General features: G+C 40.0%; 1 protein-coding gene and 1 non-coding gene across 2 annotated transcripts; both read right to left on the bottom strand.

Annotated features, from left to right (window-relative positions):
• Window positions 1–32,440: 32,440 nt before the first annotated feature.
• Window positions 32,441–60,229, bottom strand: TNFRSF11B (TNF receptor superfamily member 11b). Its single transcript, XM_061123563.1, has 5 exons — window positions 60,040–60,229; window positions 41,832–42,201; window positions 37,911–38,105; window positions 35,595–35,819; window positions 32,441–33,556 (listed from the first exon to the last, which is right to left on the bottom strand). The coding sequence occupies exons 1-5, from the start codon at window positions 60,067–60,069 to the stop codon at window positions 33,168–33,170; spliced, it is 1,209 nt and encodes a 402-aa protein (XP_060979546.1). The 5' UTR covers window positions 60,070–60,229; the 3' UTR covers window positions 32,441–33,167.
• LOC133042913 (small nucleolar RNA SNORA42/SNORA80 family) lies at window positions 52,772–52,901 on the bottom strand. The gene has a single exon (XR_009689616.1). It is a non-coding gene; the product is annotated as a small nucleolar RNA SNORA42/SNORA80 family (small nucleolar RNA).
• Window positions 60,230–72,089: the final 11,860 nt, after the last annotated feature.

Raw genomic sequence — 72,089 nt, 5'->3', positions numbered from 1 at the left:
AAAAAAAAAAACTTTCAAGAAATTGGAAACATAATTTTTAAATTGTCTTCAGTTTTTCAAATATACAATAAAATAATAAATATCCCTTCTTTCTAGTTTTTTACCTTAATTTTCTTTTTTCTTAACTGTATTGAATTATACATCTAGAATTGAAGTTAAATAGGAGTGCTGACCATTATTCATTTATCTGGAATAAATGACAAATATGGGACTATTCAAGTAAACTAAATCTTTTATTATTCTAATTGAGAAAATTATCTTATGGGTTTAATTTGCATTAATGTTATTACTGTCACATTTTGGCTTTTTTTTTTTTTTCTTTTCATTTCTTTCTTTTGGACTTCCAATATATTGGAAGTTGATAATACTGATCAGTTGATAAAACATTAACATCTGTGAGCTGTGGGAACTCCCTCTTATTTTTAAAAAGTATTTATTCCTATATATCACTATAGTCCGTATTTTTCTTTTCTTTCCATAATAAGTTACTATCCTTGATGTGGGCTGCTTTGGTTTTGGTTGTAGGTGTTGTTGCCAAATATGTCTTGTGTGTCTGTATTATTAGCTTTCATAAATGGTTTTGTATCATCTATCTCATTAAGTACTGTGTTTCTAAGACCCATCATATTGCTATAAGAAAATCTCCTCTGTAAGTTCTGTTGTCATACTAAATTTCCTGGGGTTCGTGAATCATGTTTTGCCTCTTCATGCTCTAGCTGATGGTTGCCTCTGATTCCTGCCAGACTCTTACTTGCTCCTATGGAGACTGTGTGAGAATTTCTTTGGATTATTCATTCAGGATCTTGGGTTCTATGATGTATTCATATGCAGTCAGTAATGCTAGATGGCTTCTCAGAATGGTATCACCAGTCTATACTCCTGTCAGCAGAGTACAAGAGGTCATATTCTCCCACAATCCCTACCATTTGCTTGTATGAAATGTATTTTCTATATGCTGATTCCTTGCACTTTAATTTCTCCTGTGTAATGATTGGTCATATATTTTTTTTAAAGTCTTCATTTTCTAATCTATCATATATATTCTTTATAAAAATGATGCCATACCATTTTCATGTTATTGCTAGGTAAGATTCTTAATGTATTATTTGTATTTGAGGCTGATGAGGTTCTTTCAAGCTTTATAATTTTGTGATTAAAAAAAAAAAATTTTAAAAGATGACATCAGTTTTAAAAAGATGGCATCCCTTTTTGTAGCAAGGATTTTACTTGTAAATTTCCCACAAGCTGCCTGTCTAAATACAACAGGAAGCATCTAAAAATTCTAAGGAAAAAAAAAAAAAACTAGGATAGGGATGAGCAGGAAGTCAAGGTAGGCACAGCTATTATTTCAGAAATATATTTACTCACTCATTTAATAAACATCTGCAAAGTGTATTATGTGCTGGACACTATAATGAAAGCTGATGATACACAGATGAGTAAGACAGTCACCTCCCTTAGAAAACACATGTCCGGTGGAGGAGAGAGGCATGTACAAACAAATGATCTGCAAATATAACTACAGAAATATTAGTAAAGCACAGAGGACAGAAGTTTCTTCCATTTTATGACTCAGATTTTCCGGCCTTAAATTAATATGTTTATTATAATGATGACACATTTTCAGAGTCATATTAGGGAAGAAATAGAGAAAAAATAGAGTTGAGTCCATTGATTGTTGGATTTGGTCAACAAATATTTATTGAATGACTCATTTTATCATTGTACCAGGTGTCAGGGATACAAAGGTGAACAAATGGTAAATGATAACCTTCAGAGGACAAAAGGGGCAGGAGCAGTATATCACTATGATTCTTAGGTCACAGGGATCCAGAATGTTTATAGTCGCTCAGTCGTGTCTGCCTCTATGCGACCCCATGGCCTGTGGTCCACCAGGCTCCTCTGTCCATGGGATTTCCCAGGCCAGAATACACATTCCTTAATCATCTGTGCGGAATGTCAGAGATCGTAATAGTGTATATATATGGGAGTAAGCATTTTAATTTTGTGGTTGTGGCTACATAAGGCTGATTCTGTCTTGTTTTACCAAGAACAAAGATGCATTAAAAAGAATAAATCTTTCCATAGACTGGTGGTTCTTCTTGCATACATAGTGACCTGGACCTCTTTAGGATGTCCTTAGGCAGAGATGTAATAAATAAAGTTGGTCTTCTCCTGTAATCTTCTACTACTATTCAAGGCTGAGATGGGTACAAGCAGATTTATGGTATGCGACAGCAGAGCAGAGGTCAGTTGTGAAAAGTCTATACGTCATAAAAACTAGAGGTGATGTAGATTTTAAAATTAGATACCAGTCATTTTGTTTCTAAGGCAGTAATGTGGTCCTTTGAAGCCCAGAGTTTCTAGGGAAGAGCAATTTTGGAACAATTTTTTCTTTAAATCCTCCTCCATTCTGTTCTTCCTTCATTACACAGTATTCCAAGGTTTATGTAGGACTGACTCCATCCCTAGATCAACTGGAACAATCCTATCCTCCTTACCCTATTGAGTGGTTCACTGGCAGCTTGAGAAGCCTGCATGGATAAGCTGCACTTTGAAGATGGAGTAAAGTTTGGATAAGTGGAGAACAAAACACGGGCAATAGTGAAGAAACAGGAATATGCAAGGTTTGCTCAGGAAGTCTGAGCAAACCTTTTTAACACCTAAAGCCACCTAGGTGATTAAATTCAGTCCTTTCATTCAGTTAGCTGTTACGGGATGGTACATAGTACTGTATCAATAGACAGGCTTCAACAAAGGAAGTTGCCTCAAGATTGAGTAACTTCACTGTCAAGATAAACTCACTGATTTTAGAACTAAAAAGGCCTAGGACATAATCTTGAACAATCCGTTCATTTTCAGGTACAGAAACTGGAGCCCAGATAGCTTAAGGGGATGGAAGCACTAAAACATGAGGGGAAAAGTACAAGTTGTAAGAATCATTTAAACTCTCTTTCTTTAATTTCCAGCACTGGAAAAGTTGCAGGAATGACACAAGAAACTGTTGTAATTTGAGGAAAGGGCATGTACAAAGTACCAGACACAAAATAGATACCAAATAAATATTCCAAATAAATATTCCCTTTCATTTTCGTCCTTCCCTTTATTGATAGTAATTAGTCATGCTAAGGCAGAATTAGAAATAACTTTACCTGGACTCCCAAGAGAGTTTCTCCCACACAGTACAGCAGTCCTTTGTTAGAAGGCGCATAAGGAACCACAGAGGGCTCTGCTAAGTCTATTCAGTCGTGTCCGACTCTTTACAATCTATGGGCTATAGCCTGCCAGGCTCCTCTGCCCAAGAGATTCTCCAGGCAAGGAACTGGAGTGGGTTGCCATTTACTTCTCCAACAGAAGCCTCTCAATGCAGTCGCTCAGTTGTATCTGACTCTTTGTGACCCCATGCAGAGCCGCACGCCAGGCTTCGCTGTCCATCACCAACTCCCAGAGCTTACTCAAACTCATGTCCATTGAGTCAGTGATGCCATCCAACCATCTCATCCTCTGTTGTCCCCTTCTCCCCCCACCTCAATATTTCCCAGGATCAGGGTCTTTTCAAATGAGTCAGTTCTTCACATCAGGTGGCCAAAGTATTGAAGTTTCAGCTTCAACATCAATCCTTCCAATGAATATTCAGGGCTGATTTCCTTTAGGATGGACTGGTTGGATCTCCTAGCATTCCAAGGGACTTCAAGAGTCTCCTCCAACACCACAGTTGAAAAGCACCAATTCTTCGGTGCTCTGCTTTCTTTATTGTCCAACTGTTACATCCATACATGACCACTGGAAAAACCGTAGCTTTGACTAGATGGACCTTTGCCAACAAAGTAATGTCTCTGCTTTTTAATATGCTGTTGGTCACAACTTTTCTTCCAAGGAGTAAGCGTCTTTTAATTTCATGGCTGCAGTCACCATCTGCAGTGATTTTGGAGCCCAAGAAAATAAAGTCTCTCACTGTTTCCATTGTTTCCCCATCTACTTGCCATGACGTGATGGGACCAGATGCCAAGATCTTAGTTTTCTGAATGTTGAGTTGTAAGCCAACTTTTTCACTCTCCTCTTTCACTTTCATCAAGAAGCTCTTTAATTCTTCACTTTCTGCTATAATGGTGGCATCATCTGCATATCTGAGGTTATTGATATTTCTCGGGTTATTATCTTCACTACCTCCACCATAGCTTGGTCTCAGGTCAAACAACAGGGAGGGAACAGAGGCCCGCCCATTAACAGAAAATTGGATTAACAATTTACAGAGCATGGCCCCACCCATCAGAACAAGACCCAGTTTCCCCCACAGTCAGTCTCTCCGATCATAAAGCTTCTATAAGCCTCTTATCCTTATCCATCAGAAGGCATACAGAATGAAAACCACAATCACAGAAAACTAATCAACTGATGACATGGACCACAGCTTTGTCTAACTCAGTGAAACTATGAGCCATGCCGTGTAGGACCACCCAAGGTGGACGGGTCATGGTGGAGGCTTCTGAAAAAACGTGGTCCACTGAAGAAGAGAATGGCAAACCACTTCAGTATTCTTGCCTTGAGAACCCCATGAACAGTATGAAAAGGCAAAAAGATAGGACACTAAAAGATGAGCTCCACAAGTTGGTAGGTGCCCAATATGCTGCTGGAGAAGAGTGGAGAAATAACTCCAGAAAGAATGGAAGAGATGGAGCCAAAGCAAAAGCAATGCCCAGTTGTGTATGTGACTCGTTATAGAAGTAAAGTCCAATGCTGTAAAGACCAATATTGCATAGGAACCTGGAATATTAGGTCCATGAATCAAGGTAAATTAGAAGTGGTTAAACAGAGATGAATGGCAAGAATGAACATCGACATTTTAGGAATCAGTGAACTAAAATGGACTGGAATGGGTGAATTTAATTCAGATGACCATTATATCTACTACTGTGGGGAAATGGAGTATCCCTCAGAGTTAACAAAAGAGTCCGAAATGCAGTACTTGGGTGCAATCTCAAAAATGACAGAGTGATCTCTGTTTGTTTCCAAGGCAGCCATTCAATATCACAGTAATCCAAGTCTATGCCCCAACCACTAATGCTGAAGAAGCTGAAGTTGAATGGTTCTATAAAGACCTACAAAACCTTCTAGAACTAACCCAAAAAAGATGTCCTTTTCATCATAGGGGACTGGAATGCAAAAGTAGGAAGTCAAGAGATACCTGGAGTAACAGGCAAATTTGGCCTTGGAGTATGGAATGAAGCAGGACAAAGGCTAATAGAGTTTTGCCCAAGAGAACATATTGGTCATAGCACACATGCTTTCCCAACAACACAAGAGAAGACTCTACACATGGCCATCACCAGATGGTCAATACAGAAATCAGAGTGATTATATTCTTTGCAGCCAAAGAGGGAGATGCTCTATACGGTCAGCAAAAAAGAGACTCAGAGCTGACCGTGGCTCAGGTCATGAACTCCTTATTGCCAAATTCAGACTTAAATTGAAGAAAGTAGGGAAAACCACTAGATCATTCAGGTATGACCTAAATCAAATCCCTTATGATTATACAGTGGAAGTAACAATAGATTAAAAGGATTAGATATGATAGACAAAGTGCCTGAAGAACTATGGACGAAGGTTCATGGCATTGTATAGGAAGTAGTGATCAAGACTATCCCCAAGAAAAAGAAATACAAAAAGGCAAAATGTTTGTCTGAGGAGGCCTTACAAATAGCTGAGAAAAGACAAGAAGCTACAGGCAAAGGAGAAAAGGAAAGATATACCCATTTGAATGCAGAGTTCCAAAGAATAGCCAGGAGAGATAAGAAAGCCTTCCTCAGTGATCAATGCAAAGAAATATAGGAAAACAACAGAATGGGAAAGACTAGAGATCTCTTCAGGAAAATAGAGATACCAAGGGCATGCAAAGATAAGCACAATAAAGGACAGAAATAGTATGGACCTAACAGAAGCAGAAGATATTAAGAAAAGATGGCAAGAACACAGAAGAACTATACAAAAAAGATCTTCATGACCCAGATAATCACGATGGTGTGATCACTCACCTAGAGCCAGACATCTTGGAATGCAGAGTCCAGTGGGCCTTAGGAAGCATCACTATGAACAAAGTTAGTGGAGGTGATGGAATTCCAGTTGAGCTATTTCAAATTCTAAAAGATTATGGTGTCAAAGTGCTGCATTCAATGTGCCAGCAAATGTGGAAAACTCAGCAGTGGCCAAAGGACTGGAAAGGTCAATTTTCATTCCAATCCCAAAGAAGGGCGATGCCAAAGAATGTTCAAACTACCACAAAATTGCACTCATCTCATACACTAGCAAAGTAATGCTCAAAATTCTCCAAGCAAGTCTTCAACAGTACATGAACCGTGAACTTCCAGATGTTCAAGCTGGATTTAGAAAAGGCAGAGGAACCAGAAATCAAATTGCCAATATCCATTGCATCATAGAGAAAGCAAGAGAGTTCCAGAAAAACATTTATTTCTTCTTTATTGATTATGCCAATGCCTTTGACAGTGTGGATCACAATAAACTGTGGAAAATTCTTCAAGAGATGGGAATACTGGACCACCTTACCTCCCTCTGAGAAATCTGTATGTAGGTCAAGAAGCAACAGTTAGAACCAGACATGGAAAAACAGAGTCGTTCTAAATTGGAAAAGGAGTACATCAAGGCTGTATATTGTCACCCTGCTTATTTAAGTTATATGCAGATTACATCATGCAAAATGCTGTGCTGGAAGAAGCACAAGGTGGAATAAAGATTGCCAGGAGAAATATCAATAACCTCAGATATGCAGATGACACCACCCTTTTGGCAGAAAGTGAAGAGGAATGAAAGAGCCTCTTAATGAAAGTGAAAGAGGAGAGTGAAAAAGCTGGCTTACAACTCAACATTCAGAAAACTAAGATAATGGCATCCAGTCCCATAACTTCATGGCAAATAGTTGAGGAAACAATGGAAACAGTGAGACATTTTATTTTCTTGGGCTCCAAAATCAATGCAGATGGTGACTGCAGCCATGAAATTAAAAGACGCTTACTCCTTGGAAGAAAAACTGTGACCAACCTAGACAGCATATTAAAAAGCAGAGACATTACTTTGTTGGCAAAGGTCCATCTAGTCAAAGCTACGGCTTTTCCAGTAGTCATGTATCGATGTGAGAGTTGGACCATAAAGCATGCTGAGCACCTAAGAATTGATGCTTTTGAACTGTGGTGTTGGAGAAGAGTCTTGCGAGTCCCTTGGAGGAGATTTAACCAGTCCATCCTAAAGGAAATCAGTCCTAAATATTCATTGGAAGGACTGATGCCGAAGCTGAAACTCCAATACTTTGGCCACCTGATGCGAAGAACTGACTCCTTGGAAAAGACCCTGATGCTGGGAAGCATTGAAAGCAGGAGGAAAAGGGGACAACAGAGGAGAGATTGTTGGATGTCATTACCAACTCGATGGACTTGAGTTTGAGTAAGATCCGGGAGTTGGTGATGAAGAGGAATGCCTGGCGTCTTGCAATCCACGCGGTTGCAAAGAGTTGGACACCACTGAACGACTAAACTGAACTGATATCTAGCCAGAAAGGACCAAGGCAATTCAACCAATCAGAATATGTCAAGGAGATGCCTCAGTTTTATCCAGAAAAGCAATGGATCATGCCTAGGGGTAGAGGATGAATAATTCCTTTACTAACGATGGTACAAGGGCATTACTGCACTGTTTCTAAGTCTTGGTTGCATATCATAATTATCTGTGGAGCATATGAAAGATATGGAAACCTGGTTCCTATCCTAGAATTATGGAAACAGGAATTGGGAGAGGAAGTGCAGTCATATGGATTTTGGGGTGACATATGGTTGGATATGATGATAAGTTCGAAGGGATTGGGAAGCCTGGTCTATTTTGTGCCAGGTATTTGCAGAACACTGAAAATACAGGCATGAATGCAACACAGATGGTTCTGTTCCTGTGTTAGAAGATAAGACTCTGTCCTAGAAAAAGTGATAATCCGGTGGGAGAGACAGCAAGCAAAATAAACAATCAACCAGATAAGATCTAAAACAGAGATAAGCACAAAGTCAGAACACAGAGATGGGAAAGTCCAACTCAGTCTTGGGAAGGGAAGAAGCTTCCTAGAGGATGTCACATTTGTTTTTTAACTTTTTATTTTATATTGGAATATAATCAATTAGCAATGTTGTGTTAGTTTCAGCTGTACAACAAAGTAATTCTTTTATACATATACATGTGTCTATTATTTTTCAAATTGCAAAACAGAAACAGACTCACACGTTTAGAGAACAAAACTTAGAGTTACAGGGGTGGGATGAGGGGAAGGGTGGGGGAAGGGATAATTAGGGAGTTGGGGATTGACATGTTTCACACTGTTATATTTAAAATGGATAGCCCACAAGGACCTACTCTGTAGCACAGGGAACTCTGCTCTATATTCTGTAACAACTTAATTGGGAAAATAATTTGAAAAAGGATGTCACCTTGAAGCAAAATACAGAGGATGTATAGGTGTCTCCCAAATGAATGTTTGGAAGGATATCCCAAGCAGAGAATTGAGCCTCCAGCACCCATGGAACCTCACAGGCAGGTCAGACAATTCCTGGGAGAAGCCTCAGTGCAAAAGATTAAGGCACTTAAATGTGAAAGTCACTCAGCCGTGTCCAACTCCTTGCAACCCTATGGACTATACAGTCCATGGAATTCTCCAGGACAGAATACTGGAGTGGGTAGCCTTTCCCTTCTGTAGGGGATCTTCCCAACCCAAGAATCGAACTGGGGTCTCCTGCATTGCAGGCAGACTCTTTACCAGCAGAGCTATCAGGGAAACCCTGATCCTAGGCCTTAAATTAAACGTGGGCCAGGGCTTTTAGGTGTGCCTGAGTTGGAGGCTGTGATGCTGATCTGTCGCATCATTGACTTATAGCTGTTTCCTAGGCCATTTTCATTTCTTCCAACTGGACATTTACTGGATGCCTTTGTACGCATGAGACAGTCATAAAAAGAACTGGTAATAGAAATACACTAGAGGGGCAACACATTCCCTTGCCAAGTTCACTGTGACAGAAGCAAAGCATTGGGGGAGAGATGGTGACTAAGGACAAAGCTGGGAGGAAGGTGTACACCAAGCTGAGAACAGGCTTCTTATGCTCTGCAGGAGTCTAGATTTCATCTAGTTGGCCATGGGGAACCCTAGTTATTTTGTGCAGGGCAGTGACAGAGTCTGATTTAATTTTCTGGAAAGGTCATTCTAAGCATATGCAGGTTTTCTTTCTCCAATGGAAGTAAATATGCATAACAGGAATCCTATCTCGGCCTTTTTTTTTGTTCTTGCTTTGGAAGATTTTGTTTATTTCACCAACAGTGCTTAGCAGTGTCAGGGACACATGAAGAAGTGAATAGTTTTAATAGATTCATTAATTGATTGGGAGGCACCAACTCTTACTTGAGTTAATATAACAAGGATACTATATCCTGTGGTGTCTGATAGTTAAAGATGGCAAGCAATCTTTTTTTCTTTCTTTGGTTGCATTGGCTCTTAGTTGCAGCATGTGGGATCTTTGATCTTCATTGCAGAAAGCAGGATCTTTAGTTGTGATAGCTTATGGTGTATGATGTCAGATTCGTGATCTCTGAAGAAAATTTAGCTTTGAGATCAGGGACCAGGCTTGATTACTCAGAGCTTTTGTGTGGCAGAAGGACAGAGAAAGCTTCTGACATAGGCATCAGAAGGGGGACAGAGAGTGCCCCTCTCACTAGTCTTAGCAAGGGAGCTATATAGTTTTTCAATTGGTTATTACAGTAAACCAAAAGAATGTCACAAGGTTGTAAAGGTCTTACCAGGCCCACTCCCACAATTTACATTTTAAGATGACAGGATTTGAACTAATAATAGAAAGATCTTACCAGACTCATTTCCAAAGTTATCAGGATTAGTCAGAAGGTTCTTAAGAAGGAGAAATAGTCCTCAAGCAGGATACATTGTTGTTATATAATCCTTAGTACAGAGTTTAGGATGAGTTGTTTTGCTGTGTAATCATCAGCTCTGGGCTTAAAGAAAAAAAAAAACCACTTTTATGTGACTAAGACTAAGGAATGTAGAAAGAAGTTTGTCCTTTTGTCCTCCTTGAGAGCCCCAGACCCCTTTCTCCTTCTCAGGGACCCCAGACTTCTTATCGACCTATCTAAGAATTAACTCTCTTAGTTGCAGCATGTGGGATCTAGTTCCCTGAACAGGGACTGAACCCGGACTCCCTGCATTGGGAGCATGGAGTCTTAGCCACTGGACCACCAGGGAAGTCCCTAAAGGTCTCAGGCAATCTTAAGCTCTGCTTCTTAATTTTAACATGCACACAAATTACCTGGGATCTTGTTAAAATGGAGATTCTGATTCATCATGTCTTGGGTGCATTCTGCATTTCTAATAAGCTTCCAGATGCTTCTTTTGCTGATGATCTGCATTCTTACAGTTTGAGTGGCAGCAATGTTAGCATTAAGCTGTGTCTCCTGATTTGTAGATGGTCGAATGGTGGAGTCATCTGTGAACAGTGGAACTTTCTACAGGGATGGTGGAAGTGGAGAAGCTTCACCATGAGAGAGTAAGACTCCTTGGCTGAGACACCCACAGCCCCTTTGGGACTGGTCTGCCACAACTATGAGGCTCCAGGCATAAACCTTGTTGTTATTTACCTTTAAGGGAATTTCTGATGCTGCCAACAGTCTCTTCCTCACACCACCAAGTATTGAGTTCAGCTAGAAAATCCATTAGTAACAGTGGAGTTGATAACAGAACAGCAGATAAAGTCAGAGAGCTCTGAAAACAGTGTGTTCTCAGTGTGAGATTTGTTTAGACCTATATAGAATAGAGTCTTTTCTCAGAAATTTTCAAGTTTGAAATTTGATTATGGGTCAGTTCATCATTGCTTAATATTCTCCTCTCTTTCTTTGTTCACTTACTCATTGTCATGTAATGACATGTCTTCTAGGCATAAAAGACAGTCACATAGGTTAGGCTGCAGTTTGCTCCCTTGATGTTATTTATTATGAACAGGTGCTTGGTCTTTATTTTAAGGCCCCCTGATCTTTCGACTGGTTCTCAGAGAAGCCCCAGGCCTTGTCTTCTCTCATTCCCAGTGTTTAGGTGGGTCATTGCCTGCCCTTCAGTCATTCAGCAAGAGACCCCAGTGGCTGCTCCATCTCAGCTGCCCAGGACACCACCCACTCCATGCTGGCTGTGGCCACCGCATCCTTGGACGGAAGCCTCCAGCCCCCTGTGAGCCTAATCGGGGGAGTATCAAGAGTAGCAGCAAAGACAATTGTCTCTAGAGACAGAACCCCACATCTCAGATGTGTGATTTGGGCAAGTTATTTAACCACTCTAAACCTTAAATTTCTTCCCTGTAAAATGAGAATAACTAGAGTTCTGTCATCTCAAGATTTTGAGAAAATAAGGTAATCCCCTTAAGCTCCTAACACTTCATTCCTGGCACATAGAAAATTCTCAGTAAATGCTCACCATTATTCTCACCACTTCTCTCTGTACTGTTATGATCCCAGTTTGGACAAGCTTCATTTTTATTTCACCACAGCACAGCTGAGACCAGTTGATAAGGTTTCCATGACATGGCTGATGTCTCAGGGATAACTGAAGGGGATTAAAATCTGGGAAAGTACAACTGCAATTTAATACAAAGGCCCAGACATAATACAACCAGTGCATTCTTCTTCTGGGGTCCCTTCCAAGCACCTCTTTGCTCCTACTTGTAACCGTCTTTCTGGGCCAGAAGATATCCTCCCTGCACATTCAGAAGAGTGTCCTTGAACCTGTCTAGACTCCTTTGAGTTCAGACTCAGGTCAATTTTGCATTCGCAGGTTCATTTTCTTTTCTACTCCCTTAGAAGGGAAGCTTTTTCCTACTCAGGAGTATCACTTAACCTTGAAATGAGGACCAATGTCTCTTTCCCTTCCTGGTCTTGCTCCAGGATTCACTTTCTTTCCTTTGTGCGGTGGATAACCCAACTCTGGACTGGTCATTATTGCCTGTATTCAGGTTCATGTGGAGATAATCGCTCATAATAATAATAACAATAGCAGTTAAATTTTCTAATGTTTTCCTCTTCCTTCTTCCCCTGAAATATTTTTAAAATATTCTTTTTTTTTTTTTCCAGCTTTTTAAAGGAACCTCCATACTGTTCTCCACAGTGGCTGTATCATGTATCAATTTACATTCACACCGACAGTGTAGCTGGGCTCTCTTTTCTCCACATCCTCTCTAGCATTTATTGTTTATAGATTTTTTGATGATTGCCATTCTGACCAGTGTGAAATGATACCTCAGTGTGGCTTCGATTTGCATTTCACTAAATATTAATAACCAGAGTAGGGAATGGCAACCCACTTTAGTATTCTTGCCTGGAAAATTTCACGGACAGAGGAGCATGGTGGGCTACAGTCCATGGCGTCACAAAGAGTTGGACATGACTGAGCAACTGAACAGAGCACAATGTTAGTAATTAGTGATGTTGAGCATCTTTTCATGTGCCTCTTGGCCTGACACAGTATTAGAAAGCAACTATACCCCAGTTTAAAAAAAAAAAGGCAAAATGGAAAAAAGGACACTAGTTATTTGAATTTAAATGTTTCACAATATGTTACTCTAAAAAAATGTAAAGTCAAAATATATAGTCAAAAAATTAAGTAAAATACCATATGTTTCAGCCTTAAAAAAAAGTAAAAAAGGTCTTCTTATATCACTTTCTGCTTCAAAGTAGTTGTTGTCTACCCCCACCCCTGGCACTTAGGATACAAAATTTATATTAACACATGAGGCTGTTTATATGTGCTGGTCTTCTGAAATGCCCTCTGCTCCTTTGCTTTCTCAGAAAAGGGCATTCAATCTTCATGGCTCAGCTTAAATCTGACTTCCTCTCTGGATTCTTTCTAGAACCTGGCACCCATGTCCCCAGACATCAACCAGGTTCCCTCCTCTGGGCCCCAATGACAGTCTGTATATTTCTTCACCACCTTACACCATATAATACTTCACTTCCAGTTCTGCCTCCCTCTTTTAAAGGGAGCTTTATTAAAGCACAGTCTCTAGTCACGTGAGTGGCCAGTGAATTTACCTTTTATTTATTGAGTTCTTTTTCAACTACTTTTTTCTCTGATCCTTACTAAAGGTCTGTGAGATACGTAGGGTCTCTGCATGATCTCTGCTTTATATAGGAGAAAAAGCGTCCATAGACACTCCATCTATGTGACGGAAAAGGGAAGTAAACAGAGCCTGAGTTCTTTGGACTTTAATTCCATTGCCCGCTTTCACTACTTTTTATTGCTTCCTTTTAACAGAAACTAAACCTTGGTAGGAAAAGGATAAGTTCCCCAGGAAGCCAAGACCTAGACCAAGGAAGACTGAGGGGAGATGGCAACATGCAGAGAAACCACACCTTCAGAATTACGAGGACTGGAAGGTAAGATTGAGTTGCGTGTGATGAGAACCCTGGGTGTACTGTTTGCTGACTGACTTTCAGACCTGAGGGAAGCCACTCTTTGACTCAAACAAAGTGGATGGGAATGGGAGTGGGGAGACACCACAGCAGTTTACACTTAAAATCCGGTCTGTCTCTAGCACCACCTTGCAGAGCGTCCGTCATTCCTTTTCAGTCTAAGTGACAAATAATTTTGTTAAAGTCTTCAACTGCTGGTGAGAGTCCTTTTTAGAGCTGAAAGCAAAACAAACAAACATGAAGCCCTACAGAGCTGAGAATAAGCTCTGGAGAGAGTGAGAGCATTGGAAATAGTTACCGGCCTGAGGAAGGAGATCACAATGTACCTTGTCTCCAACACCACGAGTTTGTCTCCTCAGCCACTCGCAAGTCCTGCGGGCGGTCTGAGCTTGGTGGGAGTTGGGGGGGAGGGTGCCGGGGAGGGGGTGGTTCAGGGGAGACGCCCGGGACGGGAGGGCTCAGAGCTATTTCAGACTCAAGGCCAACAGCCACGGAGACCTTGAGTTACGTCAGCAAAACTGTCTGGACTTGAGGCCCCTGAAGCCAAATGCGGTTTCCAGAAAAAGGATCCGCCGCACATTTGGAAGCCCATCAACCGAATGTTGTCTCATCACTTTTGTGCTTGAGATCTTTTCATTTGTGAAGAGCATATTATTTTGCTTAATTATGGGCTTTGAGGAGATGGCATAGAACAGCGGAAAAAGCATGAGCTCGGAGTCAGAAAGACCTGGGTCTGAATCATGGCTCTGCGGTCCACCGGCTGGGGGGCACCAGCTGGGGGCACCTCAGTCTCCTCGCTGTGAACTGAGAACATTCTTGTAATAATTACCCATCTCACAGGAGAGTTGTTAGGTTTAGATGGTTAATGTGTGTTGGGAGTCATATTGTGCTGCCGTTCAGATATTTAACGATCAGTAGCTACAATGAAGAAAGTGTCTTTTAACACAGTGACATGTGGCAAATGAGATTTCATTTTAACTCCAGAAGCATGTATATGGTGGTGTGTTTTCTATATATATATGACTTCCTTCTGCTTGCAAAATGCTGTTTATATGAAATTACACTTCCCAGAAAGGTAGTACTGCTATTATTCAGTATCAAAACACCTCTCCAAACTCACATTTCCTAGGAAGTTCTCTTAGATGGAGCCTATTGGTGCCCTACTGATGCCTTTTTTTTTTTTTTTCCAGAACCTGGATATTTCATTTTTGAATTAACTTTTATTGGAGTATAGTTGCTTTACAATGTTGTGTTAGTTTCTACTGTATAGCAAAGTGAATCAGCCCTATGTACACATTTATCCTGTCTTTTCTGTATTTCTTCCCGTTTAGGCCACCACAGAACACCGAGTAGAGTTCCCTGTACTGTATTGTAGGTTCTCATTAGTTTCTATTTTATGTACAGTATCAATAGTGCATGTATGTCAATCCTAACTCCTCCCACCCCTTTCCCCCCAAATGTGTCCATATGTTTGTTCTTTACACCTGTGTCTCTATTTCTGCCTTGCAAGTAAGATCATCTTTGCCATTTTTCTAGATTACACATATATGCACTAATATATGATATTTGTTCTTCTCTTTCTGACTTACCTCACTCTGGATGACAGAGTGATAATTCATTTTTAAGTATCTATAGCTTATTTTGGAATCATCTATGCCATGACTGATTATCCTTTTCTTTAAAAGGGGTCGCATCCAGAAAGGAGGTAAGATCAGAAGACTTTATCTGCAAAACTCAGTCACTTACTACCTGATACTTGTCTCTTTGTCTCAAGTATGGGGGTAATTATTTGACCTATGTATGTTACAGTTTTTTTTGTTGTTTTTTTTTTTTATTTTTCCCCCTGGAAAAAAAGTCAAATGACCTCATAAATGGGAAAGAATTTTAAAATTATTAAAGATATAAAAATTTAATTTATGATATGATTTTTGCTATAGATTCCTTTGTAGCATATAGGAAAATTCTCTGTGCCAAGGCCACCTGACCGATGCTGTTGACTGCTTCATGCCTGGGAGTCACCTTGAGGTTACTTAGCACCTCTCTTTGCCACCGGATGTTAGAAGATTGAGTAACTTTCTTGAGTAATTGTCTCCTCTGACTCACATTCCTTGCAGTCCCCATAGTGACAGTGTACCACCCAGGGTGAGCAAGGAATTTCCTCTCTATGGTTGTTTAAGGACTAGCCCCAAACTTTCAACTTAGTCTTTGTTTAACACATCTTCCAATACTACCTACCTGAGTAGCCACAGAACAAATCTGTGCAGAAGCCAGATTCGGGCTTGCTGATATGTATTCTGAGTATATGCTCTGGGAAGCACACAGAGTCTCTACTCCTCTAATGAGATTCTCCTTAATGAGACACTCATTTCTCCTGAAGGACCTAATTAGGGTGGAAGATCATGGTTACTACATGACACTTGTTGTTGTTGTTGCTTAGTTACTAAGTTGTATCTGACTGTTTTGCGACCCCATGAACTGTAGCCTGCCAGGCTCCTTCCTCTGTGCATGGGATTTTCCAGGCAAGGATACTGGAGTGGGTTGCTATTTCCTTCTCTAGGGGATCTTCTCGACTCAGGGAACGAACCCACATCTCCTGCATTGGGAAGCAAATTCTTTACCACTGAGCCACCAGGGAAGCCAGTAAGTGCCAATAAATAATCCAGAAATACCTTATAGGTGTACTTGACTATCTTCTTTTCCTTACTTTATCTATTTTTTGTTTCTTTTTTTTTTTTTAATCCCTTCTCTCTTTTATTTTCCCTGTACTACATTGTCTCCCAATCAATAGACTCACTATGGCATTCACAGGGATATGTTACTACTTGCATTAGAAGTACAGTCAGTGCCCTATGGAGGGTTCTGCATCGGCTAATTCAACCAACTGTGATTTTTAAATGATTTTTTTTTTATGTGGACCATTTTTAAAGTCTTATTGAATTTGTTACAATGTTGCTTCTGTTTTATGTTTTGGTTTTTGTGGCCACGAGGATTGTGGGGATCTTAGCTCCCCAACCAGGGATAAAATTCACACCCCTTGCATTAGAAGGCAAAGTCCTAACCACTGGATCACCAGGGAAGTCCCCCAGGTGTGATTTTAATCTGTGTTTGGCTGAATCCACTGCACTGTTGGTTGAATTCATGGATGCAGACCCACAGATACCAAGGGATAAATGTGCTATGCCATATTATGTTTATAAGGGATATGAAGAGCCTTGGATTTTGACATCTGTGGGGTTCCTGGAAGCAATCTCCTGTGGCTACTGATAGGTGACTATACCCAGAGCACAATTGTAGACTCTTAGTCCAGGTTCTAGATTCTCATCCCTTGCTGTGTATTGATTTCTACTACCTGGAAAACTAGAAAACACTGATGCCTGGGTCCCAGTTGAGTTTACATCTCCAAGGAAGTAAGCCTGGGCCTGGTATTTTTAAAAAGCTTCCAAAATGATTCTAACATGCATCCAGATTACACTGGTTAAAGATACTTGGAAAGCGAAGATATGACAAAGCTATACTAAAAATAAAATAAGATTTATGGCTCAAAGAGCTGCAATCATGTGGTTTGGCCACACTTGCTTGTTTCCTATCCATCAAATAACAAGTGTTTTTTTTTTTTTTTGAGGACCACAAAAAGAGGGGCTGGTTATGCCCAGGCAAACCCTGTAACTTGTAGTTTCCGAGATAAGGTGAATGGCCACGAAACACTCTTAGAGCTAGTATTGGTTGGGAACACACTCTGAGTCATGTGCTACACTAGACACTTTTCATGCATTATATCATTCAGTGTTCTTAACAGTCCTGTAAGGCATTATTATTCTTCCCAGTTTCCAAATAAAGAAACATAGATACCAGGTGATTGCTTAAATAGCTCAAGAGCTGACCACTAGTTAGAAGAGGAGCCAAAAAACTTGAATTTGACTGCCATCTTCTTTTTAAATTTACTGCAGCAGTAGCTCCCAATCTTGGCTGCCTTATTAGAATCATTGGAGGAGCTTTGTGAAAAAAAAGCAAAAAAGAATCCTTTGCTCAGGTTAACACCTTGGACCAATTTAATCCATGTCTCTTAAGAATGGGATCCAGATATCAATAGTTTTTAAAGTATCACAAGTGACTCAAGTGAAGTGAAGTGAAAGTCACTCAGTCATGTCAGAGTTTTTGCGACTCCATGGACTATATTGTCCATGGAATTCTCCAGGTCAGAATACTGGAGTGGGTAGCCTTTCCCTTCTCCAGGGGATCTTCCCAACCCAGGGATCAAACCCAGGTCTCCCGCATTGCAGGTGGATTCTTCCCAAAAGGGAAGCCCACAAGTGACTCAAATTACTGCTAATTACTGGGGTGTTTAGCAGAGATTGATCTGATAGCTTTGTGAAAGAAGATTGAAGTCAGTGAAGCTGAAACTAGGCAGATCATTCAGGAAGTTGAACAACTTAGGCTTCTTTGAGTCTGAATTCTGAATGACAGTGGCAAAGCTGGTAATAGAAATGGAGAGAGAGAATGAATCCAGGAAACCTGGAAAAGAAAACCAGCCCAAGGGAAATTAACCTACCTGAGAAGGACAAAGGAAAGGCAGAGTCAAAGACAACTTCAGATTTTTAGGTGTGGCAGGCCTAAAGGGTGCTTGGTGGTGCCCATGACAGAATTGAGATGCTAGGAAAGAGAACAAGTTTGAAGAGTAGGGTCGGGTAGGGTTGGGTATATAATAAAGAATTTTACTGGCCTTTGTTCCAGGAGACTAAATCTTTGTACTATCTTAACTGATGAAAAGTATCATTTTTATGCTTATATTGGGTTGCCCAAGAAGTTCATTCAAGATTTTCCATAGCATCTTACCAAAAACCCAATGAACTTTTTGGCCAACCCAATATAATTACAAATGTTAGGCTCCTAGATAATTTAGCACAGAGGCTGGATGTAAGATCAACCAACCATGTTGACTAGTGTTGCGACTTTGAGCTATCTTGACCTCCGGGACGTGGAAGAGAGCTGGAAATTGAGTTAATCAATCCTACTCATGTAATGAAATCCCGATAAAAACTCTGGACAGTGGAGCTGCCTAGTTGGTAACACATTATTCATGTGCTGGGATGGCGATGCATCTGATTTTACATGGAGAAGGCATGATCCTCCCAGGACCCTCGTAGATCTTGCCTCTAGGAGTATCCTTTATGATAAACTATGATCATAAGTATAGTGCTTTCCTGAGTTCTGTAAGTTATTCTGGCAAATTATCAAGCCTGAGGAGGTTGTAGGAACCCCTTCTTCATAGCCAGTGAGAAGTGTGAGTGGTCTGGGGGCTCCCTAAAATGTGTGGCTAGTGGATGCCTCTGAAGCCAGGGCAGTCTTATGGAGGACCTTTCCCCATAATCTATGGAGTCTGTGCTACCTTTGGCTAGTTAATATCAGAACTGTATTTCTGGGACTTCCTTGGTGGTCCAGTGGTTAAGAATCTGCCTGCCAATGCAAGTGACACATGTTCGATCCTTGATCCAAGAAGGTTTCACACACTGTGGAGCAACTAAGCCCATGTGCCACAACTACTGAAGCCTGCCTGCCTGAAGCTCATGCTTTGTAACAAGAGAAGCCAACTGCAATGAGAAGCCCACACACCACAACTAGAGAGTAGCCCTTGCTTGCTGCAACTAAAGAGAAAGCCCAAGCAACAAAGACCCAGTGCAGTCAAAAATAAATCAATTAATTGAAAAAGAATTTCTGTTCACTCACTTGGGGTAGAAACAGAATAAGTAGACACAAACATGACATAAATATCTGTAGCCAAACTCAAAATTGTATGAAACCAGTTAGCCCTGCACACTAGGGCAAGAAAATGCAGGAAATACTAAATACAACTTTTAAATGCCTACTTTTTGATTCTTAACTGACTGCTCTCTGACTTTCCCAGATTTCTTTGGATCTGTATGATAAAATGAAATATCAAGAGTTTTAAAGACAAAATGGAGCTTAAAATCTATCTCTGTTACTCCCTTGCTATGAAATAGTGGGCATATAACTTATCCTCTTTTGGCCATGGCCCTTTATCTTTCAAATGGGAATATTAAGGGCTAATTTGTAAAGCTGTTAAGGGAATGAACATAAAAAGATAAGATCTTGGCAAATGACGGATGCACAATGATTGCTATTTTCTTCTGTCCTTTAAGATTATTTCCAGTTGGAATCGTTCTTTGAGAGAGATTTTCTTTTATCCAGGTTCATCAAAAGGAAGTCAGAGTGATTGATGTGGCTTCCCTGAACACTCAAAGACCTGTCTGACTGTGGCAGTAGGCTAACTCAGCCTCTCAGATGTCAGTGACTGGTAGAGTTTTGTCTTAAAGAGGGTCTTCCCATAATTTTCCACCATCTCTGCTGAACACGTGAACAGAGAACATCTCCATGGTATTTGCATCTGCTCTCTCCGTGGTGCCTGCAGTTGCAGGTACAGCATTTGTCACAAATCATCTGAGCTGCAGGTGTTCTGTGTCCATACTCTGCACGGCAGCGCTGTCATAAGCAGTCCAAAACTTCAGTCCAAAAGCCCAGAAAGCCTAGGGCTCGGAATAAAAGCCAGGCCTGTGGATACCTATGTGTCTCCTTAGCTGCCTTCTGTTGACCTGCCTCTCTTCCATTTTGGGGGTGAAGTGATTACAACTCTGAACCAAATCAACAGCATAGTTTTCTGGAGGAATGACCCTTTCTCATTTCCCTGGTCAAATTATTTCATTTCCCTGATCAAAATGATTACACAGAATGGTTGGGAGCCATCCTTTGTGTGAAGTTTTAAAAAACACTTGTTTGCTCTGCCATGTACTGTGTTAGAAATTTACATGGGATATCCAAATAAGTTTCTAAGGTTTTATTCTATGGATTATGCAGACAGAGAGGCTGAGCCCTAAAACAATCACACTGCTTAAGAGAAGAGACAGGATTTATTTATTTTTTACACAAATATTCACAGAAGCTTTATTGTAATAGCCTCGAACTGAAAACAAGCTGCCGAACCTACAAGATCTTATTTTTTTAACACAATCACACAAGGGAAAACAAAAAACAACCTTTTAATATATAACACTTCATGCATTCTATTACACCTATTCAAACATCCTTCAGTTAATCAAGAAATGAACTAAAAATAAGAACACAAGATGACAGATGGTACAAAATTAGTGTGCAATAACTAAAACAAGATTGAGGGCAAGAGGAGAAAGGGGTGACAGAGAATGAGATGGTTGGATGGCATCACTGACTTCATGGACCTGAGTTCGAGCAAACTCCAAGAGACAGTGAAGGACAGGGAAGCCTGGTGTGCTGCAGTCCGTGGAGTTGCAAAGAGTTGGAGTTGTGAGTTAGCAACTGAGGTCAGTTGCTAAACTGAACAACAATCACTAAGACAAAATGAATAATTCCATTGAAGTAAATACAGTCATCATAAATATTATTAAACTGTTGGATATAATTCCTAAAATATATACACACATGTTGAATATTAAAATCCAAAAATATTTAAAATCAGTGGGTCTTACTTTAAAGCCCCTTTCCTTTACTGAAGGTTTATTAACTCACATGGGCCTGCTTCTGAGAAAGATGGCTACTTATTTCAAAGTGGAATTGTCTCTTTTTTTTATTCTCAGACCCCATCAGGTTTTATTTTTTCTAGAAACTTTATTATGAAATTCTTTATTCTCTAAATGTGGCTTAGTCAACAGAGGCTATTTTCAAATAATCAAGAAAAGATGTAGTGCCAGTTACACCCAAGTATGAGTTTGCAGGCTTTAAGTTTTTTTTAATATCCAGTTTCAACTTCATAGTTTGGGTTTAAACAGAAATTTATTCTGGAGGCTTTAGCAAAGCTGCCTCTCTTGCCATCTCCTCTTAGTAAGCAAATCTTGGATGCTTTCCTCGCCACGAGTGCTTAATGGCAGAATACATCTTGTCACCATCCAAGGCAGAGTTTTTTGAGTGGCATATTCTCCTGGCAGGAGGGAAAAATCTGATCCAGGTGCCACAAAAAACAGATGGAATTTTCCATACAAAACTATTAGTCTTGGATTGCTGGCTAGTGAATTTTGTTTTTCAAAAGTATGACTTTGGACTCTTACTGTCATCCTATTTCAGGAGTGATGTTTGGCATCTTGAGCTAAAATCCAAAGGTGTAATCAAGATAGATCATTGGTAGGAGGTAGAAGACTTGGGGTAGCTGTGACACACCCAGTCCATGTAGTAGGTTATAATCGAGGTCTCAATTTTTAAAATGGTGGATGTCAGGGGAAGTCAGCTGCTAAGGCTGTGAGGATTTAGTAAAATGATATAACAAGTGGAGAGTTAATGAATTAGGTTGTTGAGATTTAATGAGATGATGTCTGTTATGAGCTTAAGCATAAGGCTGTGTTCCTAGCAAGTTCTTAAAGGGCATTTCCTGTGAGTTCCAAGGTCAGTGTAGAAGAATAGCAAATTGAGGATGAATCAAGGATTTCCTGGCTTTTGGCTTTATAGAACATCATTTTCTCATTTTATTTTTTAATTATCTTTTTTTTGAAGTATAGCTGTTTTACAATGTTGTGTTACTGTCTGCTGTACAGTAAAGTGAATAAGTTATATGTTTATATATATCCACTCTTCTTTATATTTTCTTTCCATTTAGGACACCACAGAGCATTGGGTAGAGTTCCCAGTGCTATGCAGTAGGTTCTCATTAGTTATCTATTTTATACGTAGTAGTGTCTATATGTCAATCCCAATCTCCCTGTTCATCCCACCCTCCCTCCCCCACTTAGTAACCGTAAGTTTTTTCTCTACATTTGTGACTCTGTTTCTGCTTTGCAAATAAGTTCATCTGTTCCATTTTTCTAGATTCCACATATAAGGGATATTATACAACGCTTGTTTTTCTCTTTCTGACTTACTTCACTTACATAACATTGTTTTCTAAGAACCTAAATGGACCCAAATCTTGGGATAACAGGAAAGCAAGTAGTAAATGATAGTGATTATTATCATTGCTGTTGTTATTATTGCCATTAACATCAGTATCAAGAAGCAGTTGAACTGTCCTTTGGTAAGTGAAATGACAGATACCTGCACAGTGATTAAATGCACTCAGAGAGGGAAAGCTAGTTGTTTCCCATTTCATTGAGAGAAGCACAAAATTAAAGGAGCATTATAGTGGAGCTCTGAGTCTTAGGAGCTCTGAGTTCTTCCAGCTGTGCAGTTTGATTGGGATCCTTAACAGTTAGAATACACTCATTTCCAAAATTGTCCAGTAAGAATTCTCACATCAGCTCCTAACCCATGGAATCAAAGTCATCCTGAAAGTGTGCTGGGAATGTGTATTTTGAATAAACATCCCAAGTGATGCTTATGATTAGATTATTTCTGATAAACACTGGGTTAGAACAATCTAGAGGGGCCCACCTGCTCTAAAATTCTAAGTAAGAATTTCTATTAAGGAAACCTTTTTTTCCCAGTTTGAATTTCAGAGTGAAAGCTCTTAAGTCCTGGAATTGTGTTCTGTTGACAGTGTGGGTCCATGTGTATATATTGTAGGGAAATCACTAAGCAATAAGATTACTTTTAAAATGATTAAATTCGAGGTCATCATTCCCTAGGACGGTTTAGAAATGACTGGACCACGACATGAGAGGTGAACAGATGACCTCGTGTTTTCTCTTAGAAACCTATGATTCCACGAGGATGACACAGGTTTCATGCATGATCTGTCCTGTTTACCCTCTCTTGTCTGAAATCAGTGAGTCATAAAAAACCAAAATTGCTACAGAAATGTCAGTTTGGAAGACATCTTTGTGTTAGTTAGAAGGATTTTTGTGGAAATATGACTTAAGCTTTTGTGTCTCAAAAGATGAGGTAGAGTTTCCCTGGAAAAAGACTCAAGAGAACCCAAGGAAATGGGAGATTTATTTTGTATTAAATACTTGGAAAAAGCCAGGAATCTCAATCCATTAGTCATAACCAAGTGTCCAGTGATGGGGCTGTTCCTCTGATGACTCTTGGAAAGATGGAAGTTGCTTTCATGTGACCTCCTCTTTCATTCTGGGCTCCCAGCCCTAGTCTGTGTTGTCTATTTACTTCATGACTGAAACTGTTCTAATAGTCAACTCTTCTGCTTTCATTGTCTCTAACCTATTTCTGCTCCAATCCATTCTCTACACTCCTGCCAGAATAATCTTGAAATGCTACCTTGCAAACATCAATACCTTTCTTAAAACCTCAATGGCTCCTATTGTCTTTAAGTGTAAATATTATACAACTGAAGATTCTCAGATGGATAAGTACTCACAGTCATTGCCGTTAGCTCCTCAAATCCAAGCAACTTTGTCTGGTGTTTAGGGACCTAAATAAGGACTCCCGCTTATGAATGACAGAAACTGGAGGGAGAAGGAAAAGTCAATGGTTCACAAAACTAAATATCGGGAAGAAAAAGTGTGGCTAGAAGCAGGCACTTGAACATCATTAGGATTCTCTGCCTATCTTTTCTCCTTAGTTCTCTCTGTTAGCTTCTGCCAGCTAAAAAAGGGTACAGCATGAGAGTTTTGAGTTAAGTTTTATTTGGGGCAAAAGGAGGATTATAGTCTGGGAGACAGCATCTTAGATAGCTCTGAGAAACTGTTCCAAAGAGGCAGGGGGGAGAAGGTCAGCATATATGTGGTTTTGGTGAAGGGGGAGTATAGACAATCAAGCACATATTTTTTGCTGAAGACTTCTTCTAGTTTCATAAAGATTACTGCTAGTCACCAGGAGCAGACAACACCATGAAGGATTTTAGTGCTTTTCTGGATATGAGGATATGAGAACTGGACTCATAAAATCAGCTCTTGAAAATATCTAACTATCTGAAAACCTGTTCTGCCAGTTTTTCCCAGAGCACAGGGTGCCTCATTTCTTCTCTCCACCCTGAACTCCTTTCAAGGGGGTGTTGAAAGTCAGCATCTGCAGCAGCACTTGATTTAATCCCTGTAGAGGTAGATAGCAAGTGCTTATGGCAAATGCTAATTTGTAGTTGACGCTCCCTTTCTCTGTGACCTCTAGTGGCTTTAGGTTTCCATTTTTATAGTTATTTCATCAGACAGAAAAAAATATTCAAGTCATTCCAAATTACAAATCCTGAAGAAGCTATATCTCTTCGAATACCTTGTGATAGCAACGGGAAAGGGTTGAGGTTGACAGAGAAGGAATTAATATCAGCCCCCATTGGAACTAAGTGATGAGTTTGGGGTGGGGTGGGAGAGAGCAGTTCCTTAAAAGAAGGAGGTGCTTATCAGACTAAAATGAAGATTTGGGGGTAAATCAAGCAATTTTATCAATTGCTAGCATACTGAGGGTCAAAATAAACTTCTATGAACATATTTAATGCTACTCTTTGAATTTTTATATAAAATGACATAAGTATAGACAGTGTTTCTTTAACATGTTATATACCTCTATGACTTTTGCAGTACAATTTCTTTTATCTCAAATATCCTACCTTTTCTCTCTGCTTAGATGTGGCTACATGACCTAACTGAAGTTACTGTTTCTTCTTGGCTTTCTCTGGGCTTCAAAGGTGACATGTGATGACTATGCCATGTTTATACAATTCACTTGGCACTTAGGGTATCCTCTCTGGTATTAACAGTTACTCTTTCACATGTATATTCTGTCTTCCCAATAGATTATAACCATCCTCAGAACAGATATAGTTAAACTCAGTTACAGAGATGATTGCTGCTGGCTATTATTACTGTTAAATCCCTACTTTATGGTTTCCTAGATGTGAAGAGAGAGGAATTTGGCAAACAACAGCAAGGAAGTCAAAGAATGAGAATACGGTTGCTTTCAGTATCAACAACTTATATTAATTGAACTGATAACTGTTATGAACTTTGGTCAAGGAAAGAGCATGGTAGAAGTTTATCCCTCAGTGAGTTTGGGTATCAGTTTAGGAAAGGCTACCCACCCCAGTATTCTGGCCTGGAGAACTCCATGGACTGTATGGTCCATGGGAACACCAAGAGTCGGACACGACTGAGCATCTTTCACTCACTTAGGAAACATCTTCAAACGTTCTCAGTATTTTGAAAGGATCTACTTCCAGGGCTGTGCTTCCTGTGTATCTCAATGGCAAAGAATCTGCCTGCCAATGCAGCAGACACAGGGGTTTGTTTCCATCCCTGGGTCGGGAAGATCTCCTGGAGTAGGAAATGGCAACCTGCTCCAGTATTCTTGCCTGGGAAATTCCATGAACAGAGGAGCCTGACGAGGTACAGTCCATGGGGTTGCAAAGAGTTGGACGTAACTGAGCATGCACGCACTTCCAGGGCTATCTCTGCTTTGATAAAGAAGAGTGTAGTGTTCTCTGTCTTTAAGGCCCTTTTTCTCACACTCATCTCTATACCTGAATATAAATACCCTTCTGTTTGGCAGGGACAGTTTCACAATTAGCAAATTAAAACAACCTAAGTCTACACTCTTGAGAGTAATGATGGTTTGCAACTTGTGTAAACCTGGGAATAAAGTATATTGTGTTGAGTATTCTAATTTGGAACTCAAATATTTTTTCAATAAGTTAACACGTTAGATTTTCATCATATGAATAAAATACTAAAGGTAGTCTATTGAATTAGATGCTTAATAAAATAGATAGGATGAAAAACATGGTTTTGTAGAGTAAAACTTCAAGGAAATTTTTCATGACAGGTGTAGAATAAGGATTTCAAAATTGTTCCTTGGCCTGAATCTTTTTTCCCCATTATACTAATTCATTAAAACTGCTTCACAGCTTGTGTAAGTTTGTAGATAGACAAGAGGAGATAGTGGGACTGCACTCGTGAGGATAGTTTTAACTCCCATCCAGTCTTTCACATCAAGTCTTTAAACAACAAAATTGACTAAGTTTTGACTTCCTCCTGGGAAGAATGTGTAGAGCTGAAGGATGTAGAGAGCTGGAGTAAGGGACATTCTCAAACCTATGACGAAAAAGAACCAAACTAAATTCAAATCCCAGAATTAAAAAAAAAAAAAAAAAACTTTGGATGTACAACGCCAAGAGTGAACTCTAAGGCAAACTAAGGACTTTGGGGGATAACGATGTGTCCTGCTAGCTAAGGAAAGGGAACGGGAGAAGGGAAAAGTCTATTCTTGAGACAAAGCACAGAATTAAGTACTGAGCCCAGAACTGCAGCCAGGGGAGGGGCAGGAAAACTGGGAAGGCCTTACACTCCCGGGGCACAGATATGTTTACGGGTCTTAATGAGAACACAACCAGGCGTGGGCTTCCCTGGTGGTCCATGGTTAAGAATCTGCCTGGCAATGCAGGGGACATGGGTTCAACCCCTAGTCCAGGACGATCCCACATAACCATGGGACAGCTAAGCCCGTGCGCCACCACTACTGAAACCCTAGAGCCCATGCGCTGCAACAAGAGAAGCCGCTGCAATGAGCAGCCTGCACATGGCAATGAAGAGTAGCCCCTGCTCACCGCAACTAGAGGAAGCACAGCAGCGGAGACCCAGTGCAGCCAAAAATAAAGAAATAAATAAAAAGAAGGAAAACAAAAGAACACGGTGATTGTACCTCCCACCCCGCACCGTGAAACTATGAAACTTCAAATGACAACAGCAAAAATACTTCCGGGCAAGGGTTGTTAGAGGAATAAGAATGTGCACAGAGAACCAGTCTGAGGCACAACCTAAAGGGAACAACAGAAACTCAGGATCCTATAGCCATTGCTTTAATGTACACCAGCCACCTTAAAAACAGGTATCTATAGAGATTTGAAATCTGTGATTCATGGTGTGTAACCTAGCAACAACAATAACAAATCATAAAACTAGTCCAGTTAATAACTGGATTAATGGAACAGCTTCCTTTACAATTTTAGCTGAAGGAAAAAAGTGCCTATGACAGTGGAACTGGAGAGGTTAATTTTAAAAATGTACAAAGAATTTATACAACTCAACATCTAAAAAAACCAATCAGTTAAAAAATGGACAGGATCCTGGATAGACGTTTTTCCAAAAAAAGCATACAGATGGCCAATAGACACATGAAAAGATGCTCAACGTTAATAATTATCAGGGAAATGAAAATCAAACCTTCAATGAGTTTTGATAGCCAGTCAGAATAGCTATCGTCAAAAGAACAAATAACAAGTTTTGAGGATGTGGAGGAAAGGGAACCCTTGTGCACTATTGGTGAGAATGTAAATTGGTGCAGCCACTATGCAAAGTAGTATGCAAAAAATTAAAAACAAAACTATCATACAATTCAGCAATCTTGCTTCTGGATATTTTTCTGAAAAAAACAAAAACAAAAACACCAATATGAAAAGATACATGCACCATATGCTTATTGCAGCATTGTTTAAAATACCCAAAAGCAACCTAGATGCCCATCAGCAGACAAATGGATAAGGAAGCTGTGGTACATATATACCATGGAATATTACTCAGCGGTTAAAAAGAATTCATTTGAATCAGTTCTAATGAGATGGACGAAACTGGAGCCTATTATACAGAGTGAAGTAAGCCAGAAAGATAAAGAACATTACAGCATACTAACACTTATATATGGAATTTAGAAAGATGGTAATGATAACCCTATATGCAAAACAGAAAAAGAGACACAGATGTACAGAACAGACTTTTGGACTCTGTGGGAGAAGGCGAGGGTAGGATGTTTTGAGAGAACAGCATCGAAACATGTATATTATCTAGGGTGAAACAGATCACCAGCCCAGGTTGGATGCATGAGACAAGTGCTCGGGCCTGGTGCACTGGGAAGACCCAGAAGGATCGGGTGGAGAGGGAGGTGGGAGAGGGGATCAGGATGGGGAATACATGTAAATCCATGGCTGATTCATGTCAATGTATGACAAAAACCACTACAATATTGTAAAGTAATTAGCCTCCAACTAATAAAAAATGAAAAAAATAAAATAAAATAGCCAAGCTACGGAAGCAACCTAAGTGCTGTCCATAGATGAATGGATAAAGAGGATGTGGTGTATGTATGCAATTAAATATTATTCAGCCATAAAGAAGAATGGAATCATACCATTTGTGACAACATGGATGAGCCTAGAGGATAATATTCTAAGTGAATTAAAACAGAGAAAGACAAATGTCATATGATTTCACTTATATATGTCATCTAAAATACAAAATAAATGAACAAACAAAAAGACAGAAGCAGAGTCATAGACACAGAGAACTAACAAGTGGTTGCCAGAGGAAGAAGTATGGGGATGAATAAAATAGGTGAGGGAGATTAAGAGGTCAAATTTCCAGTTGCCAAACAAATGAGTCACAGGGACGAAGTGTATAATGTTAATAATATGATATCTTTGTATGGTGATAGATGATAACTAGACTTATCATGGTGATCATTTTGTAATGTTGCAGAAATATCCAATTTCTATGTTGTATACCAGAATTAATATCATGTTGTAAGTCAACTGTAATTCAGAAAGAAACACAGAAATTCATAGGAAAAGAGATCAGATTTGTGGCTACCAGAAGGAGGGGGTAAGAGGTGGGGGGATGGGGAATTGGTTGAAAATGGTCAAAAGGTAGAAACTTCCAATTATAATTAAGTACTAGGGATGTACTGGTATCTCAGTTGGTAAAGAATCCACCTGCAATGCAGGAGACCCCCCGTTTGATTCCTGGATCAGGAAGACCCCCTGGAGCAGGGACAGGCTCCTCACTCTGGTATTCTTGGGCTTCCCTGGTGGCTCAGAGGCTAAAGAATCAGCCTGCAATGCGGGAGACCTGGGTTGGATCCCTGGATTGGGAGGATCCCCTGGAGGAGGGCATGGCAACCCACTCCAGTATTCTTGCCTGAAAAAATCCCCATGGAAAGAGGAGCCTGGCGGGCTATAGTCCATGGGATCGCAAAGAGTCAGACATTACTGAGTGACTTAGCACTCACAGCACTGGGGATGTAATGTACAATATGATTAAATAATTAACACTACTGTATATTGTATATGAGAGTTGTTGAGAGAGTAAATCCTAAGAGTTCTCATCACAAGGAAAAATATTTTTCCCTTTTATTTTGTATCTATATAAGATTATGTGTCTTCACTAAAACTTGTGATAATCATTTCATGATGTATAAGTCAAATCATTATGCTGTACACCCTAAACTTATGTATAGTGTTGTATGTTGATTATATCTCAACAAAACTGGAAGAAAATAAAGACTGTGTGATATTGGTGAAAAGACAGACTGATAGATAAATGGAATAGAATGGAGTCCAGCAATATACCCACAGAAATATAATCAGCTGATTTGTAACAAAGACACTGCTGCTGCTGCTGCTGCTAAGTCGCTTCAGTCGTGTCCGACTCTGTGCGACCCCATAGACGGCAGCCCACCAGGCTCCCCTGTCCCTGGGATTCTCCAGGCAAGAACACTGGAGTGGGTTGCCATTTCCTTCTCCAAACAGACAAAAGCAATTAAATAAAGAAATGCTAGTCTTTTCAACAGATCCTGTAGGAACAAGTGGATGATCATATATCTTTAAAAAAAAAAAGGGACTTCAATACATATCTCACATTTTATATAAAAATTCACTTTTGTCAAGGTTTGTATCAACAGTAGTCAAGCTGATATCATTTGCCCCGGGTATGATGTAAGAAAGACAGTTACCTATGTGATATTCTTCTCCCAAATCCATAATATCATCTGTTCATGAGAAAACAGACAGACTGAAATTGAGGTGTATTTGACAAAATAGCTTACTGTGGCTATTTTATATAATATTTTCAATGATTCTGTAAGTCTAAAATTATTTCCAAATTAAAAGTTAAAAAAAGAGAGAAACTGACATGAACTTACATATTATTTTTCCCTTGGAGGAGAAGCTTGAGGCAGACTCAACCCAAAGAGCAGGCAGGGAAGCCAATCAAATTAGCACTTAAAGGATTTATACTTGATGCCATTAAACTTCCAAACGTTTCTTCAACTTAACTGATGTGTATGAGGCCATTTCATTTTCTGTGCACAAGAACTTTGGTGGAAGAACTGGAGCTTCCGAAGGCAGCATGCTGGCTGTTAGTTAACCCCTGTCCTCCTACTTATGCCTTCAGCACTTAATTTCCACATTTTCCACTCCCAGGATTGCAGCTTGGGACTCTGATTCTCCAGGCTTGAGCCTCTTAACTTTACCTCTGCCATTTATTTCCCCAGATTTATGAGCTTGTGTGACATTTACCAAGATCTACCCTTCTGTCAAGGGCTTCCCTGGAGGCTCAGTGGGAAAGAATCCACCTGCCAGTGCAGGAGATGTGGGTTCAGCCTTGGGTTGAGAAGATCCCCTGGAGAAGGAAACGGCAACCCACTCTAATATTCTTGCCTTGGAAATCCCATGAACAGAGGAGCCTGGTGGGTTATAGTCCACGGGGTCACGAAAGAGTTCGACACGATTTAGAGACTTAAACAATAACCTTTCTGTCAAAGCAGCCATAATGATCTGATTTCACAAAGGTAAGGTTGACCTACATTAAAGTTTTACCTGTAATGTAGGTGTTACATTCTAAATCTTAGTAAAGTCACAGAAAAGAGAAATGCAGACTGTGAAAGGAGGAGGTGTGGACCCCATTCACAGTGATATCCCCTTCTTGGGAACTGAAGCTGATAAAGACAGACCCTCACTGGCCATGTATTTATACCAGTCCCTACTTGAACAACCAGAGTCTCTCTGCTAGGAATTAGAAATTTGAACTAAAAGATACAGAAATATAAGACTAGGAGAAAGTGTAGGAACTTCTGCCACCCAGGGGCCCAGTGTTATCTTCATTCTACTGTTTCTGAGGCTTAGATACAACCTGTATTAGTACCTATGCTGTTGTGGCAAATTATCACAAACTGGGTGACTTAAAACAACAGATATGAATTCTCTCATAGTCCTGGAGGCCACAAGTCCAAAATCAGGATGTCAGCAGGGCGTACTCCCTACAGAGGCTCTCAGGGAGAATGTGTTCCTCTCTTCCCTAGCTTGTGACTTTTCAGCTTGAAACCACATCACTCCCATCTCTGCCTCTGTCTGCACATTGTCTTTTCTTTTTTCTGCTCTGTGTCTCTTATGAAGACATTTGCCACTGGATATAGGGCCCACTTGGATAATCAAGGATGATTTTCTCCTCTCAAGGCAACTTAATTACACGTACAAAGAAAGATGCTTTTTCTAAAGCACATTGACAGATTCTGGAGATTATGGTATAAACATAGTTTGGGCAGGGGGTACCATTCACCCAAATATATCACCCTTCCAGTTAATGCTGTCTTAAACTAAATAGTGCCAATTTCTAGTGCATGCCGGCATGCTCAGGTACTTCAGTCATGTCGGACTTTTTGTGATCTTATGGACTGTAGCCCGCAAGGCTCCTCTGTTCATGGGATTCTCTAGGTAAGAATACTGGAATGGGTTGCCCTGCCTTCCTCCAGGGGATCCTCCCGGCCCAGGGATCGAACCTGCATCTCCTGGGTCTCCTGCATTGGCAGGCAGCTTCTTTACCCACTGAGCCACCTGGGAAGCCCACCAGTTTCTATTACTGGCAACCAAAAGAACTTACGTAGTTTGGTCTCTTGATGCTAGTGGCACAGTGGCTTGTGTCATCTGTTTACTAAACTTGACTTCAGAAATTCTCCAACTTAAGTGTAATAAAAACTACAGTGGAGCATGTTAAAAATGCAGATTTCTGCCCTACTCCCTAGAGTTTCTCAAAAAATTGGCCCAGGAATCTGCATTTTTAACAGTGTTCCCAAATGGTCCTGATGATAAAAGAATAGGAAAATTGTGAAACCTCAGATCCATTCATGTCCCATTCAAATAAAAGCAAGAGGAGAAGCGATGAAAAATAATTGAAAACTTTAATTAATGATGCTGTTTATGTAGTAAAAACATAAAATCTTTTAAATAAGGTACATTCAATTTCTCAGAGCATCTAATATTCAGATAATTTATATTTCATACACTTTCCAACATTAAACAATTGACTACATAATGCATTTTCTAAAAAATGGTATTACAGCTTATACAGGTAAAAGTATATTACAAAAATACACAGGAAGAATGGCAGTATCTATTAGGAAATGCTACAAACATTCTGTTAAAAATATATATTTTTATCTCTTTCATGTATCATAATAATAAACAGAATATATATATTTTTCTTTCTAAAATTAAGTCTTACACAGTTTCCCTTCAGGATGGTAATATGTACAAACCTTATATCTGAATGAATATAAATAGCAAATACTATAATAGTGTTACAGATATATTAGTAACTTTTACAGAAAAAAAAAATGGCTTTTAAATAAAAGCCTGAAATCTCAAAGCTATTTAAATTAGACATTCTGATATTTAGTAAGACACAATGGAGTCTCATTTCTTATTTCCAGTTGAATTACTGCAAGCAGTAACAAGAGAAAATAGAGTCAGTAGATACTGGACCAGATGTGTCAGCTGGATAAACTATTTGGGGTTTATTATACTTTGGGGGGAGATACGAGTTCTTTCTCCACACCATAGTTTCTTTTTGGGCCCTGGGGTCAAATCTAGTCCTTGGTGATGAGAAAGAAATCATTGTTCCCTCTTCAAGCGCCTGAGAAACAGTCTACTCATTCATTAGATCCGGTCCATGGTGAGGAAACAGCTCCATGACCATTTCTGGTTATAAGCAGCTTATCTTTAATGAATGGACCTGATTTCCTATCATTCCTAAAAATAGCTTCCGATATAACCTGTACATGGTGAAGCTGTGAAGAAACCGGATGGTCTTCTTCAGACTCTGCGTGACAGTCTTGGGGACGTGGTACGTCTTCAAGTGCTTTAGGGCGTGCAGCAGGCCCTTGCGCGTGTCCTGGTCGCCATTTTTTATCCTCCACAGGCTGAGCAGCTTCAGGAGTTGCTCACTTGACTTGCACGTCTTCACTGTTTTCTCAATGTCTTCTGTCGTCACTTTCTTCCCCGGCAAGCTTTCCATCAACTTTAAAAGCTGCTCAAAGGTGAGATTCATGTGTCCAATGTGCCTCCGCACGGTGTTTTCACAGAGGTTGATATCTGAATGAAGCAAAAACATGAGACATTCATTCACATAGTCTATCTAAAGTCAGTATAAAACTACCCTGAGGCAAAAGGGAGTTCCCCAGCATTTAATACTTTTAAGGCTAACCTCCTCCTTTCCTCTGAGGCTCAAGTCATGCTAGTTATTTCTGAGAACTGAGTTCAATATTATTTTGTGTTATAATAGGATAGTATGCTTTCTGTATTCTCGGCATCCAACACAGCTTTGTGAAAAGCCCGCATTTGGAAAATAACAGTGGGAAACTATACTTCAGTTTTCTAAGAAAATCTGGAGAAATGAAAAGCATAACATTTTAGAAAAAATACAGTTAGTATTTTGCAATATAAACTTTCATTAATTGTTACCAATATATGTGCTATTTGAAAAATTAGTTGCTTCAAATAGTCTTTAATAAATAGCACCAGAGGATTATCAACACATAGGAGATCTGAAAATCCAATAATAGGGGGCCAAGGAGATCCAACCAGTCCATCCTAAAGGAGATCAGTCCTGGGTGTTCATTGGAAGGACTGATGTTGAAGCTGAAACTCCAATACTTTGGCCATCTGATGCGAAGGGCTGGCTCATTTAAAAGACCCTGATGCTGGCAAAGATTGAGGGCAGGAGAAGGGGGCGACAGAGGATGAGATGGTTGGATGGCATCACCAGCACAATGGACATGGCGTTTGAGTGGACTCCGGGAGTTGGTGATGGACAGGGAGGCCTGGCATGCTGCGGTTCATGGGGTTGCAAACAGTCGGACATGACTGAGTGACTGAACTGAACTGACTAAAAGAACAGTAGGATACACATGGCCTAGAGAATATTTTGGTAATGAGCTAGGACATAAACATAGGCGGAGTAAGTAATGTTTCTGTTGATGGCATGAGCCATTTAGTATCTGTAAGACCTAAGGCAAGCCCCTTCATCTTTCTGGGCTAAAAAGTCTTCATTTATAAAACAGGGAATTCAGTCCCATCCAATTCTGTCTCTGTTTCTCTCCTTCCCTTTCTTTTTGCTTCAGGGCTAATTATACTTTCAAAGAAAACATTTTGTTTGCCAAAAACAGAAGACAAGTTTACTTTGCACAAGTGAAAGCATTCAACTGTCAAAGATGTTAGTCTCCTAAAATCTGTTGCTACAGTTTCAAATGTTTGAGGCTTTAGAGTTGTGTAGGATTCCTCATTTAACTACATGTGAAGAGCAGAATGGATTCTCATTAACACTGCATCATGAAAGCCCCCCCACCATTTTTTCCCAGCATGTCCTCCCAATGCTAATTCAAGTTAGAACTTTCTCTTCTGTGTATCCCAAAGCTTATAGTACACTCTGGATGAAACTTACTTCCTTTCCCCCTCTGTATTCACTCCCATCATAATACATACATACACACACACACACACACACACACACACACACACACACACAGAGTTTCTAAAGGAGATTCTTTATAAAACTAAAACATGAGGATACTTGGATTTAACTAGCCCTTTTCTCCAAGAAGCTCAAACACTTTAAAGACCTCATCTCATTAATTCTCACGACGTGTGCTATTAAAATGGTAATTTTAAAATAGACTGTATTGTGAGGATTAATGAGAGGATATCTGTAAGACACTTAAAGGCTTTCTGGAGAGAATTACCAGATAAATACCACATAGTTTCTTGGTAGAATTGCAAGGTAAGATCTAAAATGGTTAAAGAACTTCTAGATAGATCAGACAGGATGCTCACACACCTGCTAAGGGATCCAGAGTCAGATTTCCTGAGGTTTACTCCTATATTTGAAATGTATTTTCTCTCCTTCTAGAGAGACAATTGAAAAATTGGAGAGCAGAGAAGGTGAAAATAAAACCTCGCATGACTGATCTAGGAACAGCTTCTCCTCTATCATTTGAAAACTATTTCAGTCCAACAATAATTCCCAAAGGGAAACAGCATCCATACAACTAAATAGGTACATAGTCTCATTTCTATTGTGTGATGAGCAGGTGTTCTGATTTCTGTTTGAGTTGTTTAGTTCAGGCTACCATACCTTGGATGATCTTCTTGACCATATCTTGGTCTTTGTTTTGATGCTTCCATAACTTCAGCAGCTGGAAAGTCTGTTCTCGTGAGTTGTGTCGCCGTTTTATCCTCTCTACGCTCTCTGCGTTTACTTTGGTGCCAGGCAGATTGTCTACCAGGACACTGAGCCAGTTCGGGGTAAGCTTTGTCGGAACAGCAAACCTGAAGAATGCCTCCTCACACAGGGTCATGTCTAAAAGGAAGGTGGGAAGATTAAGAATTATTACTCAATAATTTGGGCTTCCCTGGTGGCCCGAATGGTAAAGAATCTGCCTGCAATGCAGGAGACCTGGGTTCAGTCCCTCAGTAGGGAAGATCTCCTGGAGAAGGGAATGGCAATCCACTCCATTATTCTTGCCTGGGAAAATCCCAGGGACAGAAGAGCCTGGTGGTCTATAGCCCGTGGGATCACAAAGAGTCGGACATGACTAAGCGACTCACACTTTCACTTTCACTCAATAATTGGATTCTTGGATGTCTAATGGATAATAACAGGAAGAAGAAGAAGAAGGAAAGGGAGAGGGAGACAGAGAAAAAAAGGACAAAAACCAACACAGTTGTGTTTTCCAGAATATTGCATGTTAAAATGAAAAATTTGAATAAAATCAACCTTCTATTTCCTGGTCTTAAAGGCAGATTGCCAATCCAGCTCGGTCCCATGAAATATTCTTTTAGACTATTTTGGAGGGGAAGAGTTTACTAAATGTCTAATAAGAATATAGTATTGCTATAAAAAAACTACAGCAAAAATTCTATTACTTAATATAATATTAACATATTTTAATGTAATTATTAAACATTCTGTTAAAGGTTTAGCTGGTACCTAAAAGTTACTTCAAGACCAGTGTCAAATCATTCTCCTTAAGAAAGCCTGAAAAGTAACCTGAAATAGCATATTATTTTCTACACACACACATACACATAGTACCTTTGGGAACAAGGATGGATACAGAAGTATAAGCATACATTAAGTGGGAAAATAATCAAACACAAAAACTGGTCATTTAGAAAAAAGTTCCAATAAGCTGAGTGTCTGGGTAGCATCAGTCTATCCTAGGGATTAAGAGTCTGTCTTTGGATTCATTAGGTCTGGGTTTGAATCCTGACTCTGCAATTCAAGTTTATACATTAACTTGAACAAACTTCACAGTGTTTTTGTAAAGATTAAAACCCATATAGCAAAAGTGTCTGGCAAATAGTAAGTGTTCAAGGAGTGACAGAAATAAAATTATAAATGGATTAAAGAGAATGTTAAAGAATGTTAAAGTCCTTTTACCATCCCTCCCCACATTCCATCATTTAATAAGAAAGCAGATAGGATGAATGACTTAGCTAAGATTTTTATAAAAGAGAGAAAAAATGTATGTTTTATATACATCTGTGTTGCAGAAAAAGATGTTTGAAGAGAGTCAAGCTAATTAAATACTAAAACATCAGTCATCCTTGGTGTGATGAGTCCTTGGTAGGAGGTCTGAGACTAGTGTGGTGGTAGGAGTGACAAGATGAGGACACCAACCTGATTAGCATCATCACCAACATGGGGTGCACTCAGATACCTTGAACTTGGAGCTAGTGACCCCTCCTGAATAGAGTTTAAGACATGTATAGGAACTCAGTACTTCTGTGCAATGGATGCAGTAATACCACAGGTAACAAAGCCAATATTGTATTTCTGATTTGTCATCTATTTTTATCACTGTGGTTCAGATGGTAAAGACTCCGCCTGCAATGTGGGAGACCTGGGTTTGATCCCTGGGTCGGGAGGATCCCCTGGAGAAGGAAATGGCAACCCACTCCAGGATTCTTGCCTGGAAAATCCCATGGACAGAGGAGCCTGGAGGGCTGGGACAATCCATGGCATCGCAAAGCATCGGACACAACTGAGCGACCAACACAATCCAATCCAAGTATTCTCAAGAACTTGGCTTCTTAGTTGCCAATGTATACTTTGGCTAATAATACAGATGTGCTTAAAAGTGATAAGAATGCATAGCTTAAAAACATTCTGCAACTCGGACTCTGATAAGGTGACCTTCAACATAATCTTACTCCACCCCTTTTCTGTGGGTAACGTGATTCAAGTGTGAAAGTCAGGGTTTGGAGCATTATTATAAGAAGATGGAGACTTTCTGAAAGATTTTTGAGTTGTGGCTTTAGCAATGATGCACAGACAATTTGGTTAAAATTCAAGAAAGGGGAAATACAAGTTTAACTAAGAAGGACCAGAGGGTCTGGTATTCAACCCAGAGGTGATATGAAGATTGATATTTTGAAACATAATTACCTATTCCACATTTGTGAGTCAATGATTCGCTGCTACCAGAACATATATTGTCATGCGTTGCATTTCCTTTCTGAGTTAGAAGGAGCCCAAATGCACTGCAATTCGTGTGTTTTCTACAGGGCGCTTTGGATGATGTCTCATTCGAGAAGAACCCATCTGGACATCTTTTGCAAACTGTATTTCGCTCCGGGGTTCCTACAAAAATATCAAGCCGTTTAGCACATTCTTCTCTAGTACTCTCCTAGCAGAAACCATCTTAACAGAGTTGGGGTAAGACATTTCACTTGGTTTTTACTGCTACTATTATGTTGCAGGAAATTTCAGGCATTTTCATTTTCACTTCATTAGACAGAACAAAACTTCTACAGTGAACCCCTTAGGCATTCTTTCCTCCTTGTAATACAAACACAAATGTGTTCTGTTGTTACCTACAAAGCACAAAATGGGAGAGAAAAGAAAAGAAGGGTAGGATGTTCAATTAGTCCTGCCTGTGCTGAAGTTGTCAGGGAGATCTTGTTGTCAGCCATATTCTCCACACAATTATCCCTGGAAAATCATGAAGATAACTGCTGTGTAACCTCTGTAATATCATTCTTTGAAATCAGTACCCGTGGTATGCCACATCGTTAAATCCCAATCGATTCCTACGAAAGTTCTCTCTTTCCTGAATCCTAATTGTGAAGCAATTCGTAAGTGTGCTAACCTCAAGAAGTAAAAATTTACAACATTATAATAAACTTTTGAAGGTGGCAATAAAGTTAACCGTGGACTCAAGCATAAGCCTGCAGTTACATAATAAATGGAAGATGATATACCATTTGCTTAAACTGTTGAGTTTAAAAAGGGCACAGTCGTTAAAATTTCAGGCAAGGGTGACTGAAAGGGCATTTTCTTTCATGGTGGAAAGTTACTTGATAAATTTGGGGAAATCATTGGCAGGAAAACTTGAACCAGTCAACAACCCAAGATGCTATTAAAAATAAACATCTTTAAAACCCTTGACTCTATGCCTGAGTAGCTCATACATTATAGTGTATTTGCATATGAAAATACCTCCATCTAGTGTAAGCTAGTTGAACAGATTTAGACTCCAGTGTTCAAATGTAGCTTTTACAGGCCAATTCTAGCTGACACAAGATACCAAATACTAAAGAGACAAATGAAAGTTAGAGAAAGTTAATAAACTTCATTTATTAAAACTTTTAACCTCCCATCTCATTGTATCCTCTACCAAAAAAGGAAAAAAGAGCACAATGGATTTTATTTTCACCTCTGGCTTCTTTCTTTTCTAAAGGGTTTGATGATGCATTGACCAGTAAAAATGACAGAAGGGTGGCAGAAAAAAAGAAAAGGGGAGACCAAGCATGAAATTTTAACATGTTAAATGCCATTTCCAGGGTTGCAGTGACATCATCTTAGGAACCACCTTACAAAGAGGTCTCTTTTTTTTAGTACTTTCTTATTATACTCCTCTTCTTAAAGGGGAGCCAACTCCACACCAAATTCTACAGTATCATAAGCAGAGGTATTTGGGCATGGACTGCATGGTATTATTTTAGGGTGAATATTCTGGGAATAAATAGACATCTGGATCCAAATCTCCCTTTGTCAACTTCACAAAGAAGAATCCTGTCATTCTTCACATACGTCATAGGTCATAGGCACAGGACACTCTTCCATGTAATTTAGCCTTTAAAGTTCCTTACCAAGAAGAATCCAAGAATTATAGAAGGAACGTTTCTTAATATATGTGGAGGCTTTATGTAATGACCTTTCTGAAAAGGACTTCCCTCTCTCATGATTGATAGAACTTCTTATAAGAGGATGTATCCATCTAAGTAAATGATTTTGCCTTAGTAATGTCAAGAGAAACACCCAAAGTATAATCTGGCAGGCAAAATGTGAAACAGAATGGCAAGAGGAATTTTGCCTTTCAGTTGAGAATTCACCATGCTAGGCATAAGCAATTACACAACTAACAGAACTAACTGCAGTTGATCCTTGAACAATGGTGGGTTAGAGGACCCAAACTCCTTGCACTGGAAAACCCCATTATAACTTTATAGTCAGCCTTCTATAGCCAGAGTTCTGCATTCACAGATTCACACAAATGGGATCAGGTAGCACTGTAGTATTATTGAAAAAAATTTGCATAGAAGTGGACCTGCGAGGTTTAAATCTATGTTATCTTGTTCAAGGGTAAGCTGTAAAATCTGAAGAGCAGGCAATCTGACTTCAAAACAACAGAGAATGAATATTAAATACTCTTTAGAATAAAACTGCAGAATCTTGCCTTCTCTTTGGTCTGGAAATCTTTTATTTTCCATAAGGAACTCCTTTGTATGTTTTTAAGCAGAGAGAGGTGAGTAAAAAAATAAACCTCTGTGTACCTTTGTGCTAAGACTTCTGCTGCCTGCTTACTTCATTCTACAAACAGATTTTCATGCTTATATGAGTAAAATTCTTACTATTTCCACTATTTTTCAAAACTTTCTAGTTTCCAAACTGCAGTGCCCTGCTTAATGAATTTTCCTACATATATAAATTACTGAATTGAATTAAATGCATCTGTTTCTGTTGGATGGGCGTCTCCCTCTACAACTTGGGTTAGTTTTTGAGTCCCAAATTGTCATCCAGTAAAAATTAGGAAGTGTCACCAATTTCTCCCTCGAAGACTTATACTAGAGGCATTTTAAGGAGCTGTCATGCAATTTGCACCTTCTGTGACTGATTTTATAAAATTCACAACTTAGGACACTTAATAGTTCAGTTTTTGAATAAATTTAATTTGTATGCCATTAAACCTAAAATGTTGATAATAATTTAGACTCTGTATTGCAACTTCTCAAAGTCAAAGCAGTTATAAGTAATTCACATCCTCTAAACCCATGGTTGTCAAGTAGGGGTGATTTTGCCATCCAGGAGACACTTTAGTGGAAAGAGTACTATTTTAACATCTAGTGGCTAAAGACCAGGGATGCTGCTAAACATGCTACAATGCCCAGTACTGCTGCCCACGAAAAGAATTATTCAGCCCCCAAAGTTAGTAGTGCTGAGCCTGCGAAACACTGCTTCAAACTGAGTAATTGGAATCTAGACCCATTACTACTTCCTCCAGAAGAGTGAGTGAATACTCTTAATTTTTCCAGGCCAGGAGAACATGCCGACTATACTGAAACTTCATGAATGTAGAAAAAAAAAAAAAAAAGAGGTGGGTTGCAGCTTTAAAAAATTCAATGCAAACTGGCTTAATCTCTGCTCTTCAAAATGCAAAAAGAGAAAGTACTTTGTTTGTAGACAAGTACTTACTCTTGGCTTGCCAGTCTGTTTTGTCTAAGATAAAGAATAAGCTTCACAGAAGAGATGCTGCTATGGCCGTTATCCTCCCAGACACTCAACTCCCCTGCCAAAGGAAGAACTAGCTTCATTTTTAATAATGAGCTGCAGTTCCCCTAGCCATTCTCATTTTTTATATAATTAATTATAACTACTCACTGTTTGCACGCCAGAGCCTCATTAATATCAGCATAATTACTCTCTTGGTATCAATTAACATTTCTGATGTTTGTCCAAAAAGCACTGCGCTCTGAGGCTGTCCATGCCAAAGTGAAACACAGACATAGATCAGCTATGAATGGCGCAACTAAGAGTGTGTCCCTTTAAGAAAGAGCAATCCATCATGCATCTCATTAGAGAGGGATTTGCTGCATTTGAGATTTGTCACTAAATTGGCCCGTCGTGGCAAAGTGCTCCTCTGAGGAATGGTTCTTTGGCAGCCATCCAGACACATAGTACATACCTAGCAGATTCCATTACCTTTGTAATTTGCTATCCTGTAGTGTCATCAGGACCAGCTTGTTCCCTTAAACTTCCCCCACTGCCTGCCTCTGTGTGATGTTAATGCTCTTGGCTGGTACATACCCGGGTGTAGCACTCCAAACCCAGGGGGGCAGCTCCTGTGCTTCAAGCAGAACTCCAGCTCCAGGTAGCGCCCCTCCTCACATTCACACACGCGGTTGTGGGTGCGGTTGCACTCCTGCTTGACATACTGCAGCTCCTTGCACACGGGGTTGCAGTACAGACACTCGTCACTGGTGTGCCACGTGTCCGTGTAGTAGTGGTCGGGACAGGGGGCGCACACGGTCTTCCGCCTGCCCGTGCAGGGCTGTTTCAGGAAGGTGCCGGGCGGACATTTGTCACACATCAGCTGGCGAGAGCTCTCGGGGTCATAATGAAGGTACTTTGGAGGAAAGGTTTCCTGGGTGGTCCATTTAATGGAGATGTCTAGGAACTAGAAGAAGAAAGGGAAATCGTGGTATGTTAGCATGGAAATGGGGTGATTCTTCTGTGCAAAAGCATCATTGACCTCAGAGTCCTTTACTACCTGGAACCTCGTGCTCTTCCTGCCTAGGGAGCTAGGACCACAGAAAACAAGTTCAGAAGCCATAACTCTTGCCTCTAAGTAGCTTCATCTCCAAGACCATGGCAGTACCAGCAAAGTATATTAGGAAAACATAGCTCATAGATAGCTGGAGTGGAAAACTCATCAGAGTAGAAAGTATTACACTTAGATGCACCGCTCAATAGCCTGTGTGCCTTGAGTAATATTTTATCTCCCTGGGTTTTAGGATAATCATTAGATTAGTGAGTTGGGTGAACTAGATTCTCAGGATAGCTATGCCAGGATCCCTTGACTCCTTGATAAAAATGTAGATTCCTGGGATTTATAGTCCTAAAAATTCTGATTCTACAGATATGAAATTGGGACTGAGAGTTTAAAAATCTCCTGCAGTGATTCCCATCTGTGGAACCCATACACAATAAATATTATTTCATTTATTCACTTGTTGATAGTTATGTACCAGGCTCTGTTCTGGATATTTGGGATACAGCAGTGAATCAAGTAGTCAACAAACTCTGTCTTATGGACTTTATTTTAATAACAAATTATACGTAAGTTATGTGTTAGAAGATGAATGTTGTAAAAAAGTGAGCAAGTAAAAGATTGGAAATATGGAGGGGAAGGTGGAAAGATTGCAATCTTTATATGGGGTGGTGGTCACAGTAGTATATTTAAGACCAGATATTTTTCTTTTAGTTTTCCTGTTCTAAGATGTAATGATTTCACATATATGTAAGCAGTTGGTGATTATACTCACTCTGGTCATTCATTCACTCATGCAGCAGATATGTACTGCATGCTTACCAGAAATATGCTGGTGAGAAGATGTAATCTTTGTCTCTGTGCAGCTGGTAATCCGCTGGAAAAGTATTAAAATTTTAAGACTGATATTTCCTCCAGAACATCAGTACAGTCTTGAATCTCATAGGTGACTGATGTCTAGAAAATGAAATGATCACCTCTCTTAAGGTTAATTGGGGAAAACTTGAGGGAGCATTCAGGGTCTCAGAAGGTTCTGTCCATAATGGCTGAAGAGGTATGTGCATAGCAGAGAGACAGTTTTGTGGGCCAGAATCCTGCTTTTGAAGGTGGCTCCAAATGAGTATTCTATCTTGTATTCTAGATCTCAAAAGGTCTTCAAGGGAACACTGAAGTAGCTCTTCACACTAATTAAAAGAAAAAGTGTTGTTTCTGTGTAGGGGTGGTTTTTTTGGCTTTTATTGTTTGTTTTTGGTACAGGGATTAACAGCGACTATTTTCAGGCTTTTGGGAAGTGACAGGCCAAACACAATAAGCTTTTCTAAACTCTCTTCTTTGCAGAACTCAGGAAATCTCACGGAAACCCTTTGACCTGGGGGAAAGTGTGCCAAGCTAGACACACAGCACTCCTTTTTGAATGAGAAATGACAGAGGTAAAGAAAGGCCTTTTTCATAAGCATCTGGGCATTTTAATAAGCAATAGAATCCACCTGCCATTACAGGAGCTGCAAGAGATGTGGGTTCAATCCCTGGGTTGGAAAGATCCCCTGGAGATGGAAATGGCAACCCACTCCAGTATTCTTGCCTGCAAAATTCCATGGACAGAGGAGCCTAGTGGGCTACAGTCATGGGGTCATAAAGAGTGGGACCTGACTGAGCATGCATACACACATGCACTCATTTCTTATTGGGACATGACTAGCGTCAAGGCTGTTTGGACCTAATATGAGTTGATAAACCAGAATTGAAGAATAAAATATCTTACCTAGGGCCACAGACCTTTTAACTGAGAGCAGTTTTTAGAGTGCTATAATGTAAAGGACCCCTAACCAACAAAGGCAGACTACAGTGGAAAATTGGGGCTGCCTCGATATTTTCAAGACACTCTCATGACCCAAGGGCTTTGGGGAAAAGGATGTTCTTAAATTCCCCTAGGGCTTTTTATTGGCTCAGATAAAATGGGTCAACAATAGGAGAAAGAAATTGACCAGTAATGAGTGAAAGCTCTGGTTTGGTCTGTATCTTTCAGAAATCTATTCATTCACCATGTGTCTCTTGACCACCCACTGTGTACCAGGCATTGTAGAAGGTCTTAGCATATGGTGACCTACAAAACAAGGATGCTCTTCAGACTGTTCACAGTCTAGCGAGGAGACAGAGAAGTGAAGAAATAAATAATTACAGATAACGATCAATCTTTTGAAGGAAATGAAGCAAGATGAACTAACTTTGTTGCTACTTGGTCATTCTAATAATATTGTACTATATTTTTCAAGACCCTTTGTGTGGGTTTGGCTCAAATATTTCTAACATCTTCAATGCTAGGGAATGAAGTATTCCTGATGCAACTTGCAAAGACACATGAAAGCAATGAGAAATGTTTTTATTTTTTTCTCTGTCTTGATGTTTGCTTTCTATTTCCTGAAAAGCCACTTTTGAGGGTTCTGTTTTTTCAAGAAGGCCAGCTCAGAGATCCAGAGGGACGCATTCGTCTTGCTTACTGTGGCTGAGTGAGCCCCATCCTGGTAGGGCTGGCAGTCCTGAGACTTAACCCTGCCTGATTTCCCATCATCCTGCCTTTCCCATGACAACGCAGCTCATTTACTCATTAGCTGACTCTTTTCTCTCTTACCAAGAAGTGATGAGGATGAAATGAGAAAACCCCACAGATGGTGCATGTGTTCCTCACTAGAAGCAGCCACACAAATACAAGATCTGACCAAGAATACTGATGCAATTTGTATTTTTCTAGGCAATTGGACTTGACACTGTTGGTTTTCTAAAACCATGCTTAAGAAATTAGTTGCCATTTCTTCAAAATACAGGGAAGCTGGGGTGAAAGGAATCCATAGAGAAACAAATAATAAATTAGGTTGACTTAAGGATTAGAGAGCAATTATAATAGTGAAGATCATTTCCCCTAGGCTACCGCCTGGAATTATCATATACATTTTTAAAAATCGGAAAGCCTTAAGGAACTGCTGACTTGTTTTCAGCAAATTCTATGAGGCCTCTGTGATTTATTTGAAAATTTTCCACTCTGGTAAAAAGACAGAACTCTGTGTGGCCAAAATTGGATGCTTAGCTCTCCATCTCTGGTTAGCCTCAATCCCCGCATGGAATTTCTGGAACCAGTTACTGGACAGAGAATGGGCAAAATTAATAAACCTCTTCATCTCAACCCCCTCTCTCACTTTCTTCTGCATTTTCTAGAAAAGCAATGAAAAATATGCCAAAGGAGGACAGACCATCTCAACACTAGCTCTGTGTCCTTTGCCAGCTGATAACATTTAAAGTCTAAGAAGAGTACAAAAGTAATTTTTGTGTGAAGTACATAAACATTGATGAATATCTGCAAAAGCCAGGACTCATGCATAGGTGTCTCTGCAGAAGCCTGAAGTGTCCTATATTATAGTTTCCTATAAGAGAAGCTGCTTTTTCATGCTGAACTTTTTTTTTTTAGTGGAGGATAATTGATTTACAATATTGTGTTGTTTTCTGCTGTACATCAACATGAATCAGCCACAGGTGTACATAGGACCCCTCCCTCCTGAACCCCCTCCCACTTCCCTCCCCATCCCATCCCTCTAGGTTGTCACAGAGCACTGTGTTGAGCTCCCTGTGTCTCACAGCACATTTCCACTGGCTATCTATTTTACATGTGATAATGATAACCATTAAAATGGAATTTTCTCTCCATTTTTTCTTTCTTCCTCTTCCCATTCTGTATCTGTCTACCAGCTACAAAAGAACAAAAGTAAATGAGGAACTATCCCAGGTCACAGTAATTAGTGGAAGCAGAATTAAAACCCAGAGCATGTGCCATAGAATAGTATATTTTGACCAAATCCTTTAACACTGCATAGCCCTAAAATGCTAGTTTTTCATTCAGACTCAAGAGCATAGTGTTAGGAGATCACAGAAGTGAGATCACCCAATGCCTTCCTGAAGTCCAGGATGATGTTTCTTTGTGCTAAGACTACCACCTGTCCAAGGTAACTGAGATGGAAATTTCTTAGATGACATGTGATTTCAGTATAGCTGAATACCGATATTTGCTTCTTCTTAAAGGATACAGGAATATATTTCCTCCATCAAGTTTACTTTTGCATGATGCAATGCAGTCAGTCCCCTGCTACTGTGCTTGCTCTCTGGTATGTAGAACCACGAGTGACCCAGTGGGTTTCCGTTTATGGAAAATTCATTAAAAGGAGCCCACACAAAGCTTGAAATAACTACTTGGTTTGGGAGTTCCTTTTGTGATCCCTCGTCATGATCTTTGCCACAGAGAACTATTTGAGGACTACCAGAGTTAGCTAAACTTCTGGTCAATTTGGAAACCATGATGTTTTACAGTTCATCTTAGCCAAGAAAAGAAACATTCAGGATATATACCACAGTGAGTTTCCTAAAGATCTCTTGTAGTATAAACTACAAAGCTTATTAAAAAAAAAAAACAAAAAAACTCTTTTGCTATGAAGCTTAGCTTATTTAACTTTCTATAGTCTTATGGTATAGTGGGGCTTCCCTGGAGGCTCAGACAGTAAAGAATTCGCCTGCGATGCAGGAGATCTGGGTTTGGTCCTTGAGTTGGGAATATACCCTGGAGGAAGGCATGACAACCCACTCCAGTATTCTTGCCTGGAGAATCCCATGAACAGAAAAGCCTGGAGGGCTGCAGTCCATGGGATCACAGAGTCGGACACGACTGAGCAATTAAGCATACACATGGTATAATGGGATCTTCCCTATTTCCTCCAATCCTTAAATTATTCATTTATTCATTCATTCAGCAAACACTTATTGAAACAATGACTATGCTCAGGAAATATTGCTAAGCAATAGCACCGAGTAAGTTAATGTTCCTATTTTCCAGGAGAATTCATCCAAAAGCCTCTGTTGGTATAAAAAGTCACAAATTACTGTAAAACAATGAGAGGGAAAACAGAGGAAAAAAAGGATCAAGAAAAGACTCAATAGAGAAACAGGTCAGAAATGAGAAGCTGAAATTAGGTAGCAGTAAGGAGGAGAGAGAAGATAGATATTATATGTTAGCTGATTGCCCGTGGAGGGAGGTACTAGAAAGAGTAAAGGGGGACATGCCCATGAATTATGACTATTAGGTATGTGGTGTTGCTGTTAATTACTGACAGCAGGAGAAAGAAGCGGTTATGGAGGAAGACAGTGAATTTGGTTCTGGGTCTTCCAACAATGAGTCTCAAGTGATGATGTTGAGTAGACACTTAATATATGTATCTGGTATTCAGGATAGAAATGCAGCTAAAGACACAGATTTAAAGAGATGCAAGTTCGATCCCTCGGTCAGGAAGATCCCCTGGAGGAGGGCATGGCAACCCTCTCCAGTATTCTTGCCTAGAGAATCCCATGGACAGAGGAGCCTGGTGGGCTACAGTCCACAGGGTTGCAAAGAGTTGGACATGACTGAAGTGACTTAGCACAAGGTTATGAGCACATAAATGGTTCCAGAAACACAGAAGTAGGATGGCATTACCCAAGGATTTTATACATAAACCAAAAAAATATTAAAATATAACCTTTGGGACTTTACAAACATTTGTAAGATAAGATGAAAAAGAGAAGGAAAAAAACAGTAGGGATATTACAGAAAGTTTCAAGAAGAATGCTAAATGGATGATGAATAATAAGATATGAAAAATGTCCAGCTTTTAGATCCATTAGATTGATATGACCTAACCAGATCTCTTTGCTGGGAACCTGCATATTAGGGTTCCAAACTCAGTTCAACCACCAGCTTAATAACCCTTGGCCATTATCTTAGCTCTAAAAAGAGATAATTCTTATTTCATCTATTCCTATACAATTGTTTTCAATTGAGTAAAGGGACACAAATAAACTTGGTAAAGAATAAGATTCCAGACAAGAATGAGTCATGACTACATATGCTAATTACACAGGAGGTGGGAAATAGAGAACATTTTGAATCAGATTCATTTTTGGAGACATTTTGAAGTCTCTTGTTCAGTAGGAAGTCACACACTTAAAATGTGCCACAGTTATTTATCCTATTCTTAAATCGTCTCCAGAAAAAGCATCTCTGACTCGTTTTTAAAATCAGTTCCAGTATCTTCCCAAATTGTATCATTGACTTGATGGAAAGGCAGTTACACAGATTTGCTTAAAGGGCCCAGATGGAAAAGGATTTGCTTCCATACACCTTAAATGTTTAGCATGGTGTCTTACAGGCTTCCCAGGTGGCGCTAGTGGTAAAGAACCTGCCTGCCAATGCAGGAGTTGTAAGAGATGTGGGTTCAGTCCCTGGGTTGGGAAGATTCCCTGGAGGAGGGCAAAGCAACCACTCCATTATTCTTGCCTAGAGAACCCCATGGACAGAGGAGCCTGGCGGGTTACAGTTGCAAAGAGTCAGACACGACTGAAGCGACTCAGCAAGCAGCATGCATAGTGTCTTATGGGCTTCGCTGGTGACTCAGAGGCTAAAGAATCAGTCTGTAATGCAGTAGACCTGGATTCAATCCCTGGATCAGAAAGCACCCTAGAGAAGGGAATGGTTACCCACTCCAGAATTCTTGTCTGGAGAATCCCATGGACAGAGGAGACTGGCAGGCTACAGTCCATGGGGTCACAAAGAGTTGGACATGATAGACTGACACTTTCACTGCTTTTTTCATGGCGTCTTATACGCAGCAAGTATTCAATATATATTTTAATTTTATTCAATTCGATAGATATTGAATACCTACTATGTATAATTAGGATTGCTGGTGATTCTATAGACACAGATACAGAGCCTCCAGGTAAAGGACGCATTTTCAAGGACAAGCACAAAATCTCTAACTTTCTCATCCGTAAAATGATAGTGATGACAAAATTTGCCTAAAGGAAGGTTTTTTTTTAAGCGTCTTTCATTTTGCTTGGCATTTTGCGTGGATCATTCCGTTTGTATTTAGCTTCTATTTTGAAGGTAAATGTGGGAAAAGCAGGTGGCTCATTTGAGAGGTTTATCTGCTGCTGCCAGTTCTCTACCTGAGGGTCTGCCACTGCTTAATCATCTCCGCAACAGCCAGGATGAGGTCTCTAGGTAAGGATGCAGAGCAAATGCATTAAATCTATTCATCTATTAGGAACTGATGTGCTGCCAACAGCTTTTGCTACATAAACAGGAGAAAGGAAACAGGAACAATTATGATTAGATGAATCGCAGGGCCAGATTTTATACTGTTTGCTTCCCTTGGGGCTGAAGCACTGTCTCTAGGTAAAACTTAACTTTAAATGTGTTTCGTTGTTGTTGTTGTTCCCTTCAAGAACTTTCCTTTAGTTGTTTGTTTGGAGGCTTTTAGAATTAATTAGCAGTACCTTGTTTATGTCTGAAATCTACCAGAATTGTCAGAACAGATTTGCTTCTGATGCTTTTACTGCTTCAGAGTTTTACAGATAATTAACATTTGCTAGATTAACAAATAAATGAGAAAAATCTCTAAGAACTTGTGATGCAAGTAAACACGTCAAACTTCCCAAGGTAGATGTGTGGACATCTCCCGCATTTTGAATCTCAGATCTTAATATTTATTCTCTTTGCTTATTTGTTTAGTCGTTCACTCAACTGTGTCCAACTCTTTGCAATCTCCTGGACTATAGCCCATCAGGCTCCTCTGTCCATGGGATTTTTCAGGCAAGAATATTGGGGTGGGTTGCCATTTAATTCTCCACAGGATCTTCCTGACCCAGAGATCGAATTCATGTCTCCTGTGTCTCCTGCATTGCAGGCGGATTCTTTACCTGCTGGGCCATAATCACCAGATTTGGGATATAACATCCATTTTGAAAATTTCAACTCGACAACAGAGCTGGCCACAATTTTCCTTATAATTATATCCATTCAAGCCCACCTGACAAGCACAAGGGTGTTATCCCTAGTTCAGAGTTTTCCAGCTACAAAGCCCCTGGCACTTTGGACTCAGAATTGGCAATACATTTTAGTATGTTGATATTTTTTGAACATCAGTTATTAAGTCCCACTTTATTTCTACCTTTACTTGAAGATAATACCTTGTTCACATCATCTTATGAATTAATCTGGTTGGTGATGATTTAGATTGAAGCCCAATCAATATATGGTTAAGGGCATCTGGAGAGAGAAATTTAGAAAAGAACAGCCATGGTGGTTAGGAAATGAAATAGAAACTAGAAATGGAAATAGAATAAAACAGGATGTGACTTAAACAGGTAGATGTTTATCATGTGCCTATAACAATGTGAAATATCCTATTGGAAGTACTGGATGATATGGTGAATACTAATAGCATAGTATATTATAACATCATTACATAGTAAGCTCTATACTTAACTTCTCATCCACCCCTTCAATCACCTCTGAGGTGATAGTATTATCCCCATTTTGTAGATGAAGAAACTGAGCCTCAGAGAAGTTGAGTGATTGCTCAAAAGTCACAGAGCTAGTATACATTCAAGATAGGATTCAAATCTAATCCTGTCTGAACCTAAGCCTTTAACAATTGACTCTTCTCACTAGGGACCTGCAGTTTTAGGAAGGAGATAGGCATATAAGTGATCACCTATGAAACAATGTAAAATTATATAAGATCTATATTTTGTCCATCTGTCCATACAGCCATCCATGCCACCTCATCCTATATCTGTCTATCATTTATATCATTTATCCTGGTGAATAAATTCCTCTCTCTTCTGTCCTGAAATGCAGTAGTTCACACAACTTCTCCAGAAGATGGTCCTGTGAGACTGACTGAGCAGTCAGTTGCACTTTATACAAAACAGCAGCTCCTCAGTCATGCACCCCCCCTTGGATTTGTTTGTCTTCCTTTTTTGCTTACTCTTCTTTTGCTAACCTCTGCTTCCCTAGGATTGCTCTTTCTAATAAGGAGCTAAACTATAAAGTGTTTGCCTCATGTTCTCTATCCTACAGGGTCTAGACTTAGAACTCAAGTCCAGTAAGGAAGCTGGGATAGTTAATTTCATCAGGGAAAAAAAACACACAGTGGCCTCCTCTAGCTGAAGGAGGAGGTGAAAAAAGCATTTAAAAAATCCATTGGGATCACTTTGCCCAAGGATATGACTCTGAGTCCTATCCCAGGACGTTTGTATCTCCAGCAAAGAAAAGAACTCTGGTTGAAGGAACTCAGAGGCTTTCCTCTGCTTTATGGATATTTTTCACTGGACTCCTCTGCTAGATTTCAGCTCCTATTAGACAGGAGGAAAAAAAAAATCCTCAGCTAGGTCACCTTAGGGAAAATTACTTCACTTCTCTGAACCTTGGTTTCCTTGCCTGTAAAACAGATTCCAGTCTCTGCATCAGAGGGTTTTTGTGAAAATGAAGGCTGTTAGCATTGTCCTCTGTCCAGGACCTAGGATCTTACAAAAATTAATATCTGGAACAAGGTTGGTTTGCTGGGAAAGAAAGAGAAAAAAATGTTGGGAGTCATATACAGGCAATGAGGTGCTCTAATGTAGGAGTGACTTGTATCATTTAAACTCACAAATCTGCCAGAACGATCACATCCACCTCCTTCCTCACCAGAGAAAGCTGGAAGGTACAATCTTATCATGTTTCTGGAAGGCAGGACAATGGAGAAGGCTTACAAACAGCAGGAATAGCTACATCATTGTTCAGTAAACATCACTCATACTTTCTAGTTGACCCATTATTTTAGCACAATCTAGTTGATTTTTTCCCCTTTTACTGGATATTAAAAGAAGACAGGAAACAGAGTGTAGAAATAGAGGATTCTGTCTCTCAGCCCATGTAGTATTCATTCTCCCAGGGGATCTTCCTGACCCAGGAATCGAACCCAGGTCTCCCCAATTCCAGGCAGATTCTTTACCATCTAGCCACCAGGGAAGGCCAATGTAGTATTCCAGCACAGTATTAATGGTCATGCCAACCTACCCATTAACACGCTTATTTCACTTGAAGGTGAAATGCTTCCTTGTGAATACAAATTCAAAGAAAACTCTGCTCAAAGAGGCTAAAGAGACTGTTAGTGACCATAATTACATCTCTTTAGTAAGTCCTGAGGGAATATGGCTTCTAAGTAGGATATGAAAATATGCACATTAATGGCTTCTATGCTAGCTAAAGACAAAAAGGTCTTGTTTCTGAATTTTTAAAAAAAAAAAATAGTTTTTAGCTTAAAAGAATAATCTGATCCTAAAACACAGAAGTCTTACTGCTTAAAAGCAGGTGACATTTCAAAAAGCTGCTTCCTCTTTTGATCTCGTTCACTTAAATAGAATTTCTTATCAATGAAACCAGTTGGGCACAAGGAACTTTGACAATTGCAACAAAGTAGATTTTAAAAAATTTTTCTTTAGTATGCTTTTTTTCATCGATAATTAAGTCCATTTGATTTTTGTATGTCTGGCATATTAAATAGTATCAATATGTAATAAAATATTTTCATTTATTTTTAATGACAAAAGCGTGAATTTTTTTTTCTTTTTTTTCCACTGTGCAACCTGCTTCAGTGCCTGCAGCCTGCTGGCAGAGGCCGGGCAATGGTTTGGGGCCAGGTTTGCTCTGGCATGGGACACTGTAAGAGGCCCAGGGGGATGAGCCAAAAGTGTAAAATTATAGCAGCCCTTCCAGATATCATCTGGTAAAACACACCTATTTTAAAGGTGAGCAAAGTAAGACCCAGAGAAATGAAGTCACAAACTGGACCTCAGAGTCTAAGGCAAAACTGAGGAATAAGATCTCTTGCTTCTTGACTGCTGTTGTGGAGGTCTTACTATCATTACACCTCACAGATGACTTCCTAAATTACTTTTGTTGGTGGTGATGGTGGTGGTATGGATGCCAGAGGGAATTTAAGAATAGGGCCTTGATATCCACATTTTCTAAGAATAAACTACATTTTTGAACAAGAAAGTAATATTACATGGCAATAGAGGTTTAGGGATCAAAGACCAGAGAAGAAAACTGAATTTACCAAAGACAGTCACAAAGCTTAGGTGAATTACGGTCTTTTAAATCTACATTCATCTTGACACTGATTTTCGTATTTTATAGTTGATTATTTAAGAGACTCTTACAGAAAATGCTTCCAAGGTACAGACTAAATGGAGGTGAAGAAACTTAAGGCTACTCTTTTTAATTTTATAGAAGATGCTTCGAGGAAATTAATGTTTTTCACCATATTAAAACTATGATAAAAAGAGGTGGATTTAAAAAAAAAAAATCTCAATAGGAAAGCAATAAATCAGAACTTTTTGGAGCACATTACTTTTTTAGAAGGGCTCCAGAAATGACATTGCATTTCCTCCTGTATCCTCTATCCATTTATGGTCTGGCTGATTCAGGTGCTTCTGAGAAACTGGGGTTGAAAAAAACTACCCAAGCACCTGGGAAGTTATGTCACCTTGTAGTTGAAAGAAACCATTTTAGTGTGTCTGTAGACTGTTCTGGCCTTTGGAACATTCATTTAGCGAGGCCAGGTAAATGTGAGAGGGAGTGAGTAGCACACAGCTTCTTACCTAATGTGTTGTAACACTATTCTTATCCCTTACAACTGTCTAAAAGAATTCTTTTTTTAGACTTTCTATGCTAGTTACCCCAAAATAAATATTCTGTGGTAGTGAGTTCCTAAAACTAATTACATGTCACATAAAAATACCATGTGTATTTCAAGTTGGCTATACCTCACTCCTTCTTCTTGCATGGATAGTTTACAGATGTTGCTAGGATTTCCGATTGACTAGTTCCTGCTCTTGTGGGTTGCGAAGTTTTATTTTGATTTTTGTTTTCTTTTCTAAACATGGCTGCTAGTACTGTTCATATGTGCATTTTTTTTTTTAACCTATCAGTATCAGAAATGCACTCTGGGGCTGTGTCCTGCCCTCCTCTCTTGCCCTGTGAAATCTTCCTTTCCTATGGCTTTCAGAACCCATTCTCTGCTGATGACCTAGATTTTCTGATCTCCAGTCCAGGCTTCTCTGAACTTTATTAATCCAAATGCCTATTTGACATCTCCACTGGGATATTTTACAAATGTATCACATTTATCAAACCAAAAAATGAACACTGATGGGAAGATCAGAAAGGGGATTCAGCTAAGGTTAGGTAGCACCTGCAAGGGTCGGTATATAAGTTGGGTTCATTGTTGTTGCTCTCTTAAGAATGGACCTCCATGAAGGTATTGTACCTTCACAGTAGAAATGGACAAAAATAAGTAGGAAAAATACTGGTCAGGTGGGTAGGGTGTTATATTTATATTTTGAAGGAGATCAAAGCTGACATGAGAATGTGAAATCTCTGACAGTAAGCTACATTCTGTTGGAATATCCATGGAAACTGCTGGTACATTATACAAACACCCCAGCAAATCTCATTGTAGTTCCTTTGACTCAGCAAACACACATTTAGTGTCAAGCACTGTGGAGACCTGGAGGCTATAAATCTGAATTGGAAAAAAAAATCTCTGTTTGCAAAGAGTTCATATTTGGTTTACCACAGGGGTCGTGCCGTCCCCTAGAAGTTCTGGAAATTTGTGGGGGATTTTCTCTTGTCAGAGTTTCTGTGTGTTGCTAGATGCCCCAGTGACCAAGAATAATCCCACGTTCCACACACTTTCTTCTTCTCGGCCGTGACATGTGGCATATGGGATCTTAGTTCTTCGATCAGGGATTGAATTTTCAACCCCTGTGTTGGAAGCACAGCGTCTTCACCACCAACCACCAGGGAAATCCCACACACATTTTCAAATGTCCTACTGATGACGGTATAAGTGATCTAAGCTAAAAAAAAATATTTATCATTATATGAGCCTGGATTCAAACTCCATGTATATATATACACAAACACATGTATATATACACATATGTGTGTGTATATAGATATACATATATATGTCTATAGATACATAGATATATATACACATGTGTATATATATATGCACACATATGGGATTCCCAGGTGGCACAGTGGTAAAGAGTCCACCTGTCAATGCAGGAGAAGCAAGAGGGGTGGATTTGATCCCTCGATCGAGAAGATCCTCTGAAGTATGGAATGGCAACCCACTCCAGTACTCTTGCCTGGAAAATTCCAGGGACAGAGGAGCCTGGTGGGCTCAAGTCCATGGGGTCGCAAACAACTGAGTGACTAAGCGCACACACACACACACACACACACACACACACACATATGTGTATACATACACACATATGTAGACCTATGTGTATGTGTTGTAAGATTTTTATGCATATTGCATTTTCAAGGAATTTAACAACATAAAATCTGATAGAGGGTTGTGCATGCATGCACGCTAAGTCGCTTCAGTCATGTACGACTCTTTGCCACCCTATGGACTGTACTTTGCCAGGCTCCTCTATCCATGGGGATTCTCCAGGTAAGAATACTAGAGTGGGTTGCTATGCCCTCCTCCAGGGGATCTTCCCAACCCAGGGATCGAACCTCTGTCTCTTAGTATCCTGCATTGGCAGGCGGGTTCTTTACCACTAGTGCTATCTGGGAAGCCTGAAAAAGGGTTGTATTTTGTTTAAAACTTTAGCGAGATTTATTCACCATTTCAAAAAATCACAGCCCAAAGTCAACACCAATCATGGTTTTGAACCCCATGTGCTCTCGTCTGTTTCTCATGGTCTGTTCATGACAGTTCTACATAAAGATGCTAATGTAGCATTACTTCATTAAATCTTCTAGTGAAGCTTATTTCATTATAAATCACTTTCTTTTTATTTCTCCTTCATAGTATAGTTATGCTAGTATATTGATTTGAAAAAATTCTGTAGGTAGGTGAAAATATAAGCACTCTCAATTTCATTTCAGGAGAGCCAGGGAGTTGTTACAAAGGATTTATTTAATAAGCACATGGAAGAAGTCTGATCTGATGGAGAACTACTATTCCACAAGGTAAGATACACAGATACACCGATAATGTTGGCATCTCTGCTCCATAGTAACAACATCAGGGACAGCCAGGCATCATTAGGCAAGACTTTGAATAATGTAAACGTAATTTTTTTTTAATAAAAGTACTCTTTCTCTGCAATATACTTCACCATCCTCTTTTTCCTGGGCTGCAAAGAAATTACTCAGGTTGAATGAAGTACTTCTGGTCAACGAGATACTGAAGGTAATGCTTCTCACAGAAAGCCTTCATGGAAAGGGAACATGAAGACAGGGGGGCTGAGGGTTGCTTAGAGCAAGACCCAGATGGCAAGTGAGTGGATAGGAGGACAAGAATATTTGAGCGTGTTTAGTGCCCCTTTGAGAAACTCTGCAGTACCTCTCCTTCTACACTGTGTAGATAAAACATCTCTCCCAGAATGCCTTCTTCCCTGACCAGTGGAATCTGACAACTGTGGTTTTAACCTAAGAAGTAAAATGAAAGGCCAGATTGAAATTAGGAATCGTGCTGAGGGTTCAAGGGTGATAGAGGCCAGAGAGGTTGCTGGAGAGAGAAGTACAGGACTGCTGCGGAGTATACGTCAGATTCTCCTAGAAACTTTAGAGTTCTCTTTAGCATTCTCTTAAACAAACAAAAAAGCTAGACAGATACACTCAACCACTGGGGGAGGGGAAGGAAACCAAAATAAACATAAGGAGGACCAATGTATCAGGCAGTTGTCCTGAAAAAAGAAAAATTTACTACCTCCAAATGCTTCACCCCATCCCCCACCCCCAGTCCTAGTGTCTTAACATTAATTTAGACCTTAGCTTTGAGAAGGCCAGTGGCTAATTCTAGAGCTCCTTGATGGGACGTGTCGGCCACCAGTGAAAATCTAAGACTAGACTAGGATGTTCCCAAAGCATCAGGAGGCTCCTTGAGCAACCATGAAAGAAATGACTTGGTGATGTAACCACCTCACCTTGCAGAGCAGGCCTCTAACTACATGAGTGAGCATTTCAGAAAGCCCATGACTATGGCATTAGTCCTAATGACCACACCGTCTCAGTGCTTGCCTGCCAGCATCTCCTCTGCTGTCACAAAAAGCATCTAGAATTCTAGCTTGCCTCACAGTTTTATCTTCTTCCACTTCTTAAATTCATGATGCCTTGATTTTATCTCCAAATATGAAACATTTGGAATGTATAATGAGAATAATAAACATCCTATTGCTCCTGCAAGGTAATAATTGGTGGCCATCTCTCCCCCATCTCTGAGCGTCATCAGCACTTCGTTTACATAATTCACTTGGGTCTAGAATGTCGACTAGAGGCTCGTGTTAATGTGGAATAGGAACTCCATATTATGTGTGGCTACCTTGCATGTGTGCATATTATTATCTCTATTTTATAGAAAACTAAAACACAAGAGAGATATAAATTGCCCACCATCTTTCATCAAGTAAAATACTGGTATTTGAATTTTGAATTTCGATCCCAAATAACCAAACTTGTAACCACTGCACAACAGCTGCCTTTATAAGGTCTTGGAAGGCAAGATCTTTTATATTCCCAAGTCACCTCGTACTTCCCCTTTTGTTATTCTCATTAGTCATTCCAAAATCTGCTTTCTCCATTTTGCTGTGTGGTCCATGAGGACAGAAATGGTGGCCATGTTTGCCATTCTCTGTCTAAGTATCCAGTGGCCTGCAGGGTACAAAGGACTAAATAGCTGTAATGCTTCCAATTCTTAGCACTACCTCTTGGTGTTTATGAAAGGGCATCTGGACTCTTCATGTGTAACTACAAAGTATCTTTTCCCAATTATTTATAAAATAAAATCAATCTCAGAAGCTACAGACAGGAAAGGGAACGCATTCCTACTTAAAGTATTTACTAGGTTTGAGACACAATGAAAGGTTTCTCTTTTGGTAATGTTGTAACATCTGCAGTTAGTATTATCTACATACATATCTACATCCTATTACAGACCAGATATCAAAACATTTGTCTACTTATTATTTTGGAACACTTGGAATACTGGAGTAAGTGGGTAGCTATTCCCTTCTCCAGGGAATCTTCCTGACCCAGGGATCAAAACCAGGTCTCCTGCATTGCAAACAGATTCTTTACCATCTGAGCCATCATGGAAGCCCATTATTAGGTATACATATTATTTAATGGAAATTCTGAAATTTAAAAGTTACTGATAATATGTTTACTATTAATCAAATCTTTGAAGCATACAAAAGGCTAGGAAGAATAAAAGTGTCCCCATATTAATAGCAGAATTATTTATACTAGCCAAAACCTAGAATGTTTAAGTCACTTGTGGTGTAGCCATGCAATAGAATATTATACAGCACTGAAAATGGATGGGCTTTTGTACATCCAATACTGGAGATGATCTCACAGTAGAACCTTAAGTGATAGCAGCTAGACACAAAAAAGTACATAACATTCATTTACTCATGGATGGCATTATAAGTCAGAATGTTGATTCCTCTGGCCATGACTGTTGTGGTGATAGGGAGGAAGCCCAGGAAGCTTCTGGGGTGCTGGCAATGTGGTGGTGTTTGAGCTGGGTGCTGGCTTACAAGTATTCACTTTGGGAAACTTTATTAGGTTCTTATGATTTGTGTAGCTCTTTGTATGTGTCCTTTTAAAATAAGGGTTCACTTTTTAAAAAGTTCTCCATATTAGTGAAGTTATATTTATAACATATACCCACATATGCACAAATATATATATACACATATATGTATACATAGTACATATACATAAGATTAGCTTACTTAAGCGTGACCTCTCATTAATCTACCTTTCCTTTAGTGACTTTGCTGTTTATTTACTTATTTATGTGTGTGTATCCCAGGATCTAATTGGAAGACTTCCTAGCCTTCCATTCACTCTTAGTGGGTTGGACATTCACATTCAAGAAGTTACTGCAACAACTTTCAAAACACATATGTGACTTAAATATGGATTTTCCTGTCCTTTCATGAATATCTGATTCATATCTCAATGCAGTCTACATTTTAGTGACATAAAGGAAATAAGTCATTGGTCATAGAATAATCTACATAGAAATCTTATTAACTTGATTGGTCAAAATGTAAATTTAAGTAAAATAAGCTAAAAACTACAGACATTCCTTTCTTTTCCAAATTTCCTTTCTTTTTCCAAAATTAAAACAACTTTTAGCCCCACTGAGTGCAGAACCTCAATTATTTAAATCTATTTCATAACCTAATTAACATTATCTCACCAGTATTTTCCACATTACATTGAAAATGTTATTAAAATGTCAAATTGCACAATAAGAAATATGTGTGTATGTATGACCTTTTCTCTGGTGCCAATTATTCAAAATTTCCTATAATATTTGCTTAAGTGGCAAATAAGCCTAATGATGTCATGCTCACTGCATCCAAATTTTATTCTCTTTAAAGCAGTTTTAAGAATTATTATTCTTAGTATTAAGAATAATCTCCCAGATAACTTTGATACTATTATTACCGCTAATAATAATAATAATAAGGATGCCCAAGTTAAGCAAAGATGGTATGGAGCCATCTGAGATGAAGAAAGCCAATAAGTAAAACGGATAAAAAATCATTCCAGTAAAAATGGTCCAGAGCTCTTCATAAACCCAGCAGGAACTTTCCAGTGCAAAGGGACACCCTAGGAGAAGCACAAGCAGCTTGAAAGAGGTCTCCAGTTCCAAGCTGACCCCAGATCTCTCCTGGGAAAGGGAGCAAGTTGAGCCCTGTCCCCACCAACCCGCGGGCGGGTCGGGAGACCGAGAGGCGAGCAGCCTCCGCGGGCGTCCAGAGCGCCGCTGTGGGCGCCCCGGGTCGGGAACTTACCACGAGCGCGCAGCACAGCAACTTGTTCATTGCGGTCCCCGGGAAACCTCAGGCGCTGGGAGGCGGCGGCTGCGGGGCGAGCGCCACGGTGCGTCTCGGCTGCCCGTGCACTCATCACTTTATATATAGTGTCCCGGCAACAGGAAGTGTCGGCTTGGCTTTGATCATTCATTCCCTATCTGGACCAAACTTTGCACCTTTCTTTTTTGGGAACCTTGGGCGGGAGTGGGGCGGGGGTTGGGGAGGGGGGGACGGACGGGAGGGGGAGGTGCGAAACGCCCCAGGGTTAACACTTTCAGAGCCAGGGCGGAAAGAAGTGGCACGAGAGGTGGGAGTAGGGGGTGGGGCGGGGATGTCTGGCCCCTGGGAGGCGAAGGAAAAAAAAAAAAAAAGCTGCAGAACAAGGCAGCTGCTGTCTCCGTGCGGCTCTGAGGTTTCCTGGCCCCTTCCCGCCAGCGGCCGGCCTCCTGGCAGCCGCCACCGGTGGTGGGAGGACCGGGCGCACGCTGGGCCGTCGCTGTGCCTGGCTCCTCCACCCTGAGCGTCCGGTCCAGCCAAGATCTGGGCGCAGCCTGCAGTGCACCCCAGACACTACACCCCACTCTCGTCTGACCCGCTTCTCAGGGGTTCTGAGATTCCCAATAACAAGTATTCTCATTCACGCTCTGCGCTCCGAGGCGCTTCTGGGAGTTTGCAGTCATTAATCTACAAGGTTGCACAGATGGAGAAGAAATTTCTCTAACTTATGTCTGGTTTGATAGCCAATGCCTTTTCCCATTCACTTTTTGTTGCCTGGGGTAGTTCAGCCAGAGAGAATCAGCAGAGGACAAACTTCTTGCCCAGGGCAGAAAAAAACACCGTAGGATTCGCCGCTATACTGAACTGAACGGAACTGATAGTCTTTACAGCACCATCATCATCGAAAGGTTATTGGTACCTACTAAAATTCTGAAGTTGCCTCTTCCAGGTCTTTCTATTGTCCCCAAGCTTTTGGTGGAAGTTGGCTCTGCCTGAAGGGTTCTTCGCTCCCCCATCCACTCCCACCAGCTGCTTTTGTGAGAATTGGACCCTATGACTTCTAAAGTGTAGACCCCTTCTGAGGTCCTGCAGTTTGCTGATTTGTTCTTAGGTTGCCACCAGAACTCTTCACTTACAGAGGCTGGGGGAAAAAAAATATATCACTGCAAAGCCAGCCTCCCCATCAGGGCCAGGTGCTCAATTCTTGTCTCCTGAGAAGGTCAGTTTCTGCTTTTCACCAGACTTCATGGAGAGGAAGATGAAGGTGATTCTCTCTGGCTCAAACTATACCACGCAACAAAAAGTGGCCCCCAGGAGCAAGCATTGCCAGCAAGGATCAGAGTATCTGCACTTTCAAACCAACATCTTTCCACCAGAAGGTCAAAGTGGATCCATAGACAGAGTAGAAAATATTTAGAGGGAACAAATTCAGCTCTTCCACTCCGACTGTGAATTATAGAAGACAGAGTGTCTTACTCAGCTTTCTCTATCCACAGCATGATGGTTTCTTAAGTGAACTAGTGAAGAACAAAGGTCAGCGAGTACAGACCAAATGGTTTAACTCCAGCCCTGACCCTCAGGTTCTGAACTTCAGCTTTGACATCCACAGTCTGAGCTCCTAGCACTTAGATTGACCATGGGACTCAGGTTAATTTGAATGTTAGTTGTAAAATACTAAGTAAATGGCAGTGTTATTGTCTTTATGAGATAATGCCTACCTGGGATACTACCTGAAGGCATTTTTCTTGAGCTGTCATATAATGTTCACATGCAGGAGTCAAACTTTGGAGAAAACTGGTCAAGGACTGAGTCCTGCAGTGTTAACCCTGGGAAAGTGTTTATGACTCTCATCTATCAGTTAAAAATAGTAGTTATTACAGAAATGTGGCATGGAACAAATGAAAACATTTTTAAAAGTAATGCATAAATTAGATTGGTAATGCATAAATGAGATTAATCACTAACCATGAGCAGTCAATAAGTAAATGCATATAAGATAACCCAGCACATTGCCTGGATAGGAAATGTTTACTAAATTATAGCTATGATTGTTTGCAGGGAGTACATATAAGATACCAGGCTTTTGAGCCAGACTGACTCCTAGACTTGAACCCCAGATCTCCTGCACTCTGGCTCTATTACCTCAGGCAGATTTTAACTAACCTATTTGTATTTCTGTTTGTTTCTCTATTGGTATAGTGATGATAAAAATCATACCACCCTCAGAGGGATTAAATCGGCTAAAACGTGTAAAGTGCTCATCGTACTGTTTAATATGCAGTAACTGTTCACTAAGTCTAGCTATTATTGTTATGCTCTTAGGGACATTTATAGAAGCACTAGGTGAGTCTCGACTCTAAGCTTCTGGGAGCAGGAATCATATATTTTCTTATGATATTTCTTGAAACTTATAACTCCACATCTGGCCTCCCTATAACTATTTGATGGATAATGGTAATAGAAGTGGTGGTGGTGGTTGGTATGTGTGTGTGTTGTTGGGGGAGGGAGGAGAGGAAGTGTAATTAGCTGTCATCTTGAGAAAAGCCAGGGCCCCATTTTTATAGAGTCGCAGAGTAGACAGTGTATTGACTGTGCCTTTCGGGACCGACCGTGGGCTGTTTATTAATCACCCACTGACAGGAAACAGGCACTCTGAGCTTGCAGTCACGTCACTTGTTATATTCCTGGAGCAGCCTGGCCGATGCCCCTGGCTCTTCCCATGGGACCCACTACAGTGAGCAGCAGGCACTGAACACTTGGAGGCTAGAGTCCATCCTCAGTCTAGATTGGATGGGACCCAGGGATTCAGAACTGAACCCGTGAGGGTGATGTCTGAACACTCACTTGGCAGACAGACCACATCCATCTTCCCGTGACAGATTCTTCACTGGCAGGGGCCAAGGGTGACCTGAAACAGAGCATCTGGTAAATTTAACCTTCTGTTTCTGGTCATCAGAGATGTGCCATACTGATTGTAGGTGACACCTCATCAGATAGCCATCATCTCTTCCCTGAACTGTTCTGAGTTTGGTCCCACGTTGAACACATTTTCATTGCACACATTTTTGATTGTCCCTGCTTCCATTTCAGCCACTGGTATTTGGCTTAAAGAAATGGTGTCTGAATATTGGGAACCCCCTTGAGAAAAACACTTCCTCTCTTTAACACAGCAGCAAAGCCCCTGATATAGGAGGCCATTTATAATCATCGTTATAACAGAAATGCCTGAAACTCAGGACAGGGATTGATTTGGTCCTTTGGGAGACAAGACAAACTGGTGGGTTCTCTAGAAACTGATTGAATACCTAGAACATCTTACACATAAGCTCCCACACATAGAAACTGGAAACACAAGTTCTGAGGCTGTGTATGGGAAAGGTTATTAGTAGAAGAACAAGAACTCATTCCTTGTTGTTTCACTGTTACTAAATCTTTTTTATGGTTTCGTAAGAGATGGAACAGAAAGAGGAGAAATATGTAGTTAGCCTATTGATTTTATTTTATTAATGTTTGCCCATTTCTTCATTAACAAACACAATTTTAATTATTAATGTTCTAGACAAAACATTATTTTTAACTATTAATATTTTATTACTGGACTGGATTGTCATGCCCCCCTCCAGGGGATCTTCCCAACCATGGCAATCAACTCCAGTATTCTTGCTTGGAGAATCCCATGGACAGAGAAGCCTGGTTACAGTCCATAGGGCTACAGTTCACAGGGTTGCAAAGAGTCAGACCCAACTGAAGCGACTAAGCACAGCACATTAATGTTTTAAGGTGTTACCGGCTCTGTGTGAAAATGGATATGTACTTGCTTTAAAAATAGTGTGCAAGGGAACTCGGGTCAAAGTTATGTAGCAGCCTGGATGGGAGAGGAATTTGGGGGAGAATGGATGCCTGCATATGTGTGGCTGAGTCCCTCTGCTGTCCACCTGAAACTGTCATTAACATTGTTCATTGGCTATATTTTAATACAAAATAAAAAGTTTAAAAAAATAGCATTCAGAAAGGCAAGGTTATATATAGCTGAAGCACTTTCTGCTTGAGGAGGTCACCCATTTCTTAAAGACCTGGAAGTATTAGACCAGGAGTCAGTAAGGGCTATTATGGTTTCCCACTCAGTAGTAGTATGATTCCAACATTGTCAGTCATTTGTTAAAATAACCCTTTCATTGAAAGCTGGCATGAATCAATCACTCAAATATGTAAATATTCAAATCTATAAGTACATGGAAAGAAATAACTTAACAATAGGAGCTACTGGGCCAGTGTGATTGTAAGCCACATCTCATATATGTTAACTGGCAGTGAGAAGATAGGCCTTGGACAGGGAGAACAATGTGTTAGCAGACCTTGAGGTAAGAGGAAGTGAGGTGTGATTTCCAGGAACTAGAGGAAGCCCGGTATGGCAGAGAGCAAGATGTTGCCTGGGCTGGAAGAGGCTGCAAAGGCGAGTGGACAGTGGTCAGGCTGCAAAGTGTAATTGATTCTAATCTTCCTCCAAACACTGATAGGAAGCACTGGAGGGTTTAAATGTGAGAGTGACATGATCATTATAGCTTCTGTGGGGTGGAAATTCTCTGACCTTCACCCTGCCAACCTGAGGGTCATAGGTCCAAGCATAGTGCACAAGAGAAAGCCTTCTTAAGCTAAGAAAATCACAGCATAAATTGAAAAGTATTTTTATTAACTTAATTAAGTTTAAGCTCTATTAAATGCCTATGGTAAAAATTTAAATAGTATTAATACATATACTATGGAGGGTAAATTTCCATTTTGCTTCAGACCTCCACTGCCCATTTATAGAAACTTCTACTATCAATGGTTTTTATATGATTGTTTTCTAAGATTGTATAAAGACACATATTTATGGATAGATATCCTGTTGTTGCACTAGTGGTAAAGAATCTGCCTGCCATTGCAGGAGACACAAGAGATGTGAGTTTGATCCCTCGATCTGGAAGGTCCCCTGGAGAAGGGAATGGCAACCCACTCCAGTATTCTTGTCTGGAGACTCCCATGGACAGGGGAAGCTGCCTGGTGGGCTACAGTCCATGGGGTCACAAAAGAGTCAGACATGACTGAGCAACTAAACAACAACAAATTCTTAATATTAATCTCACCACTTTGTGTGTGTTTAGGGCAAGAAGGAGTACCTACACGAAGTGACTACTACTCTCTGTAACACATGTCACATAGCATTGGAGGGAGCACTTTAAGTGGGAAGTCTGGTCTTTCAAGCTCTATAAAGAAAGCTACCTCATTTATGATTCAGGGCTCAGCAACTTCTGCTGGCACGCCAAGAGAAGTGCTAGGTGGGAAATTTGTCTTAGTCAGCTCGGGCTGCCCTATCAAAATACCATAGACTGGGTGGCTTTACCAGCAGACATTTATTTCTCACAATTTTGGAGACTGAGAGCTTGAGATTTAGGTTGAGGTGAGTTTGAGATTGATATTGAGTTTGAGTTTGAGTTTGAGATTACGATGAGTCCTTTTTTTTCTGGCTTTCAGGTGATCAGCATCTCGCAGTGTGCAAGCATGACCTTTTCTCTGTGTGTGTTCAGAGGGAGAGAGGTCTCTTTTCCTATTTTTATGAGGTTAGCAGTTCTATAGATTCCACCTTTATGACCTAGTTTAAACTTGTTTCCCTCCTAGAAGCCCTATCTCCAAATAGAGTTGCATTGAGGGTTAGGAGTTCAAGATATGAATTTAAGGGGGAGCACAATTCAATGCATAGCAGCACATTTCTATTCCCCTCTTTTAGAGTGTATAAGCTCATGCTTAATTTTCAAGGGAATTTAGACTTTTGCAGTACTTGCTAGAATGCTCAATAACTGTCATGAATAGAACTGTAAAGTTATATTTTTTCTTACCCTCAAGTTTCTTTTTGCCTCCTTTTCTGGATTCTCTTTCTCCTACTCAATTTAAGAAAATAACTTCCATAGTTCAGGCAGTTTCACTTTATGTCTGTATTTCCTTCTGAAACACATCACCTGATTGCAGATTCTGGTTTCCCTGACTGAATGAGGTTGAAAAGATACTAGCAGAGAAAAATTTTGTACATTCTTTGATAAAGATTCTTAAAAGAGGGAATTCCCTGGTGGTCCACTGGCTAAGTCTCCATACTCCCAATGCAGGGGCCCTGGGTTCGATCCCTGGCCAGGGAACTAGATCCCACGTGCCACAACTAAGAGTTCACCTACTGCAACTAAAAGGTCTCATATGCTGCAACTACGCCCTGGTGCAGCAAAACAAACTAGTTTTTAAAAAAATTCTTGATAGATGAACTGAATTATGTTACATAGCATAGCATACCCTACCCTCTTAAACAGAGAAAAACATAAGTCAAGCCTTTCTGCACATGAGACACCCATCACAATTTTCTCTTTGAAATTATTGTCAAGGATGGTGCCAAATTCATGGTAACTCTCAGTGGGGAAGTTGGGGGAAAAGAAAAAGGCATTTCAATAGACCAAAACATGGTGTCTGTTGTTCCCCTGCAGCTAGAGGAAGAGACATAGAGGAAGAGACCTGTTTGCCAATACTTCCAGTTCCTTCACCCAGGGTTTCCTGAAACTTAGATACCATCTAGTGTCTACTCAGGCCCATGAAATGGGTTCCCTAATTAAACACGGATGTACATCCAAACAACCACTCACCTGAAGCCTTCTGAACAAATATGTGTATCTTCCTATCAGATGAATGTTAGAAAATACAGCATGCCTACACAGTTTCCTCTTCTAAGATCCTTTAAGAAATTTGGTCATCTCTAGTGCCAATTCAAAGATTCTCCCCCTCTCCCAACCCCCCATGCATTTTGCTTGCACCTGGCAAATGAAAATAAGGTAGATAAGAATCCTTAGAACTATTTTCTTAGTAGTCAATTAGGTGCTTCTGCCTGGGAAAGTCCCCTCGTTTAACTAAAACAAACCTTTATAAACAAAGATTTTGATGTAATAATTTTTAGAGAAACTATCCTGCAAGAGAGAATTGCTTCCTGAAATGAGAGTTTACCTAGAAAAGGCTTAGTCTAAAGAGGTATCTCTAAGTGACTGTTAAGCTAAGAGGAAAACTAAGTTGTTTAATATCCATCTGAAGGGACACTATTAATTTAACAGGTTTCAGTATAAATAAAGTACTTTATCATTTACTTATTCAACAAATAAGTGTTAAAAGTATTTAATACCTAGTGGGTACCAGGTGCCGTACCCCCAATATAGACAGGAATAGTTAACCACACTTCTAAAGCTTTCAGTCAGGTTGGGGAGAGAGAGTAATGAAAGAAACTGGGAAATAAACTCTTTGAATGTGATAAGCCAGTTTCAGAAAGTGATAAGAGGGTTGAAGTCCATAATACAAGTTAGCATAATGGTGCTTGCCTAGAAATGGGCTACATTAGCTGAGTTTCTTAGGGAAAAGCTCTTTAAAGAAGCAACTTCTTTTATTTATTTATTTTTTAATTGGGGAATCATTGCTTCACCATATGCTGGTTTCTGCTGTACAGTGTGAATGAATCATAATTATATATATATATGTATATATATATATATGCATGCATATGTATGCTAAGTTGCTTCAGTCATGATCGACTCTTTGCAACCCCATGGACTATAGCCAGCCTGGCTCCTCTGTCCATAGGATTCATCAGACAATAATACTGAAATGGATGGCCTTGCCCTCCTCCAGGGGATCTTCCAGACCAAAAGATCGAACCCACATCTCTTTGTGTCTACCTGCATTGGCAGGCATGTTCTTTACAACTGGTGCTACCTGGGAAGCATATATTTATGTATATATATTCCCTCCTTTTTGAGCCTGCCTACCCATTCCCATCCCACCCCTCCAGGTCATTGCAAGATGCCAGGCTGGGCTCCCTGTGTTATATAGCAGCCTCCCACTACTTATCTATTTTACTTACACTTGATAGAGTATATATTTCAATGTTGCTTTCTCAATTTGTCCTACCCTCTCCTTCCTCCATTGTGTCCACACGTCCATTCTCTATGTCTGTGTCACCATTTCTTCCCTGCAAATAGTTTCATCAGCACCATTTTTCTAGATATCATATATATATATATATATATATGCATTAATATATGATAATTGTTTTTCTCTTTCTGACTTACTTCACTATTTATAATAGCCCTAGGTTCACCCACCTCATTGGAACGGACTCAAACTCATTCCTTTTATAGCTGAGTAATAGTCCGTTGTATATATGTACTATATCTTCTTTATCCATCCATCTGTTGATGGACATCTGGATTGCTTCCATGTCCTGGCTATTGTAAATAGTGCTGCAGAGATCATTGGAGTACATGTGTCTCTTTGAATTGTGGTTTTCTCAGGATGTGTTACTCCTGATCAGATGATGGGATAATGAGCACATTGTGTATTCTAGGAGACGGGATGAGGGGTCAAAGTCTTCCAGGTAGAGCAAAGAGCAAGTGTGGTGTCCCAGATGAGAAATGTGACTGGGCTAAAGCCAAGGGAGTAAGAGAGGGATTTAAACCATATGTGCCCAGATTGATGGACAGGCCTAGACCATGCAGTGGTCAGTGACAAGATGTAGCAGCAATGCCTCCATCAGGTAAACAAGTATTCTTAACATCAGAGGTAGATTATAATTCAGGGATCAAATTTAGGGCATTGATACTGAAAATATTTTACTTCTAGATATTTTGTTGTTTTTGATGCTGTTGTAAAAGCAATTTCCTTCTTAACTTCTGTTTCAGAGAGTTCATTGTTAGTATATAAAAATGCCACTGATTTTGTGTGCTTATTCTGTATCTTTCAGTTTTACTGAATTTATCCATTAGTCCCAACAGCTATTTGGTGGAGTCTTTAGGGTTTTCTGTATATAATATCATGCCATCTGCAAGCAAAGATCATTTTATACTTCTTCCTTTCCAGTTTGAATGCCTTTTATTTATGTTTGTTGCCTAACTGTGGCTAGCACTTTTGGTACTAAGTCGGATAGAAGTGATGAGTGTGGGTATCCTTGTCTTGTTTCTGATCTTAGAGGAAAGACTTTTAACCTTTTACTCTTGAGTATAACAACTGATACAAAAGAAATACAAATGATCATAAGAGGCTACTGTGAACAATTTATGCCAACAAGCTGGACAAACTTGAAGAAATGAAAAATCGTAGAAACACAACCCATCAAGACTAAAATTAGGAAAATGGAAAATCTGAACAGACCAGTTACCAGGAAGAATATTAAATCAGTAATCAAAAATCTCCCAACAGATAACAGCCCAGGACCAGATGGTTTCACAGGTAAATTCTGCCAAATATTTAAAGAAAAATTAATACTAGTCCTTCTCAAGCTCATCCAAAAATTTGGAGCAAAAGGAGCACTTTGAAACTCTTTTTATGAGGCTAGCATTACCCTGAAATCAAAGCCAGACAACATTACAGGAAAATAAAATTACTGGCCAATATCCCTGATGAATACAGGTGCAAAAATCCTCAACAAAATACTAGTAGACCAAATTCAACAGCACATTAAAAGGATTCAACATGATTAGGTGGGATTTATCCCTGGGTTGGAAGGATTGTTCAACATATGCAAGTCAATAAATATGATACAGGGCATAAACAGAGTGAGAGAGATAAAAATTATATGATCATTTCAATAGATGCACAAAAAAAGTTTGACAAAATTCAACATTCTTTCATAATAAGAACTCTTGGTATCTTAGGTATAAAAGGAACGTACATACTTGCTCGCTTCATTCATGTCCAACTCTAGGCGACTCCATGGACTGTAACCCGCCAGGCTCCTCTGTCCATGGGATTTTCCAGGCAAGAATACTAGAGTGGGATGCCATTTCCTTCTCTAGGGGATCTTCCCTACCCAGGGATCAAACTCTCCTCTCTTGCATTTCCTACATTGGCAGGTGGATTCTTTACCACAGTGCCACCTAGGAGTCCCCATAGAAGGACTATACCTCAGCATAATAAAGGTCACATATGACAAGGTCAGTGTTTAAGGTGCTCAGTGATCCTAAAAATAAAGGACAAAGAATTGGCTACATTTTGTATTCCTACGAAGGTCTATAGAGAGTGTTAAAATATTTTAGTCAGCTGTTTCTCCACATATTTTTCATTATTACTCCCAAAGGAGAGATTTTTAAGTCGATATAACTTAATTTAAGGAGATAAATTAAATGCTGTGGCATAAAATGTTTTCAGGTGAGGTTGTGCTTTGGAAGAACATGAATCCCTTGCAATATTTCAGGCTTTTTTTTTTAACCCTTCCCCCACCAAATAAATTTTGCCACTTGCGGAACATGTGTCTCCCACTGAGAATACATGCTTTAGCCAATGTCCTGATTAAATACCCACAATTTCACCAATGAGAACCCATTTTACCACCATTATGCAGAGTAAGAAGTCTTTGGTATTGCTGAAAGATGGACAGAGCTGAATTCCTGGAATGTGGACCTTCTGTTGCAATGCTAATTCACTTTCTGCTAAGTGGGAGTCCTGGTTAAGCCAACTGCCTACATGTACAGGGTAGATAAACATGACTAATGTGTATATAACATATTATATACATGCAGTGCCAAAGTATTCTACAATAAATTTCAGACACGCAGGAATTCAGAACAAGGGAGTGGCAGAGAAAGAGCTGTGTATGGGGAATAGCTTAGACAATAATAGGAGAGAGAGGATAGGATATGACTCTGGAGGAATGTCAACATATATAAATGAAAAATCGTTTCATTTACAAATTGTGTCACTACAGTTCCTTCTCCTCCTCCTCCTTCTCCTATATGTGAAGTGAAATGGCCTTCGAAGGTTCATATTTCTGTAGGTACCACATGGTAGTCAATAAGAATTATGTAGTCAGTAGAACCTGAGAACAGTCAAGGTTACCTTTTGGGTCCTGGTAAGAAGGGCATGGCAACCCAGGCCAGTATTCTTGCCTGCAGAGCTCCATGGACAGAGGAGGCTGGCAGGCTACAATCCATAGGGTTGCACAGAGTCAGACACGACTGAAGTGGAGGAGCACATGCACAAGAAGGACATTAACTGTTATGATTTTTTTTTTCTCTTAAAAGACATGTTGGGAGGAGTTCCAGTAGAGGCAAAGGCACACTTGCTCTTGTAAATTAGGACATTAGAAAGGATTTTGAACTGTGGTGTTCCCCATCAAAAGGACCCCTGAGACCTGAGTGAGACCGGGAGAGAAGAGGCCTCCCCCATTATCCTCTGTTTTAACTCCTCTCTGAAATACTTAGATAACAGATAATAATATATGATGCACGTTTCCTGAGTTGTTTTGCAAATGTGAAATCCCACCCCACCCCCAACCAAATGGAAGATGTTAACTCTTTGATGACCATGAGCACATAGCCTCAGCCCTCATGGAGCCTAAGGACTAATAACTTTAACCCCTGTGACACCACTCTTACCTCACCATCAGCCAATCAGAGAATCACGCACCAGCTGGCCCAATAGACCCCTCTTCTTCTCTGTCACCTGGCTTTTAAAAGTGTTTTGCTGAAACCCTTCAGAGACCTCTGGGGTTTTTAGGGCATGAGCCACCTATCTCCTTGCATTGCCCTTCAATAAACCTTTTTCTGTACCAGACTCTGACATTTCAATTTGTTTGGTCTAACTATGCATGAGGCACGGGTACTTGCATTAACTGTGGAACTGAAAGTTGGCCCTAGACAGACACATCACTTTGCCGACAAAGGTCTGTCTAGTCAAAGCTATGGTTTTTCCAGTAGTCATGTATGGATGTGAGAGTTGGACCACAAAGAAGGCTGAGCACCAAAGAATTGATGCTTTCGAATTGTGATGCTGGAGAAGACTCTTGAAAGTCCCTTGGACAGCAAGATCAAATCAGCCAATGTTAAAGGAAATCAACCCTGAATATTCATTGGAAGAACTGATGCTGAAGCTGAAGCTCCAATACTTTGGCCACCTGATTTGAAGAAATGACTCATTGGAAAAGACCCTGATGCTGGGAAAGATTGAGGGCAAAAGGAGAAGGAGGGGACCGAGGATAC

This window comes from Dama dama, chromosome 21, assembly GCF_033118175.1.
Source record: "Dama dama isolate Ldn47 chromosome 21, ASM3311817v1, whole genome shotgun sequence".
NCBI lineage: Eukaryota > Metazoa > Chordata > Mammalia > Artiodactyla > Cervidae > Dama > Dama dama.
This window is presented reverse-complemented; position numbering and strand designations above follow the sequence as displayed.

Coding starts and splice junctions, on each gene's coding strand:
- TNFRSF11B (XM_061123563.1), bottom strand. CDS start 60,069: ATGAACAAGTTGCTGTGCTGCGCGCTCGTG. Junction 42,202..60,039: donor TGCTGTGCTGCGCGCTCGTG/GTAAGTTCCCGA, acceptor TTCTTCTTCTAG/TTCCTAGACATCTCCATTAA. Junction 33,557..35,594: donor GGTCAAGAAGATCATCCAAG/GTATGGTAGCCT, acceptor TGCTTCATTCAG/ATATCAACCTCTGTGAAAAC.